Here is a 60,948-nt window from a genome sequence, read left to right as displayed (position 1 = left end):
TACTGTCAAAAGAAGCAGCCCCCCTAATCCTCATCCAATCTGTATAACCTCTTGGCCACCCCCCCACTTCACTTTCTGCTAGCACAAGGTTGAAATGCCACCATGTAGTTCACCAAAAAAGGTAACTTACCCAAGATGAAAGACATGTTAAAAGTCTTAAGTTTGTCCTGAGGCTAATGCTAGAAAAAAAGCTCAAATCAGCTTCTACAATTCTGGCCATGCATTTAAAAATACTTTAGAATAAAATGAAGGTAACTATTTACAGTATTTCTAAATTTCTATGTTATTGTGCCATATTGTGCCATAAACATATTGTGCCATTAAACTGTGCCATTGTGCCATATGGTGGCCATATTGTGCCACCATTTAATCAGCCTGGTATTTGTATAATGTAGTAAAAGCCAATCCAGTAAGAATTAAAACATGAGCAAAGATGACGCAGAAAGTTATGCAACAGTTTGAATAGAGCTCTAAAGAATTAATTTTCCAAACATGAAACATGTTACTCATTATTTAGAATAAGTCTTTACAAGTCAGCTGCCACCATTCCATTTACATGGATGTTTCACCAGCTTCAAAGCCTATCATTTCCAAGTATTCAACACTCATTCATCTTTTAGCTCCATTCTGGGAAGAAACAAATTCCAAAAGCTTTATTATTGATAACATCTTAGGCAGAGACACTTTATTCAAAACTTTTTCAGACATTAGATTAATGCAGAAAGAACAGGAAAACTTTCCACATTGACACTTTCAATTGTTTTCCATACGAATGTTGACTAGACCCCTAGAAGTGGATTTTTTTCCTACAAACTGTCAACAAGCAAGACAATCCATATTAAAACAGCCTTCTATTTGTTAAAAAATTATGTAGAAAATTTAAGGTGGTTACACTACCTTAGCAACACAACTAAAATGTTTAACATGAATCCACCTCCAGAATAAGAAATCGAAAAAAAGAAAAAGAGTACCAATAAGGAGTTTTACTGCAATCTTCATCCTCTGATCAGCTGGGCTACGGAGTTTTTTTGTATGTGATTTTTTTTCATTTTGGGTTGGTTTTTTTTTTTTTTAACAAAGCTGTTCTTTTTCTATTACAAAGTTTCATAGCTTGATTGTGTTGTAAGAAAAAAAATCTCCAGTACAAAAGAGTTTGTAGTATCAAAAGTGCTTTCCCCTTCCCCAACAGCACCTAAATATAAAAGAGGTCAACAGCAACTGGATAGTCTACAATGTGTTGTCTAAGAAAAATCAATCCCCAAAACAGTGGAATATTTCTATTCTAGCAAGGTTCCAATAAAAATCTATCCCCAAAACAGTGGAACATTTCAATTCCAGCAAGGTTTCAATAAAAAGACTGGCATATGAATCTGAGGGAGAGGGACATCATTTTTCAAACAGTACATTGTTCACAGTCAACAATTCACATCCTGCAAGAAAGTTACAGTTGCAAAGTGTTGTTGAAAGCTCAGTGGCAAAGGAAATTAAGGCCTTCAGACTCGCAGCTTAAAAATTCACATACAGAAAATACAAAAATACGTTGTGCTTCCAAGAACGCTCTGTTCTGTAGGGAAGGATTACCATGATTTGAGGAACCTGGCTGACTGGAAGTTACATGATCACACAGGTTGTGTTAGATAGGTCCATCTGTTTATGAAAAGAAAAAGAAAAAGTTTATGAAAAGAAAGAGTCATGTTTGAAAAAAAAGATCCAGCAGTAACAGATTTAGCAACTCAAAATAATACACTGCACATTTTCAATATACTAAATTATTAGCCTGGCATGGTCTACACAAGAGTCAGCACGCAAAGCTGAACAACCTAACGTGCCATGTAACTAAAAGACCGCTAGATTATCCTTTCCTATGAGAGGTAATGGAGGACAGGTATCAGAAAAAACACAAATTATCATATTTGAATCTCAAGTCAAAAAGCATCATCGAGTTTAGACAGGTGGTAAATACCAAGGGAGCATATAAAAGTACCTTGAGAGTTTTTATCTACAGAAATGTAATCTCTCAATAACATTTTTGTTATTGTAACATTTGTAAGTAAAGCTATTAAGACATACACAATCCAAGAAACCATAAGAGCAGCTGTACGAACTTCAGTACTTTTGCATAACTGCAATAAAAACCTGACTATATTAAACGCTAGAAAGTTATGATTCAGTTATAGGCCAAAAACCATGGTTGCCAAAAAAATCAATTTCCAACAGACCCAATTCTCTACAATTTTTGTCTGTTTACATATGCACACTTAATTACTGTCCTGTATTATCTTTTCTAACTGACTTTTAAGATATATACTAACTAAAATGTAGCAAAGTTTTAGGCAAAGTAGCAAACTTTAACTTTGCATTACAGGAACTTAGGTTTGTTACATTTCCTATTTTTCTTTTTTTAGGAGACCTGGTCAGAACAGTAGGGTAATGGATAAAACCCAGAATGTGAACAATCAAGTATGCTATATCTCAGTATTTTCCCTTATATTTCAAAACATTTTATATTGTGACTGCAAGGTCACACCTTTTCCATTGCTTTCGGAGTTGGATTTCTTCAGCATGCACTATCATTTTCTCTGATAGTGTCTTCAAATCTCTCATTTCCTCTATCAGAGAAAATGAGGTATTCAAGTTTTCAAAACTTTAGGTAAACTTAGGTGTACATGCTTAAGCCAAACTTTACCATCAACAATTGGCCTGGGAGAAATCTTATCAGGAACAGAGTTCAAGAAAAAAAAAAAAAACAACTCCCCAAATCTTTAAGCTTTAAAACCTTGTGGGTTTTTTTTTTTAAAAAATCTATTTCTCTCCACCAAGGGAATACATAAGTAACATTTTTTATATTGGTTTTCATAACAAAGCTTCATGCTTTCATTAAACTACTGAACAAACAAAACAAAAATAAAAAAACACCCACACCCAAGCAAGAATGATATTTTTCCAAAGATCATGACTTATATATCCATTTTTTCAACCTAAATAGCCTTGTTAACCTAAAACAAGATACCTCCTGGCTTTCCTTCTCCAGAGCTTCATCTGTTTCTTCCTCAACTTCTTCCTCTTCCCCTTCACGTATAGTTCTTTTAAAGACAGTGCTTCTCTGAGCAACCTCCTGCAACAGATTTTTGTTTTTCAGACTTGACTACTCCGAAGACCTGGTGCTGATCTACTTAGATTTTGAGAAACAGAAGTTCCAGCTGTTGCAAAAGCTGCTTGTACTGATTTTGTCTATATACGTTTTATGCTCTGCTGTTGTGCATAAACAGCATTCACAACACCTTAGTTTTAAATGTGTTAATAAGACAGTCTTTATAACAAGACACTCATCAAGTCTTCCAAAATTTGCTTATTTTATATATTCAAATATTTTTTCTTCATCTCACCAGAAATAATGCTTCATTATTTAAAGTGAGTTTTTCACTGTAGCCTTCCCCATCCCCCATAAACACACAGTTTTAAGGAAAACTAATTTAAAAAGACAAATCACTGAAGAGTTCACTAAAATCTTTTCTTCCCAAAGCATATTCTAGAGCACTGCCCAATTCCTGGCAGGAGGGCAGCATCTAAACAAGTCACTCTTCTACTACTTATACTCAACATAGGGAAAAAATTTCACATGCTTCAACAGACCGCATTTCTAAATTGCACTTAAGACAGACAAGGGTACAGTATGCTTGGCTGGAAAGCAAAAGGAGAAAAACTTTACTAAACGGTCACGTGCATTCGTGTGTAGAGTCCTAACAATGGTTCTACCTGCATCTTTATGCACCACAAAAAGACAAGTTTAAACATGTATGAGGTAGTTTACCTCTCCCTGAGAATTTTTCAGCACAACTTTCACATCTTCGCCAGTGCCCCAGGAATCCTGGTTCTTCCAGATGAGGTCAGTCGGAGGGTTAGCAGTTACTCCAGCATTTGCAGCCCAGATCTGTTAAAAGAAGTCACACACAAGCATTATTTGCTAGTCTTACACATTTCCAGGTTATTTATTGAGTAGTGTATTCCATTTCAGTGATGCTGGTGAATCTCCTCCAATTAAGAAAATACAAGTCTCTGTGTACCTCCTTCCAGAGTTGCTTCCTTAAGTTTTTTAATGCAAGCTTTTGAACACATAAATGCACCTCTTTATGGTCAAAATTATTGTTCCATATAGAAAGTAATTTTCTGAAAAATGTGGCTCTGTCCAACTTCTTCCCAGCAATAGATACAACTAATGCCCAATACAAATATAGATGATCATCTTCTGAACACGTACATAGAAAGGACAAAATAAAACCCTTGCATCTTATTGACACACACATACGTTGTCCTAAAGCCCATTTCAACTGAACAGTTGAAGCTTGACAACTTACTGTAACAGTCTGGCCTGCCTTTAATATATATCTTGAGGCATATCTGTAACTAGCAGAAGTGTCTCCTATTGTTCGGATCATCTCCCAACCTCCCATAGGCTGATCCTAATTAAAAGGAGAGAAAAAAGATTTTCCATTAGCAGTCATTTTCTATTACATATTTAGGGTATTTTACATATAATGCTGTAAGGCACATAAAAATTTCAGAAAAAAGTTTATTATCACTTAATCTTCAGCACGCAATTAGAATAATAATTAAATAATGTCTTACCTCTTATTTCAAGTAAAAGCTGATTTTCTATTAACCAATGTTTACAATTTGCATCAGTTTTGTTGTAGCTTGGTCCAGAAAAATACATAAATAAATATTAAAAACCCTTACAAATACATAATGCATTTTCTGGAGCATGGAATGACAAGCAGGCTCCTTCGAAAACAAAATATTCTTGTCAGTTGTCTTAAAATGTGTTTCTACTCCTTTGCAAGACCTACACTATTTTTTCCTTTCAATTATTTTTTGCCTATCAACTATTGGAAATGTATTAGCAAATCTAGTAGAAAAACATATACAAGTCATCATTATAGAATGACTATTTCAAAACAAGAGTAGATCTTTTAAGCTCCCCCACCAACAGTTGCCAAACATTAAACAGTTGCCACCAGAACCTGCAAACAGACAGTTACGATAATCTAAAATAAGCTATCTTATTTATCTTAATGGATGTTGGTCATTGTACTTACTGCACTTAAGGAGGATTTTAATATAATTTTTATGTATCTTTAAGATAGTCTATATATTATATCTTTATAGATTAATTTTAATATATGTAAATAAATATTAAAGCTGTCAAACACTTGTGAAAATTCCCGAAGTACAGCTTATTACACTACAGACAGTTGCTCAAATCTAGAGCCCTGACAAAGTGCTATAACCATTAACCCATCCATGGCTACTGGTAACAGAACTCATGGTCCTTCCACAGAAGAATGAATGTGTTGTTAAATTAAATTGGTGGGGGCGGGGTGAAGGCACAGATCCATGTGCTACACAGTGTGGGGAGAAAAATCCTGTAAGCCTGAAAAACTTGACAAGAAAGAAGCTGACAGCTCCTGACTCACTAGTAGTAGTCTTTGATTTGTCTGAATTTAGTCATCTATATGCTTAGCTGTCTAGACCAAGACAGCTGTCAAGGTTTCTTCCATTCAGTAAATGAAGTCGGCACTCTCAGCCAACACCCCAGGCAGGTAATTAAGATACATATGTATCACCATCTGGAGGAGTCTGTTCATCTCTTCATTGATCAGACGGGACTGAGACATTGGGAACCAGATCAATCTTTGTCATCTAAAACATCAAGATTAACTGCATTTTAGTGAAGGTAAAGGATCTGATGACATTAGACAAAGCCTATGTGCCACTGAAAACAGCGAATGTGGCTAACATGCTTCTCCACACAGCTGAGGCACAGACAGCATAGAAGACAAGAATTACTTAGACATCTGAAATCGAGGGTCTAAGAAATTAGGTCTTGTAATTCTGGTGTCCTAATGAGACAATGGTCAATCTTTTCTTCCAGACAAAGGGCTTAAGAAATTATAGTCCCCAGTCTCCAACTCTCCTGTGATGACTTGCAGAACTGTATGTGTGCTCCCCCCAGTACAAACGCCAACCTATTCATAGAATGAAAGCTGAGTAGCCATCATAAAGGCGGCTTTGGCATGGGAACTCAGGGCTGCTAAAACCTGCAGATGCAGACAAGGAAGAAGGAAAACCATGAATTACAGGAGTTACATGCAAGTTCAAGGGACATGGGAAATTAATTACATGTAGACATTTATTTTGCATCTGTATGTATTTCCTTTGGGGCTTTTTAAGGCAGAGAAAGTTCTTAAAAGTAGCCTAATGTCTGCTTGCACTATTTTCTATCAGTGACAATGTTATCTGTAAAGCTTTACAGGCAGATCGCTTTGCAAGGCAGAACTCTGAAGAGTGATGTAACACTCTGGTGGGTCAGCAACATAGCAGTAAAACAATTGCTATGAAAAACATTAAAAATCATTAAGAAGTAGTCATCATCAATCCAGAATACTGTATGAAAGCTTATTTTGTGACACACTAGTTTTAGTGCCATCTCTTACACAGTGTGCTTTAGCTCCAGGGTCAACATGGAGCCTGAGGATGCCTTCTACCTCTAATCAACCCATAGTAAAGTCATGATATGTGCACATTTTCAAACCTGTTCAGAGGTGTTCTTCAAGCGGATGAATTTTCCATCAACGTCTGTCTCCTCAATAGAGACATTTCCAGTGGCAGAAGCTGAGTGGGAAATGCTAACACTACTGCTGGCTTCAGATTCCTCCACATCAATCCTCCTCCTCTTCCCTCTGGTTGTACGCACACTATGGCTTGATGAAGCCCATGAAACTGACACTTGGGAAGATGGGCTTGGAGAAAGTCTTAACCTATATTGAAGAAAGGAAGAAATACGGCTACATCACACTTTTTTTTAAAAATAAACTTCACTTCTCTCTCCTCTTCTTTCCATAGAATTATACAGCTAAAAGGTATAGGAATATAGTAAATAAAATGTATTACATGACAAAGTGAAGCCTTAGGTACTTTTTGAAGAATTGGATAAAACGTTGTCAAACTACTGATTAATGCTTTTGGAGCACAGAATACTGATGGACTACTACATTAAGATCATAAAGGCATCTCTACACGTTCCTTAAAGACTGCAATCCTGGGTAGATGGAACAAGTAAAGAAGAAATTCTTAGGTGGATTTAAGCCATTGTAGGAAAATTATGCAAAAACCCAGTGATGCAAGAGCTTTTGCTGTTTCATCCCCACACTTGAGAAGAATCAGCTTGGACCAGAAGGATGTCATTCAGAAAACAGTGAAGTATCAAACTTCTTTAAAAAGCAGCTGTGACTTATCAGGCTAAAATTCTCAGTATTGCTGAACTGTGGGGTCATATGTGGAAAATGCAGCTATCTGATAAGTTACGCAGTCATTAACAGCTATTACTGTATTAAAATTATTCTATACTTAAAGAAATTTGGCTGTCAATTAAATAACCCTGTAATTAACTCTGAAAAATAATATTAACCATGGCACTAAACACACCTAAAAATGACAATTCATTATGTTGTCAGTGTTGAATCTTAATAGAATAATGTTATTTGTTCCCTTGAGAGCTATCGGTCTGATAGTCAACCAGCTTGGTCTCATGGAAGCCAAGTACAAGTCAGTGTGTCAGACAGGCGGGGGCAAAAACAAACAGTGCCTTGGAAACTATAGTAAAGCAGTTGAATATATTCCCAGTAAGAATTGCCTTTTAGACAAGAACGAGGCAAGTAAGGGAAGCACACAAGATACCAGCATTTGTTACTACTTTCTTTCATACCTCTCCTCTTCACCCTCAAGCAGTTGCCGATATGCTTCGATTTCCATATCAAGTGCCAGTTTAACATCCAGGAGTTCTTCATGGTCACTCAGCTGCTCCTGGATCCGACTTCTTATGTCTAGTATTTCCTTATCTTTCTCAATAATTATTTTGCGACAGTTTTCCCGTTCCTTGGCCAAGGTTTCCTCAAGTTCTTGCACTCTATCTTGCCATGCTCTAGACTAGAAAGCGTTGAAAACATCAGTGGTGCAAAGGGAAAAATCACCCAAACCTCTATGCACTCTGCTATTTAGATGACATGGAAATCAAAACATTCAGTTAAGCAACCTCCCCACTTTCTGAATTCAGACTTGCCTGTATTCAACTTCCTGTTCTCCACAAACATAAGACCTTAAGTTCCAATGAACTTTACAACGTGCTTTGAAAGAGAACTACCTGTTCCATTTTAATATGATCTGAAGACGTGTTACTACATCTGAATTTACTCAGTCAAGAAAAATTGAGCTGAAGAGTCAAACTGTTTATGGCATGCTGGACAGGACACAAAGTCAAAGTGCAGCTTTGATCTGACTAAGTATAATTAGCTTCTGCTCAAGACCCTGCCCTACAAATGCTCAAGTATAACCTGTTATATTTCCTCAGTTTCATATTTCATCCTAATCTTGGTAGGATCACTCCATTTTTATTTTTTCTAGAGTTCTAGATGCAAACTGGTTGGAGGATGAAAAGAGACATCAAATAGAGAGAAACAGCATATTCCAGCTCTGGCTTTGAATGTCGCTTTGTGGAATCCTATGCTAGGCTGTCCAATTAATACAGAACAGAGCTAAAGTGCTTAGAATGTCGAGAACTTTTAATACGGAGCTCTTAGCTAAAATTGTCCTATCTATTCGCAACAGTTTCTGCAAAGGCCAGTTAACAGTATTACCTTTCAAATACTCACTCTGTAGCAGGACATTACAAAAAAAAATTCAACTTTGTCAAAAGGAGACATTAAGGAATTTGAAAAAGTACAGAACAGTAGAACAGAGGACAATGTTGCTGAACATACTTACAAGTTAAGGGAAAGAAAGTCCTTTAATATAAAAATCAACAACTGTAATTACCAAGACCAAAAAGTCACAAACAGCTTGTTACCTCTTGCTGAAGGCTAGTAACATGGGCAGACAGAGTCTCAATTCTTACATGACACTCATTCAGTTCTTGTCTTACAGAGTTGGCTGCATCACTGCTCATCTCAGAGGACAGTCTAGCATTCTGAAGCTGCAGTAGATAGTTAAGACATCAGTTTCAAAGTAACTTTTAATAAAAGATAAATGAGTCACTAAAAACCACACACAACACTAAGCTGCAAAGTTCCTCTCTACAGCTCTAACACAATGAAACATCTCTTTCTTCAGGGGTTAAATATGGTTGCTCATTTACCAAGATGGATAGCCCTACCTGAAATCGCAATCTTATGAATACTTATTCAAGGATTAAAAACTAAATGTCTCCCTTGTAAACACTACTGAAGTTGGACTGCTAAATTCAGTTTTTATGCCAGCCAATGTTTAGCTTTACAGATTTAATTACTGTAGCACGTTTTTGAGTATGCTTAAATAGAGGAAGCTAAACTGAAATTACCAATTCTCTAAAAACAAGCAAACTTATGTCAATTTTTGGCCAACATAAGCAAATTGGTAATGTGCCTTCAGATTACAATACCAGTGTCATTAGTCACTACTGCTTCATTGTATCACGACTTCAAGGTCAATTTTTTTTTTTTTTTAAATGGCTACATCATTCCTGCTGAACACTACCACATCCATTTGGGCAGCACCACAGACTTAGTGAATGTAGTTGCAGATGAAATGGACTTCAATTGCACTTTAAAATAACAAGAGTCCAAAACCACAGAAACAGCACATTTGAAGAGAGAGAACAAGAAAGTCTCAATTATGAAAAGATTTTTAGAACAAAAAAAATAAAAAATATTTTTGGCTAGATCTTCTTTTAAATAAGTTTTTCCAAGTCAGATTGAAGCCCTGAAGATAAGCAACTGCACTGCACACTGCTAAGACTGTAAAAACTGAAAAGACTGAAAACTATGCTAATAAATTCAGTTTGTATCAACTTTTCTGCTGTAACGTCCCACCTTGTTTTTAAAAATGCTAACTGCAACAAGTATAGTCACAGAAACCAGGTTCAGTTGAGACATCAGGCTCCCTCCTCACACAAATGCTGAATCATAGTAGAGGAAGGAAATTATGAAGTATAACTGATTTCAGCTTGAGTATGCTTCCTCTCTAGAAGAGCAAAAAGCAGAAATCATTGGGTTTGATGGAACTTCAACAGTTTGTACAAGATCAGAGGACTCAGGATGTTGCCTTCTCAGCAAGCTCCATTGTAAGTTTTATACAAAATATGGGACACCTTATTGATCATCAAGATCATGTTATAGCTCATAAGTAATAACCATGAACTTTACTTAAATTCATAGTAATCCCAGTACTAATCCCTTCCCACTCCACAGTTCACCTTCACACAGTGCTTCCTACTCTTATATTATTGTACTTCTGAGGATTAAACCTGCTCCCAAAATGAGACCTGAAAATGTGAATTCACATTCAAAAGCATGGCAATTTTAAGCCAAGCTCCATCATAAAATCCTCTGAAATGCAAGTAATTGGAGTGTATTTCCCTAAAGTACATCAGATAACTGTATGAAAAGATATGCTCACTTTGGCACTGTAAGTCTGTTCAAGCTCTTCTTTGTACAGCTTCATTTGTGCATTATGCTGCTCTCTGATTTCATTAAGGGCTTGGGACAGTCTATGTTCATACTCAGTTTGACGCCCAGAATCAACCTCAACTAAGCGAGTTTCATGTTTCCTTCTAGTTTCTTTGATTTCCTAAGAAAAACAGAAAAACAAAATAACATTCAGTAAATATGAGACAAAACAAGTTTTAGAAGACTATCTGCTGAGTGGATGGCAATACAGATTTTAGCTAGCCTTGTGAATCATCATTAGATTAGTCTGTTTGACATTGAAACTTTCAGTAGAAACAGAGGGCCGTTCCTCGGTCTGATCTGCATAGCACCTTATTTTGCAATAGCCAGTCATTGAAATAAGAGCTAGGATACCATCAGCACGTAAAGTCACATTTCCTTCTGAGAGTTGTCTGCATTTGCAACAGATACACCTCAATATGATTATATGTTAGAAATACATGCCCCTCTTTCTTTAGGTACCTTTTATGCTTGGACAAAATGAAAGTACTGTGAAATTAAAGTCACTTTCACTAACCAAGATTTTCCCCATTTATCTGTATGTTTGCCCATGGTCTCTGGAAAAAAAGGATTCCAACAACATGAACAAAGATGAAGATACAACTAGCAAGGAAGTGTGCCCATGGAACAAAAGACAGTATGGTTTGGTACATTTGTTACTGCTTTAAGGTTCCTCTTGAAAAGCCTCAAGTACAGCAAGTGAGGGTGGCAAGAAAAAGCTCTCAAAGACAAATATTCATCGACTTCTGTTTACATTATTCAAAAGCATCCTATTTGAAAATTATGAAATTTAAAAACGGTATAAGTCCATAGCATCTGTTTGAGTGTCCCTCTCCGCTTTATTTCTTATAAAGGGATTATGAGAGAAATTATTAACCTGCTTTCTCATTACCATGAAGAGATGCATACATTGCAATACCATGGACAGAATTTAACATGAAACAACATGATACATGAAGCTACTTTATCACAATAGCTCTGAGTTAACATCGTATTTCCTAAAAAAAGTTGGAAACCTTCCATCTAGAATAGAGGTAAACCCCACTCTGAGCGGGAATTCAGACCAGATGAACTTCCTGAGGTCCCTCCCGACTTAAATTATTTTAGAGTGACCCCCCCATTGTCTCCTTCCCTTTACAAATGTGAATTCTTGGGACTAAAGTATTTACCTCCTCATACATATTTTTACGGAATTCCAAGTCCTCAATGAGACTTTGACAACGGTTTTCAAGATCCACCTTCAGTAAGGTCTCATTTGCAAGGTGTTCCCTGGTAACAGCTAAAGTAGTTTCAAGCTTTAAGAAAACGAAATAAAAGAATCAACACAACAATGATTACATAGCAGAAGTCACACAGAGAGTGACCTCAGCTACCTAGAGGTACAACTAACTACATGTTATGGTTGAACTTGACAATCAAATCCAATATTTACACCCCTAACGTCTTTCCCCCTCCACTTTTTTGCAATCACTTGCACAAGTGAGTTCTAGATATTTTGCATTGGTAACTAGCATTAAAATGCTACTTGCCAGTTTTGCTTACAAAACTTCACTTTTTCTACAGGGCAAATACCAGTTTCCTGGTCTCCTCAACTCATCCTCTTGAGGTAGTGTTGCTTAAGGTCACAAATCATGTGTTTCAGTGGGTTAACAAAACTAGCGCAATACTTTTTCTTTTCTTCTTTGTTCTATCAGATGCCCAGAAGATGGAGAACCACATGCATAACCCAGGACAGACAATCACAAGTTGTTACATGTCTGTTATTTGTTATCTATATTTGTGAAGTCAGTCTCTCCCCCAAAGTAATTCTACAATTTGTCAAGTTTTTTTGTCTCTTGACCTGCTTTCTTCAAAATAAGTACTATCCCTTGCAATTGCAGAGTATGCAATTTTAAAAGCACTCTATTTACCATTCATGTTTATTAATAAACTGAACAGTACTGGACACAGATATCTACTCAATACCACGTCCAACGTTGACAGTGAACCAGTTTGTTCTAGTTGTGACTAGATGACAGGTTTGCATTCATTTTTTGTCTAAAAAGTTGCATTTTACCAGAATAACAGCTCTTACTACGTATGTATTATATATAAACACATCTGCTTTGCTAACAGAAGCTTGAGAGTTAAATATTTCTTCTTCTCACCTGTACAATTTCATCTTTTAAATCCTTAATTTCTCCCTCCAGACTTTTCTTATGACCAAGGGCTGTAGCCAGGGCAACTTCTTTAGAATTGAGGGCTGCTTCACACTCTTGAAGTTTGACTTGGGCTCCATTAAGGTCAGATTCCTTTTTTGCACAGCTGGAATAGATCAGAGAAAGTGATAAGAAAGTCTAGAAATACCCTCAAAGTAGACTGCTGACTGAAAAAAGGTGCAATCTGCATCTTAAACCTGAGACACACCCAACAGAAAACATATTTTCTTGACTTATTTTACTCTAATTTAAATCAACTCCTTAGTTCTGCTTTCTCATCTGATATAACAATAGCTTCATATTTCGCTTGGGCTGTAGAAACCTAAATATAGGGAAAACCGAGAGTGTCAAACAAGTCTGAGAAGCATATGCAGAAAAGGGGAACTATATGTTTATTAAAGGCATCTCCTCTTTTTTTCTATTTAGCTAGTCACTGTAAAAATATCCTACCTTCACCAGAATCTTAATAGGAAAAAATAAGTTCTCCTGTTAGAAGGCTTTTACCATAAGATGGAAACAAGTAAGTTATCTTCATTACCTTTTATCCACACAGGAACTTGTACAGATCCACTGTGCGTAGGCTGCAAATAGCCCGCTTCCAAATAACAGACAAACTTCTCAATGCAAACTGATGTTCCCTATGTGTAAGCCCCTCTGTAAGCACAAGCTGTGGCATACTGAACTGCTTTGCAGCAACTTTCTAACCACACATAACGACAAAGTTCCACAGATGTGAGGAAAGATAGCCAAATCTTGTCCACACAATAGTGTGTGCCATCACTGAAACTGAACTGGTACAGAGGTACAGGTGTCTTTTTCTTTATGAAAGGCAAACATACAAGATCTTCAAATTACCACTCAAATTAGTTTTCACATCTACATAAGTGATCAATCAGTTTCTAAGGGTTTATTCCCTTAAATGGCATATACAAAGAAGTTCAATGAGAAACTTAAAGTAATCATAGAATCAGCTAGGTTGGAAGGGACGTTTCAGATCATCTAGTCTAACCATCAACCTAACTCTGACAAAAACCATCACCAAATCATATGTCTAAGCACTATGTTTACCTGTCATGGTAGTGGTTGATGGTGACTCAACCACTTCCCTGGGCAGTCTGTTTCAATGCTTAGTAACTCTTTCAGTGTAAAAATTTTTCTGAATATCCAGTCTAAACTTCCCCTGGCGCAACTTGAGGCTGTTTCCTCTTGTCCTATCACCCATCACTTGGGAGACCGACCCCCACCTCTCTACAACCTCCTTTCAGGTGGTTGTAGAGAGCAATAAGGTCTCCCCTCAGCCTCCTTTTCTCAGGCTAAATAATGTCACATAGGCACAACCCACACTCTTCAGCCTAAATTAATCATTTACAAGTAATACTACAACAGGGTACTATCAAAAATAGCAGAAAGTAAAACCATAGTCAGGAATCAAAATGACTGTTGACCTCTGGATGGCACAAGCAGCTGTGTTAAAGTGTGTAACATGTTTTCCCACCTTGAAGTTGATTCTTTTTCTGTCTGGAATACCCACATTCCTCTAGTAAGGACAGTAGCATATAGACGTTTTAGATGGTTATAATCAAACTATGAAAGTTTTACAGGAATGGACAGATTCAGGCTCAATAAGTTAACAGCTAGCACATTCTTCTTCAGTTTTCACTTCTTCAAAGAGAAATGTGAAAAAAGTCAGAATTCACAACACTAAACTGAGAAGACTGAAACCTGGATAAAGATTCTTAAGATTAATAAGTGCTAAAACATTAATAAATTCACTACTTTTTAAAAAATCACTGCACTGCTTATAAGAAACAATAGCAATGCTTCTCAGCAAAATGAGACCAATGTAAAAACCATCGCACAATTTTAAAAAGAGACTCTCAAATTTAAGAGATGCTTTTCCAAAATCACATGCTAGCACATGAAATTAACATCACGCTCGAGACAGGTATGTTCACAAAGGCTTGCAAAAAAACATCTGTAGAAATAAAATTGATGTTTGGATGTTTCAGCGCTAGAGCCACAAGATGGCAGGCTTTAGGTAACAGACTTTGCACTTGCTAATCTGGCTCCTAGGGAGGAACACCACGCTCACCCAAGTGGCAGACTGCAAGAGCCTGCGACACACACAGACTCTTCTGTTCTCAACCTTTTTTTTTTCCCCTCATTTCTGCTGCTCAACGCTGTGCAGCCCCTCCATGACATTTTACATACCACTTCTTAGACCCAACAACTCAGACAAAAGCACAGAATTTCCCTTTTGGCCACATGGGCTCCTACTTCCAGCTCTCTACATTACTCACTGGAGGCCTCCCTCCTGTCCCACCCAGGCCAGCAGAACTTCAGCATGCAAGGAAGCTGTACAGTAGAAGAAGAAAAAGAGGGAAGGAAAAGTGTCTTGCTACAGTACATCTGCAATAAAAATCTCTCTGTCACCTATCAGGAAGTATGAGGCCCCACAGCAGACCTTTGTTGTTTGATCATTGCTGGAGAAAGCTTTATTCAGACACAAAGAAACTGTTTCACACAGGCTCTGCCACAAGGGTTCATGCTGAAGCCAAGCCTATCAAGTTGGATTCTGAAACTAGAAAGCTGAACGTACACATGGCCACAGTGTGCCACCCCAAACTGCCCCGAATCATCCTGGACTCTGACACAGGAAGACTCCCCTCACACCTTAAAGTTACTGTTTTTTAATTTTTTTAAATGCAAATAGCTCTACCAATTACAATCTAGTAGGCAGCTGAGAAGAGAGCTCTTGCAATTGAGGTGGCAGAAAAAGATGTATAATATGGACTAGCAACAACAATATGACTAAAACCCAATACACTACCTGTACCACTAAATTAGGTATCGCCTAATCACCTAATCGCATCAGCCAAACTACCTTCCTTGCTTGTTTGCAACAAGATCGGCTGTGAAGCCAACCTATAATTTAATGCAACTGAAGTCACAGGAGGAAAAAAAGAATTATAATTAAGAACTATTAGTTGTTAGTGTTATGAGTTGTCTAACTATGAGACAGCTCACCCAAATGCTCTCAGAAAGAAAACAGAAACGAGCTCAACACTTCAAACACTGAAACCAGATGAAATCTCAGCAACTCAGCAGTGTCATCCCAGCCCCAAAGGAATATGGGAAAGAAGTGAAACAAGATCAGAAAAGCCTCTGTGAATTATAAAAACAAACACAACACCAAATATACACAACATATACATCACCCTTACACCTAGCAATTTTTACCAGGAAGAACTTCAGCCTCTCAACAATAGCTAGCTTTTTTCTCCACAGAAAGGCAAAGATACATCTCAAAGCAACAAATAAAAAATTCAAACACCTTCCTGTTGTAGTGTTCAGAAATTAGCTAGGACTGTACTACCTCAGATAGTTTGGCTCACGAAAGAAAAACAAAAGCAAAGAAATAATTGCTGACTTGCACCTTCTTCAAAGCAACAGCTTGTTTTTCTCTCTTTTGGCTTCAAAGTGTGTGGATGATCTTACCCATGGAATTGTAATTTCTCTTAAAATGGTGTAGCATTAGGATCTGCCCAAAAAAGATCCAGTTCCTATTCATGTTCTTTGTACTTCAGGGGAAACCTGCACTTCAGAAATTTAACCCACAAAATTTAACTCGCATAGACACTAGGGAGTGTAAAGAACTCAGTCTCACTCCTACCTACCTACAGTTCTCACTAATAGAGTTGCAATCACATATACTTTAGAAACAGCTCAGCATGCACCACAACAAAATAATGCAATCTCTTTTCCTCAATACACTCCAAACACTCAAGCAACCTAACAGCAGTAAGCATTCCACAGTACCACTCTCAGGAGTACAAATAACCCTGATAGCTGCAGTGCATCTGCCCAGCTCACATTTAAACAAGCTTATTTCTCATACCAGATGCAGTCTAGGCACAGATTTCTCAGCAAGTTAATTGCCTCACCATTCTGAAAACTTAATAACCGTAAAGCAGAGTAACTCAACTCACACACCACTATAAGGTACTGTGGTTAAGTTGTCTGGTTACTCGCGCTAGCTCATTTAAAGCTAATTCAAAGCTCTCAAATACAGATACCAAGGGGCAATCACTGCTATGGTGAGATTACCTGGAGCTAAACTTGGTTTGCAGCTCTGTAAAACACGCATGTCACTGAACAGCACACTGAAAGAGGCAGGCTCCTTTTTCACGCTCTTGCACAATCACCCTTCTTCCCTCAGCCCTGAGGTTCATGAAATAATTTAGAAGTTCCTGTAATCTCCTTAAATTTCTTGCTAAATTAGTAGAACGGACATGCAGGAAAAATCATAATTTTCTACCAGTTTAAGAAGATGAATTGGCCTTCCAGAGCCAGAAAAACCACACACCTAATGCAAGGTAAGCAGGAAGACTGCTCCTTTCAGTCAGTAGTTAGATCTCAGATGCAAGTTAAAGTTCCTTTGACCCAGTACAAGGTGCCACAACCCTACAGGATTTTTCTCTCCTCCCACACCCACCATTCATTTCCGCCAGTACTTACAGAGTCAGATCACAGAGCTAAACATCAGTAACATTAACTAAACCCTCCTCAAAAAACATTGGTTTTCAGACAATTCATTACACAGCTCCACAAGTGTTGTAATTCATGATAATGCAGCTTCTATTTACATCTATATGAACTTACATGGTACTGCACATTGAGCTGGTTTTCCACTCCAGTTGTAGAGAAATATGAAAATAAAAAACAAACTATGCTGATTAGTGCTTTATGTTTTGTTTACCCAGCAGTCAGTTTTCCCTGTTTTTACCCCTACGGTAGACAAAACAGTAAGGCTATGTGTTTTGCAAGGAAGTGATTTACAGTAACGTAAGAAACATATCTAAAAGCATTCAAATGTTTTTGTAGATAGATCAACACGACAATAAGAGTAATTGGACAAGCTTGCCTTTCCTGTAAATAAATATATGTAACTTGGTTTCAGCTTCTCTCATGTCACCCATTTTATTTAACTGGGGACAGTTGCTGAGTGTTTGCAATCAACACTAAACATACATCATCATCTATAGCCACTTACTGCTCAACAGTGACTGTGGGAAAGCAACGGAAGATCAGTGAGGAGGACTATAAGCGACTCGTACCTGGGATGCTGGGAAACACATATATCACACTAATTGTTGAACTGTTGTTCAGTCTTGGGTGTCTGCAAGTAAAACACTTGCACTTAGATAACCTAAGTCTGCAGTGGACTCAGGGACACCTTATCTAGCTGCTTGGGAATCCTGGCCTGTTGTTGAAGATCAAAGCACAGTGGGAAAGCTATGTCTGTCTGAACCCTTTAAACACCAGTGAGAACAGGGAGTCCACGCGTACTCTTGCTAACAAGGACTCTCTTGCTGCCAAGGACTCATGCTAACAAGGACTCTCTCTCACTCTGTGGTGCCCACAGTCCCTGCCTGCGTGCCTCTACCCAGGTGTTGCTTTGGAGGTGCCCTGGCCTGTGAGGTATCAAGATTAAACTTGTTCTTTGCTTTTCATCTGTGGTTTTGTGGTTGTTCCTGTGTCCTGCCTGCATCGGCTCACACAGTGACCCTTCGTGAAGAGCTCCGTCAATGATGTGAATCCCACTCCTCTAACCAGCAGCCTAGGCAGAACCTTTACACATGCAGTGCATGTGCATCAAGTCACTGCCCATTACCATTTTATCATTACATGTCCACATGTCTGAGACCACCTTTAATGCTACAGCAAATCATTCTTTGCTTTGTTATGTCCTACACTGCATTAAAGTCATGTTAGCGTCTATTTGAAGCTACACCTTGCTTTCCCTGTCACTGTCAATCTCTTTGACACAAACCCTTCACAGGGCACCAAGAAGTAACCACAAGAACAACTAGACTCACTAATTAGAAGCTCCTGGTTTGCTTTTGTTTTTTTTTTTTTTTAACTAACAAGAGCTCAAAAGATATTGGACCTGTTTGCAGACACAAGAAAATATCAATATGCTGGTTTACATATGTAATATCTTTTAATTATGAAAAATTAGGCCTGAGAATGTATTTAACTGAAAAATCAAAGTTAACAGATTATACCACGTCAGAGCAAGATTAAAAACTCTGCTCTTTTTTTTACCCAACATCAATCCATTGACAAACTTTGTGACCCCAAGACTAAAGTCAGAATGGTGAGTCTAACTAGTGACAAAACGCCCAAAGAGAAGATTTTCTTTTCTACAGCAGTCACAGAAATCAGATTTAAAGTAAACACAAACAAGGAAGCACATAAAAAACCCAACTGAATCATGTGAAATGTGTAAGAAGCAAAATCTAGTGGCAGAAATCAGTTCATTACAAGAATGTAAGTCTTGGCTCTGCGCCATAAAGCTTGCAATCTTGAGGATATTCGGTCACAAATCGACCTTTTCCAACACCTGAATATCCTGCAAAACGATCATAAAGTAGTTATTTTTTGTTTTAAGTAAACCCTACTTATTATCTACTCGTGCATTTTTGTATTACGGAGCTAGCATCTTTCACAAAGGACATTTAGAAAGCCCAGACCCGCAACAGCCCCTCTACAGTCACCCCTCTGCGTTCTGCATACTGAGGCGGCTTAAGCCTTACGGACAGAGTCACCTGTCTGCACGGGGGGAGGCCGTGTCGAAGTGTCACCCCGACTCAAACCCCGGAGCCCTCCCAACCTGTTACGCCAGGGTGAACCCGGGCGGAGTGTGGATGGTGCCGCCAAAATCGCTCCGGCCGGAGGGCTCGCGATGGGCACACGGCGGCGGCTCTCCGGCGACCGGCCGAGAAACCGTCCCCTTCCCCACGGGCGAAGCTGGGCGGCGGCGGCCCCCGGAGCGGGGAGGGGGGGGGGGGGGGGGATGGACTCCGTGGGCCGGACCTCCCCGCCGCGGGAGCCGGGCCACCGCTTCCCGACGGGGCGGAGCGGAGCAAGGCAGCGCTGCCTTTCGGTCATTCATTCAAAGCCGCGGCGGCGGTCGCTCTCCCGGCGAGCGGGAACGGCCGACACCGCTCAGCCCGGCCCTTCCCACGTCCGTGTCCCCCCCCCCCCCACCTGTGTCCCCACTCACCTGCTCAGCAACCGCTCGTAATCGGCGCACATCTTGCTCAGCTGGATCTGCAGCTTGGCCCGCTCCCGGGCCGTGTCGTCCAGCGCCCGGCGGGCGTCGGACAGCTCGGCCTCGTAGATCGCCTTCACGGAGCTGATCTCGCGGCTCCACATCTCCTCCTGCTCGGCGGCCCGCACCTGCAGGACGCTGCTGTCTATCTCCAGGCCCCGCATCCTGTCTATATAGGCGGCCAGCCGGTCGTTCAGCCGCCGCAGCTCTTCCTTCTCCTGCAGCCGGGACATACGCGCGGGGCTCGGCAGCATGGGGGACATCGAGCCCCAGGCCCGGCCCCGGCCCCGGCCCCTCACCGGCGTGGAGGTTTCCATGGCGGAGCGGGAAACCAGGCGGGAGGCGCCGCCGCAGCGAACAGCAGCGCCAAGCCGACAACGGCCGAGGCAGGGGCCGAGCCGCTGGCGTGCGGGCGACGAGGCAGTGGTGGTGGCCGCCGCGGGCGGGCAGCGAGGCAACACTAACGCTGACTCCGCCGCACCGGCGGGCTGCGCGCCGCGACCCAATATGGCCGGCGCCCGCCCAGCCCCCCCCGGCCCACGCCCCCCCGGCCCACGCCCCCGACCCACGCCCCCGACCCGCCGCCGCCAGCTGCCCACGTGACCGGTGGCCGGCCAATCGCCACTCGAGGCGGGCCGGGCGCCGCGCTCCATCCGCCGGCTGCAGGCTCGATTCAAAACCGTCACCGCCCACAACTGTCAGGGGACGCGGGAGGGAGGCAGGCAGGCCCCGCCCCGCCCCGCCCGCGCCCCGCCGGCCCGTCCTTTGTTGCCGCCTCCGTCTTCCCCGGACAAAGGGAGCCCTGAGCTCAGTCCGCCGCGCCCGGCGGGTCCTCTGGGGCGTCCATCCACCACCCTTGCGGTACGAGGAGGGTTCCCCAAGGCCTGCGCCCCTCGCCCCCCCTCCCGCCACTGCCTGGCCCGGGGGAGACGCTCTCGTTTGGCAATGCCGTTTCTGCCTGTGAGAAAAGAAGTGATTTGGCTGCGCCAGACACTTCCTATCCCCAGTTTACCCTTCCCCTCGTCTGTCGGCTGCACACTGTAATTTGAAAAAGGTGCTTGACTCCTGGTCCTGCGGGTGCCTCGGCGCCTGGTTTTAAGTTGCCTCCCGTGAGTGCCCTCATTTCAGTATTCAAAATGCAATCATTCAGATTCAGGTCAGCCCAGGTTTTGGTGTTATCATTTGAATATTCCTTATCTGATGTTCTGGCTTGCAATGGTTCATTGCGAATGAGGTGTCCTGTGCTTAATTACAAATTGAATGTGAATTCTTCAGGGAAAACATGAATCCCTGAGCTCTGCTAGCGCAACGGATGAAAAAGCCAGATTCATCCGTGCGGATCTGAACCCGCTGAAGGTCTGGTTTATGGCTTTTAAATTGGCATTATCCCTTCACAAGCGGTTAAGCAGGCTGCATCTTGCGGAGGTGGGTTTACATCAAGACCACTAGGCATTGTCAGCTGGATGTTAGACAGTAGAAGCTGGAAAGAGGAATATGGGCAACAGTTCAAAGTTTCGATTCTAAAGCCAGCTGTCCTTCTCTGAGAAATTCCTCTAGAGATGGCTTGTCAGCAGGAAAACACTAAGATTTTCCCCTACTTATATTTCCTCAAAGTCTTTTAGCAAGGCTGCTTCTAGAACGAGCCATGATGAGATTCCAGAAACCTGGTAGTTTTCCACCTGACATGAGGTTGCCCCCATGGGAGCTGGGTGCCCCTTCTCAGTTCCTGGACATTAATTCTTAGCTCAGTTAGCTTAAATAAAATTTTTGCAAATTTCCACTGTGAAGTGACATCCCCTCAAAGAAAATAAAACGTATTCCAGACACAGGGATGTATATAGCTAAAGGTAATTTAGCCATAGCAGGGAAATACTGCTTTTTCCCACATGGTGCCTTTGTTGACTCAAACCATTATCTGTTTCTCCTTTTTCCTTCTCCGCCTGTTATTACAATTTGCTCTTTTCCAGACTTTTGGAAAAATAGCAAAGCTGTCTAAAATGAATGGTAGCAGCTGGGGAAAAAAAATTCTCTATAGCACCTGCTGCAACATAAAATTGTCAACAAAATAGGATTATAGCCCAAGGTAGTTTTACACTGCAGCTGGCACTAGAGTGAAAGGAACTGTATTCACAGGCAGTACAAGAGACAAATAAAGTTGGGGACATTTTTTTGTTGTACAAACTGAGCCCTCTGCAGATGTTTAGTGCTGACTTTGATTCTGTCTGCTTCCAGGGTTTAATTTGGTGCTGGGTTTTAAATAATCGAGTTTTTATTTCATTATAAAAATATACATTATTATTATTATCACTCCCCCCACCCCGTATTTGTTTTGCAGTTAGTGTGTCTGAAGCAAAGTTATTTTTTGTTTTGTTTTGTTTTTTTCCTAAAGAGTTATGTGTTTCATTTCACCTTCCAAATTAAAAGGATATATTTAAAATCCAAACTATTTGTAAGGAGGCCTTCCTTTCTCCTCAGAAGCCTCAAGCTTTAATTTTTTGTTGTTGAAACTATTGTATTTTAGCTTCCCATGAGATGACATTTAGCTACCACATGAGGTGAAATTAGATGGGGCTTACTTAGCAGACTAGGTTGGCTAATACTGTAAAAATTAGACGGAAACAAATCTTGTAGTAGTTAGTAGTAGGGGCTGGCCAGATTAGTTTGCTTATTATAATCACCCACTGAAAAACAAAAGGTTTATCATGCCAATTCCATACTTTCCACCAGTCTGTGGTTTTAGGTTGTTGTTTCCATCTAAATAAAAAATAAATATTGATGTAGCATTTCCTATATACATTAAAAAAGATAATAGTTGAATATATTAAAATCTCATTATTAAAAATACCATCTTTGTGTGGTTTCAATTGCAAGATTAGCTTCTATATTGAAGCAAGTTAATCTTCAATAATCATGCCATCAGATTTGTCTGCTGTTTGCTTATGTTTGAGATTTCTTGCTACTGCTTGTGTGATTGAATTCATCGTGCCCTACTAGGCTGAAAAAGAAAATAAGAAAAGAATCGACCTTCAGATTGTGCCTCAGCTGATGTCGAGGTCTTTACTTGTGAAACTGAATACCAACATTGTTCCTCTTTGCTCTTGGCAACTCGGGCCTGATATAACGCGCATATGTCATATACTTCCTTTGTATAGAAAAGCCTGTAAGTGCTGTTGTTGAATCAGCCAGAGGGGTCTGTGCTCAGAGACACAAGGCAGCCAGCCAGCCCTGAGGGACTGGTCACTGATGCTCCAATGCCGCCAAACTGCTGCCCAAGGGAGCCAGCCTCTAGGTCAGAAAATCAGCCAAAACAAAGGAATATTTATCCATGTGGCTGGCAAATCAACCCAAAACATTTTCACCTTACTGTGGCTCTGATACACTTTACTGCTTTTAGAGCTGATCTCTGAAATACATCACAAGTACTTCAACACAGCTTCAAGAACCACCACAGCTACAATTTAGTACCTTTGCAGTCAGCATAAATTGTATATGTTGGGTAGGTGCGCATCTTATAGACACAGCAGGCTACGCTACATTTTGACTTGCCTCCTCTTAAGTGTGGAAGGTATTTCACTGACTGAGACATTTTTAAAGAAAAGCCTTCCAACATGCACCATTTAACAGCAAAGGTTTGCTTTGTTTTAAATGATTTTTCAGTTAAAACTGATTTTAATGAACAAACTTTTAGAATCTGAAAAAGTTTGTGGGAGATTAACACAGATTCTGTAATTCCTAGTAAATGAGCCGTTTTTACTGTTGCCAACTTTGTATTGTTAGAATAGATAATTTTTTTTAAGATATGTAATCGTTTGTATTTATTTACTTTTAAAGTGGACAAGAATACATTCTGCAGCTCTGTAAGTACTCTGAGGATTACATCAGGGATTCAAATATGACTATTCTAATGAAAAAATAGACAAATATTTTAACTTTACCTAATCTGAGTATTTATCAGCAAAAAACCTTGTCTGTTTGTTTCCACCTGGGGAATGTCTGCTAAAGAAGAGTCAAACAGAGTTAAGGCTGCAGTCTGTACTTTCAAGAAGCAGACTAAAACAACAAAAAATGAATAAAAATGTTTTACTGTAACAGCAAGAATTACAGAAAAATAATACAGTCCTGCAATGTGCAGCAGGGCTATTGTTGCTGTCAGCTACATTCAATGTTAAACAAGTGAATTTTCACTCAGTGTTTTCATAATGTCAGAGCATGAAAAAAACTTGTACCTATGTGACACCATACCGGGGCCTCATCCGAAGTCCAGTTAAGTTTACAGCTCACTGCTGAGAAAACTGCCTTTCAGGGAATTCCATTTTTTTTTTTGGTGTTATCATATATACATCATAAATACTACAGTATGTAATTCTGGCAAGTCAACCAAAATGTTAATTTCCTTCCTTATCTGGTGCTGAGTAGAAACCATTTCTGGGGGCAAAGCGGCTAAGAAACAAAATATTTTATTTTTCCCTTGAGATGTTGCTGCAGCAGGAGCAGGGAGCAGGGGGCTGCCTGCAGCTGTTTAGAAAGACAGCAAAATCTGGAGACTCCTCACATGAGCAGATGGGGTAATAGTAATACTCCTCCCAGTTTTTTGGCTTCAGTAATGCAAAAATTATGCCAGTTAGATAACTGTAAGTGCTGCATGGTCCATGTGTTTCTAATTCCTGCTCTGTATAGTAATAACGCATATATGATTAAATTATTCTTAATAGGTCCCCTCATGGATAACTTGGAAGGCTTGCCTAAAAATTACTTTTAAAATATTATTTTTACACTGTGTCTTACCAGGATTGAAATAGAGCAATCAGTGCTGCTTGCATACAAATGAAATGCAAAAAAAAATTAATTTCCGCTTTTTTAAAAAAAAATACTGTTCAAGGTACAACAGAAACTCAGTTTTTCATTTCTGCTGATTCTTTCATAAAGAAAACTTTCTTAGAAAACTTTATTTAGTGTTTTGTGGGATCTCTTCCTCCAGGGGAAGGCAAAATAGGATGAATAAACATATTTGGGATGCTCATGCCTACAACAGGCTGCGAGACGGATGAGAGGAGGGGGAGGAGAAGGGAACGCAGCCTGGAGAAGCAGCACAGGAAAGACAGAAGCAAAAAAGAACCCCTGCAAGAACTGCAGCACTCCTCATTATTGCAACCACCGCTCTCCAGTCTGCTGTGCTTAAGCAGATCCTAAACCATGCAGGGATGCATGTTCAAAGGAATGCACACATGGGGGTGGATGGTTGATTTTGGCAGAGATAACGTCCAGGGAATAGTCTGCCCACACCGCTGAGGTACCCACAGGGGAGATGTAGTGATACGACTGTTGGTCGTTGTTGAATTCACTTCTCACGGTGGTTGCAGAACTCCAAAGGAGAGAGAAAGAAACTGCAGATGGTAAAGGAGAAGCAGGAACTGATAATTATATGGCTCCACATGGAGATCTGATTAAGCTCACTTTAAAAACGACTGTGCAAAACTAGAAACATTGCATTTCTGCAGAACAGGCTATAAACCAGTTACAAATACAGGATCTCCTTGCAAAGAATTACAATCCTTAGCATAGATGCCTTATGCTTACACAGAAGTACAAGTTTTAGAGAAAAAGTTTTTAATGATAAATTACAGAGGTATTAACCCTACTGATACATGAGAGTGCTTTGCTGTAGCTGGTGCCAGAACAGCTCTGATTCACTTGGTAAGGGCATGGTTAGGGAATACACCATTGTTGCCATCTTCTGTGACTTTGCCAATTAGTTTTATAAAACCGTGGTGTTTTCTTTTCAAAGACTAATTATATGAATCCCTCTGATTAATCACAACTCAAAGTTTTAGTTAAAAGATTCTTGTCCCCTAAGAGATAGAGAAAAAAAGTTGTTGGAAATGTGAATCAGTGCAAAATTAAACACCTTAAAGAAAATTAAACACTTGCTCTAAATCTAAACTAGTATCTGACAGGTAATACTAGGCATAGTGAGTCTCCCGGTTTCTCTGCACTACGGTGAGCACTTATATAGTTGATACGCTCCACATCTCGGAGCAAATTTAGCACAGAATTTCAGAAAACTGGATTTTAATAGCCTGTTTGTCTCTCACATATGCTGCTCTCTAGACAGTCGGAGCTCCTTTCCTCAAGATAATAAACACCTGGAAAAGCCATGGGAGAAATATCTAACTACATCTGGCACCATGAATCACCGTCTCACCAGGCTGGCTCCTCCGTAACACCTGAGCGTAAGAACAACAGTGCTAGCTCACAGAAAAAACACAAGGAAGCCCAGATACCACAACCCGTGTGCAGTGGTGATGGGATGGATCAAGAAGAGTGACTCAGACTGATGCACAGTATTAGGATTTCCTTGCTCCCACCCTAAACTTAGCTCCAGACTCCCTAACAACACAGTTATGATTGGGTGCTTTTTGAGACCAGGGAAGACACAGAAATCTTGGAATATGAACAGTCTGTCTGCTCCTACAGTAGTTGCTGTGGATGACAGTGTGAATATAATAATAATGTCGCAGATTTCAGGTGCAGACGTGCCCTTATATTTAGTTTTATACCAATAGCCTCTTATGTGGCTGGGAAGATAAGGAGTGTCAGTGTTTGTTCTAAGGGTGTTACAGGCATTGGAAATACCAGTTTTCACACCATACACTTGAGGACATAGAGGCGTATGAAAGCCTTATTAATTTTTAAAATAAATTAGCAAGGTAGTAATTATGATTTTAAAGTTTGGCGTCTAGGTTGTAGAGTTATTCTTTAAAAGTCTTATTCATAAAGAAGTCTTATAAAAACTGTACTATGTTTCAGAGTTAGGCACTGTGATTACCTCAACATGTCAAGGGATTTCTAATAGAGAGTACTGGCATAAGGAAGACAGGGTAAACCACAAGACAATTTCAAGGCAATTAAGGCTAGTCATCCTCCTAAGCATTTTGCATTTTTTTATAAAGAAAAAAATCCAACACTTGATATTCACTGAAAATAAAATCTGATAGTAAGTTCTTTCTTCCCCAGAGTCCAGTTCTGCTTCAGTTGAAGCAGGATCCTGCCGACCAACAGGGTAACAAAGAGGTTGCATTGGTACATCACAATCTTATCCCAGAAAAGTTGTAGGATTTGCTTTATTAGTGTTTGTGTGACTAGTGCTTTGATACAATCTCAATTTAATTACTGCTATAAGCTGTAATAACATTATAATAAAATATGCAAAAAAATCACCATCTGTGTTAATTTCACTTACAAGGCCAGAAAAATGTAGGTCTGAGAGTTAGTTGGTTTGACTGACTATTAAAACTTGTTATTAGGCAAAAGTGTAATAAAATATTGTAAATCATAGGACAGCAAATCGTGATGTTAAAACTGCCTTACACTCAGATAATCACATATTTAAAATACACCAGAAATAGTCAATATTTCATCTTAAGTCCTATATTTTAGCATACATGGTAGTGCAGAGCAGTACTGTGCATTTCTGATCGGATATTGAGGGAGATAAATACAGCGTTTCAAGATATACTCACAAACGTATATCCAACAACAGCGATAGTATTCTTCTGCCAGTTATGGTTTCTTGCAGCAGCATAATTGCAGCTAGCAGAATCCAGAACGAAGGTAATTTCTTAGCTGTGTAATATTGTCTTATAGCATACCCTTTCTCTAATGGAAATTCAATATGTGTTTTCTATACTTGTGAAAATTCAGAAAAAGGAAGGCTTGCTTCAGACTCCTCAAGATGATAGTGATAACCTCTTCCATTTTTAAGTGTTGCTTTGGGTATATCTGTCAAATTTTCCCCAGTCTTGCTCAGCAGAGGAAAACATTGCAGTCTTAAAAACTGTCATAGCAGTGTCTTTTCACAGCACAGCTATTTGTAGCCCTGAGTTATGAGGCAGAAGGGAATATGGATGCCAAGAGAACTATACAACCACTCAAGTAGCCATTTAAAAAAAATTAAAATCTTTTGAGAACAAAAGAGAAGATTCACCAAAGCTTCAGAAGGAAGTTGCAGCATGTTTTTTTGTCTATTAAGTTTCTAGTTCTAGGTATCTATGAACACCACACTGTTACTGTAAGTGAGTGTAGAAGAATTTCAGCTTTGCAAGTTTAAAAAACCTCTGGTTTTGGTTTTTTACTATGGCAGTATTTAATTTCGGCATGCTTCTTCTTACTTCCTGAAAGCAATGCAGATACAAATATTTCTAGATTTTACTATTTTATTATGCATTATTCTTTGGAATTCAAATGCTGAATCTACTCAGCAGGCTCTGCCAGTACATGAAGTATTGTTTCATTTCACCCAGCTCATAGTGGTAATTAATAGGCAGAGCTATATTCTAATGAAAACCTCAAACTGCATGCAGATTCTAACCCTCTGGGTGAGGGCTGTTGGAAGAATGATGCGGAAGACTCTGCATTTTGCATCACTCAGCCAAGCTGCATGTAGGGGTCTGGATGGTGAAGACCTCGCCGTGAGCAGAGGACTTGAGAGTGTGGGAGCACTGTGTCTGGCACACCAAAGCCTAACTCAGCACTCCAGAAAACCCTTTAATTCACAGAGCTGTGGTTCTAAATGGCACGGTGTGGTGGTGTCCTCACTGGGGAATGAAGACATTTGCACTGAAGCAAGGTGAGAGGCAATCTTGCCAGAAGCACAGGAGCAGAGCCTGCGTTGGCACTCTCCCTCTGAAATCATGACCGCGAGATTTCAGCAGTCACTGAACCCCTGTGTACATCTGTTACCATGTGCATGCAGAGAAGTACTTTAAAAAATGTGTTGCAATAAATATCTACTATTATATATGAGGGTATTTAAATTTTTGTTGGCTGAAAAAGTTAATATTGAGGTGTATGTAGGTCATACACCTTTCTGGTCAAGAATTCACTATCAACTAAGAATTAGTTCATGCATTGAAAAGACACAGAAGTAGGACTTGAGTTTGGGGCAGAAGTTACTAGCAGGTTCTTACCTTTTAAATTGCCAGCAACATAGTTATAAACATTCTTCCTTTGTGTGCCATCAGAAAGTAAGAAGGCACAAGGAGTCTCTTACCAGCAATGACTTCCTGGTCAGGAAGTCCTGGTAGGAACCTGGTAGGTTCCTGATAGAACCTACTTATCTTCCTAGGACCACATGCACTTCGTTGTTTGCATTGATGTGTACACGACAAATTACTCAGAAAGAAGGACCTATACTAGGGTGCAGAGCTTTATTGTACAGATCCTCTGTATGTCAGTAAAAGTGATCTGACCCTACAATTTTTATTAGTAACTGCCTTTCACAGAATAATGGTGCTCATAGAATAACCTTTCTTGAAATTTTCCCTTCATTGACATCCATACTAAATGATGCAAGAGTGCCTAAACTTTACTACAGAAAATGAAGAATTGTTTATTTCCATTTGGCTTCAGTGACTGAAATCATGTTTTGTTCTTGCCTCTAGTACCCAGCAATCAAGTTCTCTGAAAAATCCGCTCACTACCCTGGCATGAACAAGCAATTAGGATGAAATAAACCAAGGACTGACAATACAAATCTGATCTTCCTACGTGCACGTGCATCCCCTCCCAGGGTCTGTATCCTGCTGTAAGGCAGAGCTCCCAGCTTGTGCCCAGGCAACTCGCAGCCATGCTGGCTGAAGCAGAAGGTCAGATCCGAAAGCACAAGGATTAAACAGTGAGGTTTGTGCAGCTGGTACCGAAACCTCTATGACTGTAACTCTGTAAATCATTTGGGTAAATGATTCTTGACAAGACAATGGGATAGAAGGAACAAACTGATCTAAAACCAGGTAGCAGAAACTTCAGTGGGCTGATTGCCAAAGAAACTTGGCTATACCGAATGAGATGTGTCCTTAAGGTGAACTTGACTAATTATAATATGAAACCCACTCCTCTAGAAGTTAGGATATTTGCCTCTGCTTGAAGACCCTCACCCACTGAGCCTGCACAATAAAACTTAAAGACACTGTACCTTTAATTGAAGACAAGCACATTTTACACCAATCAGCTTCAAGATAAGGAATTATCTGAGCACCAATTAAAAGTTGATAAACAATGAATATGTTAATTATGCTAATCTACAATGCATAAATGAGTGACTGTTTCAATGATGGGTGTGGTAGCTTTGCGGAAATAACCCCTAGCACCTTTTTCTGTGCAGAACTGCTAATAAATTGCTAGTACCTCAACTTTGTGGCTTGCACACCGGGTAAATGATCCCATGAGTTTTGGGACAATACAGCCGTGCCTAAGGGTGGTCGGCCAGGAGCTGTTAGCAAGAAAGAAGAGCGGATGGGCTTGATCGGCGGTGAATCTCATACGTTTCTGAATCAATTGGACGCTCTCCCAGGCCATCTCAGGGGTCACAGTAGCTACAGTGGGCACTGGAGAGGAAGGCATCTTCATGCAGTTCTGCTTCCATGTGTGATCATACAGTCTCCTCTGTGGAGAAATCCCAGTACCTAGAGAAAGCTAGGAAGAGCTGTTATCTCTTGAAGGAGCTCTTGATGATCATGCACTGGGTGGGATTTACAAGGTATGGTTCTCTGGAACCTCCGTTTTTTTCCCAAGAGAAGCAGCCGTCTACGACCCCCCTCAACTGTTAGATTAACAAAGGACTGACTAAAGATAGGATTATTTGTTCTGTAATAGGAAACCTTGGGGTTTTTTTACGACCAAATATTTTCAAGAGCCCTCTATGTTTGCATCTAGATTGATTCTCCTGTATTTTGTTTTCTGTCAAATAAGACTCTGAATTTATGACTATCATGATCTCTGTGTGTGTCTCATTGGGAATTTGCACCTTAGTTGCACTAATTTCCCCAAATCAGTTTTATTTTTGCACTGAACACATTGAGTGTACATGTGGTTCTCACATGTACCGCTATATTGTTTCCTGCTTTACCCCTAGAAGTTGCATTACCTTTAGAAATTTCTCTAAGCCAAACAGGGAGGTAAGCAGTGTTTTTAATCACGCCTTACTAAGTTTCAGGTACTCTGTTAATTTTCTCCTGGGCACTACTTTTACTTGGATCATTGCAAAATTCTTTGACACTCATCATTGGCTGCCTTGCACATAAAGAATTTTTGGAATCCTAAAGATTAGTTCCTCGTGGTTTAAGAGATTTGGGTATTAATTCCAAATGGCATCTCACAAAGGGCCAAATTCCATCCAGGGATAAATGACTGCTCATCCACGCCAACTTTAATGGGATCTGCTCTGCTCAGCAGAGAACAGGATTTTATAAAAGGCTCTGATTTGATTCCGCACCCATTTGCAAAAGTAAAACTGTATACTTCTCTTGAAGCATTATTGAAATGCCAAACAATGTTAACTGCTGCAAAGAGGGCAAGAGTACTGAAAAAGAAGTTGAGTTAATATTCTTACTGATAAAAAAACATTTTAGAATTAGTAGACAGAAATCTTATCCCATGAATAAAAGGTGCTATGCTTTGTAGTAACCTGTGAGTGGGAAAAACAGTGTTTGATAACAAAGCCTTTTTAAAAAGTAACATACTTCCTATCGGTTCTTATGAAGAAAGTAGTGCAATACAAATAAGATAATTGCTAAAATACTGATATGCCGGCTGCAAAAGAAAACTCCTGTGCCTTTCTAGAAGTACATTTGTAAATTCTAAGAATCTGTTTGTCTTCCAACCTTCTTGAAGGCTCAAATAATTGCTGAACAGGTTCAAAAAGTTCAAAGACATCTGAATAATTCTTTCAGGCCTTGTGCCAAAAATTGCTTCAACATCTTGTAGAGATGACTTTGTTCTGAAAATATGCATACAACTAGACAACCTGCAAGATATCCTCTCCAAAGTTCTGGGATAGAGACCTAAAGCAACAAAATATGCTGCTTTCTCCCCACCCTTTCTTTTCGGGATGTAGCTTATTTTTCTTTCCTGTGATTTCCACTAATATGCCACTGCAAAACACCCCCTCCTCTTCTGTATCTCTAATGTCTAAGAATATTAAGCTAGAGAAATATGGTGTATAGAAACAACCAAGAAGGAATAAGGAAGCAATTTAGTTTCTATTCAGCGTGTGGGATAAAATGCATGCGTCACTTTGAATCAACTGCCAAGTATCAGAAGGGGACTACCCTAAACACAGATACCTTAAAAATCGAATTAATTGTTACCTCTTTTTTTTTTTTTTTTAAATCTTTAAACTTGGAAGCACCATTGTCCTGGTTTGAGGTAAAACAGAACTAATTTTCTGATTTGTAATTTTACTTTTTAGCTGGGCCTTTTCTAACTGACTGAAGTCTGAAATTAGCAGCATATTGTTCAGACACTGTTCCCTCTGAGAGTGATAAGACCTGATTATACCAAGGAATGGTGTGCACAGAGGCTCTTGCTTATACTTATTGCTATAACAACCAAGGTCAGCTAACGTCGCTGCTTGCCCCGTTAGAGGGTCGGAAGCGGAGAAGCACAGAGGGGTCCCACCTGCAGGGAGGAGCAGATGGGACAGGTGACCCCAAACTGACCAACAGGGTATTCCATCCCATATGCATCACGCTCAGTATAAAAGCTGAGGGATCAAAGGGGCAAGGGGCTCACTCTCTTTCTTCAATGGACAACGTCCGAGGAGGACCTTGTCTGTTCGTCTGCCTTCGATCCCGATCCAAGCATTCCTAACTCTAGTTCCAGAATTCAGCTCCTGTCTGTCGCTGACTCCAGTCTGGGACTGTCCCTGTGTCTGCTGGTGATGCGATCGTCATCCTGGGAGCTGGATACGTTTTTGTATATATTGTATACTATTTTTAAATTTTTATTATTCTATTGTTATTTACTATTTCCTTATTTATTATTATTTTCATTGAAGTAGTTTAGTTCTTTTTCTAAACTCATAAATCTCCTTATCTCTTCCTCTTCTCTCTGAGGAGAGGAGCAGGGGGGCATCTATCATTCTGATTAGCCGATCCAGCCAAAACCACGACAACCATCTGCATTCCTTAGGATGAAAAACTAATTATTCCTTCCTCCTTTGCTGGTAATTCTTGCATAATTACCTAACTAAGCTTTAAAGGTTAAAAAATATAGCTCTACAGCCAAACATCATAAAACTGCTTTCAAAGAAATTGCTTGGAATCATGAAGCAGTACTAATGCGTTACCTTTTTTATTATTATTATTTTTGAAAGTAAATAGAACTCCTGTTGGTCTCTGATAAGCACAAACAACCTGCACAAACCTAACCCCACGGCCAGCTCCTGTTGAGCTCCTGTTTCCATGCCTGTCCTTTGCTGGGAAATGCTTGGGGCAGGAGAGACACTAAGAGGAGCAGAGAGATGACACACTTTGTCAGCCTTGTTTAAATTTAGGTTTGGCTATATATATATATGTATATATTTTTTATATATATATTATTTATTTATTTTTATTTTCCTGTTGATGCTGAGCCAAGGCTATGATGAATGCCTCTATATTTATTTCAGTGAGCCGTCAGCATCACTTTAAAACAGGGCCTACTGAGTTTGGCTCCAGGTCCTGCTGCTAACACCTCAGCAAATTTTAGACAACGGAGTGCTGTTTCCTCAATTACTCTTCCTCTGGGGAACCTTGACCTCCCAGCACACATCAGGTCCAAATTTCCTCCTAGCTGCTTCACATTCGTGATTCAGAGACATTATCTGGCATCTGCAGAGGATTTCCTTCCTGGACGCACGTGCTCACTTTGGTCTCATTCCTACATCTTCAACCTGAAAGTCCAGAGTCACTGAGCCTAATTCTTTCCTATATGCCTTTTGAAGTTTAACAAAATACAACCAGTTTCTCTCAGGTCTCCTGACTGATCTCTGGCAGCTTTGAAATATTCTTAGCCCTGTGACCCTTAACATTTTTCCTTTCCTCCAGCAAGGGGGAGTAAGCCCACACCCAGGTGAGGCTGACCTCCACCTACTTGAAGGTCCAAGTCTGTCTCTGAAATACTGTACAATAAACAGGGTAGCAACTATTGGTCTGATTCATCAAAACACGCAGCTTCCAAAAGCTCCAGAAAGACCAAAGGAGTTTGTGTGCTGTTCTGTATGCAGTTCTGAGGCCCACAATTTAAGAAGGATGTGAAGCCACTTGAATGCATCCAGAGGAAGGCAACAAAGATGCTGCAAGGGCTGGAAGGCATGTCCTATGAGGAGCGGCTGAGGACTTTGGGTAACTCGTCTAGTTTGGAGGAAAGGAAACTGAGGGGCTACCTCATTGCTCTCTGCAGTTCCCTGAGGAGGGGAAGTGGAGAGGGAGGTGCTGAGCTCTTCTACCTGGGATCCAGCTACAGGACACATGGGAATGGTTCAAAGCTGCACCAGGGGAGGTTCAGACTGGGTATTAGGGACCATTTCTTTACCAAGTGGGTGGTCAAACACTGTAACAGGCTTCCTAGAGAGGTGGTCATTGCCCCAAGCCTGGCAGAGTTTCAGAGGCATTTGGACAATGTCCTTAATAACAGGCTTTAACTTTTGGTCAACCCTGTCAGGCAGTCACACCAGATGATGGCTGGAGGTGCTGCCAACTGTAACTATTGTATCCTATCGTATTCTATTCTATTCTATTCTATTCTATTCTATTCTATTCTATTCTATTCTATTCTATTCTATTCTATTTTCTTTCCCACTTTTTAAGGGCTTGCTGGAGGAACCTATTGATTTCACTCTTAGAAATTTCTCAGGCAGGGACTATGATTTCTTAGATATCAGCAGAATGATATACTAGTTACATGAACATCTTTCATATCAGCTTTAATTTCATCTGTTTAAATCCTCACATAATTGTTTAGGTGAACTCAGTTGTAGAATTGCTTTAAAACTTGTCTCATATACGCATTCCTCTATTCTCTATGGGGTGTCTGTACAGAGAAAGTTGCAGCAGGCCTGTGTCTCCCTTCCATATGTGAAATCATTTCTCTGCTAAGGATTCACGTGCCTGTGGGCTGCTGGAAAAAAAGTGAACAAAACTGCAGCAGGGAGGAAGGAAGGGAGAGAGGAAAGAAAATGGCTTGCCGAGAGGCCAGACTATTTGGCATATTGCTTATCCCATGTATGCTTTTGTATCTATCTACAGGAAACTCACAGGGTCATTAATACCGCCAGACATAGCTGCTGAGTGCAGAAATTTTTTGAGAGCGGAGGCAGACTGCCACGTCAGGGGGAGTAACTCAAGTTAAAAATAGTCAATTCACTTACCCAACTTAAAGGGTAGGGTATCCTAAAGCCCCCTCTTTTCCTCCTTATTTGGCACCTTCTTCTTTTCATTCAGTCACTCCTAAAAGCGCAAAGACAATTACAGCTTTACCGCTGTAGTACTCAATCACTTATCTGCTGTATACTCTTTTGGCTAAACTGGGAGCGTACAAGCCGGCAATTGCATCAGAAATCTAAGAAACCCAAGAACATCTTCAACTTGTAACCCTCACGGGAAAGAGACTGAGATGTTAAATTGCGGTACTGGACACTGTCAGGCAATTTCTGTGGGAAATTTCACACAACTGTACTCAGTATTCTCGTACTCTTAGTTATAAGAATTTTGACAGAAGAGTAGTTACAATTAATCCTTAAAAAAAAAAGGAATATGACACTACTATTCTCCTTCCACACATACACATTCTGATTTCTTTAGTCGTAGTCATCCCAAACTGAAAACTCTAAAATAGAGCATTATACAACCAATAATTAATTGCAAAGTGACAACCCAGTCACATAAAAGATTCAATTTACCTCCAAAGATTTTGTTAAAATTAACAAATTACTTTACTGAAGCATCAGCCTTTTGAGAGGTACTGTAGGTGTTCTTGCATAGAAACTAATCTTGAATGCCTTTCATCGGGGAAAATCTGGGTAATACAAGAAATCAAGCAGTTTGCAGAAAATAGCTCAGAGGAATAGCATTAAAAATGAAAACTAAATAAAAACAAAAGAACATATTATACGTTTTCAGAGCAGGGCAATAGACTCCCTTGCCATTAATGGCAATGATGCATTATCTCATTTTTATTGCCTTCTGTAGAAAAGAAGATTGTATCAATCATAGATTTTTATCCACTGTGACAGAAGTTCTGCAGGGAGAAAAGACAAGGTGCAAGATATATTTTCCTAAGTAAATTTAAATTCAATTTTTTTAGACTTGAGACCATTTAAGAAAAAATAACAGGCCACCTCACCAGGATGGCCAAGCGGATGAGACCCTCCATGGACAGAAAGAAGCAGCCTTGCGTTCACAAGCCTGGTCCTCATGGGAGGCTTAACCCACCCTGATATATATTGGAGGGACAACACATCAAGGCACAAGCAATCCAGGGAGTTCTTGGAATGCATTGATGTCAGCTTCCTTCTCCAAGTGATAGAGGAGCCAACAAGGAGAGGAGCTATGCTGGACCTTGTCCTTACCAACAAGGAGGGGCTGCTGGGGAATGTCAAGCTCAAGGGTAGCCATGGCTGCAGTGATCATGAAATGGTAGAGTTCAAGATCCTTCAGGCAGCGAAGAGGGTGCGCAGCAAGCTTGCCAGTCTGGACTTCAAGAGAGCAGAGTCTGGCCTCTTGAGGGATCTGCTTGGTAGGGTACTATGGGATAAAGCAGTGGTGGGGAGAGAGGCCCAAGGAAGCTGGTTAATATTCAAGGATCACCTCCTCGAGGGTCAGGAGCGATGCATCCCAACAGTGAAGTCAGGCAGAAAAGCCAGGAGGCCTGCATGGATGAACAAGGAGCTCCTGGACACACTCAAAAGCAAAAAGGAGGCCTACAGAGCATGGAAGCAAGGACAGGTAGCCAGGGAGGAAAACAGAGAAACTGTCTGAGTGGCCAGGGATCAGGTTAGGAAAGCTAAAGCCCTAATAGAATTAAATCTGTCCAGGGACATCACAGGCAAGAAGAAAAACTTCTGTAAGTATGTCAGTGATAAAAGGAAGGCTAGGAAAGATGTGGTCCCTCTCCAGAAGGAAATGGGAGACCTGGTCACCCAGGATATGCAGAAGGCTGAGGTACACAATGACTTTTTTGCCTCAGCCTTCACTGGCAAGGTCTCTAACCACACTGCCCAAATAGCAGAAGGCAAAGGCAGGGACAGGGAGTCATGAAAAGTCATGGCAGTCTGGGGAAGTTCACACTGACTGGAAGAGGGGAAACATAACCCCAGTTTTTTAAAAGTGAAAAAAGGAAGAGAACTACAGACTGGTCAGTCTCCCCTCTGTGCCCTGCAAGATCATGGAGCAGATCCTCCTGGAAACTCTGCAGAAGGACATGGAAAATAAGGAGGTGATCAGTGACAGCCAACATGGCTTCACTAAGGGCAAGTCATGCCTGACAAATTTGGTAGCCTTTTATGATGGGGTTACAGCATTGGTGGATAAGGGAAGAGTAACTGATGTCATTTACCTGGGTTTATGCAAAGCATTTGACACTGTCCCATACAACATCCTGGCGAGACACAGATTTCATGGATGGACTACTCGGTGGATAAGGAATTGGCTGTCCGGCCGCACTCAAAGGGTTGTTGTCAACAGCTCGATGTCCAAGTGGAAACCAGAGACAAGTGGTGTTCCTCAGGGGTCGGTACTGGGACTGGTGCTTTGTGCCAATGGGATGGCCTACATGGCACCAGGCTTGTTGGCATCGGACGGGGCTCATCTTTCTGAAAGGGGGAAGATGGTGTTTGCTCATGAGCTAGTGGGGCTCATTGATTGGGCTTTAAACTAGGCTTGTTGGGGGAGAGGGATGCTACCCAGCTTGCTCATGACAACCCAAGGGATGATGATCCAAGGTCTGAGGGGTGGGTCACTAGCGAAGGCCCTCAACCTGTTGCTCCGAGATGTGCTGTGTATGCTGCAGCACACTCAAAGTCTTATGGGGATGAGACACAGTGTCCTGAGGAGATAGGAACTAGGGAGTCACAGATAAAACACCTCAAAAGAAGACCACCTGAAGAGCAGCATGAAGGAAAAGCAGACGCTCCAGCCGGTGAGACAGCTTCATTGGGTGTCCAGCTGAAATGCCTTTATGCAAATGCACACAGCATGGGAAATAAGCAAGAGGAGTTGGAGACGTATGCACGCCTCCAGGGCTACGATCTTATTGGCATCACAGAGATGTGGTGGGATGGCTCTTATGATTGGAGCGTTGGAATGGACGGATACCGACTCTTCAGGAAGGACAGGCTGGGAAGACAAGGAGGGGGTGTTGCCTTCTATGTCAATGAACAGCTGGAGTTCGTGGAGCTCTACCTGCAGATGGAGGAAGACCCAATGGAAAGCTTATGGGTAAAGATTAAAGGGAACGCTGGGGCAGGGGACATTCTGGTAAGGGTCTGCTACAGGCCACCTGACCAGGTCGACAGAGCGGACGAGACCCTCCATAGACAGATAGGAACAGCATCACGTTCACAGACCCTGGGACCCTGGTCCTCATGGGGGACTTCAACCACCCCGATATCTGTTGGAAGGACAACACAGCAGGGCACAAGAAATCCAGGAAGTTCTTGGAATGTGTCAATGACAACTTTCTTCTTCAAATGGTAGAGGATCCAACAAGGAGAGGAAATGTGGCTGGACCTTGTCCTCACCAACAAGGAGGGGCTGGTGGGGAATGTCAAGCTCAAGGGTAGTCTCAGCTGCAGTGTTCATGAAATGGTAGAATTCAAGATCCTTCAGGCAGTGAGGAGAGCATGCAGCAAGCTCACTACCCTGGACTTCAAGAGAGCAGACTTTGGCCTCTTGAGGGATCTGCTTGGCAGGGTAACATGGGAAAAAGTACTGGAGGGAAGAGGAGCCTGAGAGAGCTGGTTAGTATTCGAGGATCACCTCCTTGATCGGAGGTGCGTCCCAAGAATGAAGGAGGCAGGCAAAAAAGCCAGGAAGCCTGCATGGATTAACAAAGAGCTCCTAGACAAGCTCAAAAGCAAAAAGGAGGCCTACAGAGGGTGGAAGCAAGGACGGGTTGACAGGATGGAGTACAGAGAAACTGTCCAAGTGACCAGGAACCAGATTAGGCAAGCTAAAGCCCAGACAGAATTAAATCTGGCTAGGGGCATGAAGGATAACAAGAAAAACTTCTATGCCAGGGGTAAAGGCAAGACTAGGGAAGATGTGGGCCCTCTGAGGAAGGAGACAGGAGACCTGGTCACCCAGGATATGGAGTAGGCTAAGGTGCTGAATGACTTTTTCGCCTCTTTCTTCACCAGCAAGGGCTCCAACCACACCACCCTCGTTGCAGAATGCAAAGGCAGGGTCTATAAGAATGAAGAACAGCCCACTGTAGGAGAAGATCAGGTTTGGGACCATCCAAGGAACCTGAAGGTGCATAAGTCCATGGGACCTGATGAAATCCATCCACGGGTCCTGAGGGAGCTGACAAGTGAAGTTGCCAAGCTGCTTTCCATTATATTTGAAAAGTCGTGGCAGTCTGGTGAAGCTCCTGATGATTGGAAAAGGGGAAACATAACCCCCATTTTCAGAAAGGGACAAAAGGAAGACCCAGGGAACTACAGGCCAGTCAGTCTCACCTCAGTGCCTGGCAAGATCATGAAGCAAATCCTCCTGGAATCTCTGCTAAGGCACATGGAAAATAAGGAGGTGATTGGTGACAGCCAACACGACTTCACTAAAGGCAAATCATGCCTGACAAATTTGGTTACCTTCTGTGATGTTGCCACAGCATTGGTAGGTAAGGGGAGAGCAGCTGACGTCATCTACCTGGACTTATGCAAAGTGTTTGACACTGTCCTGCACCACATCCTGATCTCTGAATTGGAAAAGCATGAATGTGATGGGTGGATCACTCGGTGGATGAGGAACTGGCTAGATAGCCGCACTCAAAGTGTTGCAGTCAATGGCTCAATGTCCACATGGAAGCTGGTGACGAGTGTCATTCCTCAGGGGTCAGTACTGGGACCACTGCTGTGCAACATCTTTGTTGGCAACGTGGACAGTGGGATTGAGTGCACCCTCAGCAAGTTTGCTGACAACACCAAGCTGTGTGGTGTGGTCGACACGCTGGAGGGAAGGGATGCCATCCAGAGGGACCTTGACAGGCTTGAGAGTTGGGCCCATGTGAACCTCATGAAGTTCAACCAGGCCAAGTGCAAGGTCCTGCCCCTGGGTCATGGCAATCCCAGGCACAAATACAGGTTGGGTGGAGAATGGCTTGAGAGCAGCCCTGAGGAGAAGGACTTGGGGGTGCTGGTGGACGAGAAGCTCAACATGAGGAGGCAATGCCCACTTGCAGTCCAGAAAGCCAACCACATCCTGGGCTGCATCAAAAGAAGCGTGGACAGCGGGTCGAGGGAGATTATTCTCCACCTCTACTCTGCTCTGGTGAGACCCCACCTGGAGTACTGCATCCAGCTCTGGGTCCTCAGCACAAGAAAGACAAGGACCTAATAGAATGGGTCCAGCGGAGGGCCACGAAGATGATCAAAGGGCTGGAGCGCCTTTCCTATGAGGACAGACTGAGAGAGTTGAGGTTGTTCAGGCTGGAGAAGAGCAGGCTCCGAGGAGACCTTATAGCAGCCTTCCGGTACCTAAAGGGGCCCTACAGGAAGGATGGGGAGGAACTCTTTATCAGGGAGTGTAATGATAGGACATGGGGCAACGGCCTCAAACTGAAATAGGGGAGGTTTAGACTGGAGATCAGGAAGAAATTCTTTCCTGTGAGGGTGGTGAGGCACTGGAACAGGTTGCCCAGAGAAGTTGTGGCTGCCCCATCCCTAGAAGTGTTCAAGGCCAGGCTGGATGGGGCTTTGAGCAACCTGGTCTAGTGGGAGGTGTCCCTGCCCATGGCAGGGGGTTGGAAGTAGGTGGTATTCAAAGACCACTTCCTCCAAGCTCAGGATCGGTGGATCCCTAAGAGAAAGAAATTGGCCAAGGGACGCAGGAGACCTGCGTGGGTGAGCAGGGAGCTTCTGAAAAAGCTCAAGTGGAAGAAGGAAGTCTACAATAAGTGGAAGAAGGGACTGACCCCTTGGGAGGATTACAAGAATGCTGCCAGAGAGTGCAGGGATGAAACAAGGAAAGCCAAGGCCGCCTTGGAATTAAACCTGGCAAGGGATGTCAAGCTCAACAGGAAGGGCTTCTACAAGTATATTGGAAGCAAAAGGAAGACCAGAGAAGTTGTGGGCCCACTGTTGAATGAGACAGGAGCCATGGTGACAGAGGATGCGGAGAAGGCAGAGTTACTGAATGCCTTCTTTGCTTCGGTCTTTACTGCTTGGCCCAGCCCTCAGGAGTCCCAGGCATTGGGGGAAGTAAAGGGGAAAGATGAAGACTTCCCTTGGGTTGAGGAGGATTGAGTGAGGGATCAATTAGATCAATTAGATATTCACAAGTCCATGGGTCCTGGTGGGATGCACCCGAGAGTGCTGAGGGAGCTGGCAGAAGTCATTGCTGGGCTGCTCTCCCATCATCTTTGAAAGGTCCTGGAGAACAGTTGAGGTGCCTGAGGACTGGAGGAAAGCCAGCGTCACTCCAGTCTTCAAAAAAGGCAAGAAGGAGGAGCCGGGGAATTACAGGCCGGTCAGCCTGGAAAGATCATGGAACAGCTCATTCTGGGCGTCATCTCAAGGCATGTGGAGGAAAAGAAAGCTATCAGAAGTACTCAACATGGATTCACCAAGGGGGAATTGTGTCTGACTAATCTGATAGCCTTCTATGATGGCATGACTGGATGGATAGATGAGGGGAGGGTGGTAGATGTGGTCTACCTTGACTTAAGCAAGGCATTTGACACTGTCTCCAACAGCATCCTCATAGGGAAACTTAGGAAGGGTGGGCTTGATGAACGGACAGTAAGGTGGATAGATAACTGGTTGAAAGACAGAGCTCAGAGGGTCGTGATTAGGGGCACAGAGTCTAGTTGAAGGTCAGTGAAAAGTGGTGTCCCCCATGGGTCAGTACTGGGTCCAGTCCTCTTCAATATATTCATCAATGACCTGGATGAGGGGATAGAGTGCACCCTCAGCAAGTTTGCTGATGACACAAAGCTAGGGGGGGTGGCTGACACAGCAGAAGGCTGTGCCGCCATACACAGAGACCAGGACAGGCTGGAGAGTTGGGCAGAGAGAAACCTAATGAAATTCAACAAGGGCAAGTGTAGGGTGCTGCACCTGGGGAGGAATAACCCCATGCACCAGTACAGGTTGGGGGTGACCTGCTGGAGAGCAGCTCCGTGGAAAGAGACGTGGGAGTCCTGGTGGACAACAGGATGCCCATGAGCCAGCAGTGCGCCCTTGTGGCCAAGAAGGCCAATGGCATCCTGGGGTGCATCAAGAAGAGTGTGGCCAGCAGGTCGAGGGAGGTCATCCTCCCCCTCTACTCTGCGCTGGTGAGGCCACACCTGGAGTACTGTGTCCAGTTCTGGGCTCCCCGGTTCAAGAAGGACAGGGAACTGCTGGAGAGGCGACAGCAAAGGGCTACAAAGATGATTAGGGGACTGGAACACCTCCCTTATGAAGAAAGACTGAGGGATTTGGGTCTCTTCAATCTGGAAAAAAGACGACTGAGGGGGGATCTTACCAACACTTATAAACACTTAAAGGGTGGGTGTCAGGAGGATGGGGCCAGGCTCTTTTCAGTGGCGCCCAGTGACAAGACAAAGGGTAATGGGCACACACTTGAGCATAGGAAGTTCCACCTAAACGTGAGGAGGAACTTCTTCACTTTGAGAGTGGCAGAGCACTGGAACAGGCTGCCCAGAGAGGTGGTGGAGTCTCCGTCTCTGGAGACATTCAAAACCCACCTGGACGCGTTCCTGTACAATCTGCTCTAGGTGACCCTGCTCTGGCAGGGGGGTTGGACTAGATGATCTCCAGAGGTCCCTTCCAACCCTATGATTCTATGATTCTATTATTCTATGATCTTTAAGGTCCCTTCCAACCCAAAACTCCCTTCCCTTCCATTGTATGATGCTATGATAACACTATTTGGAGATCAGTATTTCTATGTACATAAAATTAAAAGGATAATATTTATGTAGAAATCTTCAAAGACCGCCTTCTCATTTGTTTCCATGGCAATTTTGTATTTCTATTAATAAGCACCTACAGCTTTGAAGTCACCTTCTGTCCATTGGATTTAATAGAGTTAATCCACTACAAAACAGAATATGAAGACGTAGTAACATATTTATTTCAAGAGCATAACCTAAAATAAAGCTTTAGTAGATCATATTTTAAAAGACAATAATAAATTATCTAGACATACGTTACAATAGAGAAACTTACTTGTATCACGGAAGGCAAAAGCGAAATAGGTATCCAGGATATTAAAAACATTTTCTGGAAAACTTATGAAATACTCAAACTTTTGCAAAATTTTTTTCCTTAGATTTCCCACTTCCCTCCCTCCAGCTTGACAATGTGGTATTTCCACAATGAGGAGGTGGTGAGAGAATCACAAGCCAAAATTGAATCACACCTCGTCTTTGATGTACGCATCTGGTTTAGGCTGACAGCTCTACAGGGAAGGCATTTGAATGGCTGGAACCAGCTGCTGTCATTTGTGGAGTTCATTTGTTTTATACTATTGTTTACTTCAGCTTATTCTTCACTTACATCTTCAGCACATTTTCCCCTTATGGCCCATGAGAATCTTTCTGCATTTGCCTGCTTTTCTTTTAAAAAGTGTCAGGGACTGTAGATTAGAAATTCTTCCTTAAGAAAATCTTAGTTTGCTATAGTAGCCTTGGGAATAATTTATTCCTGCTACAGAGAAGATAAGAGTGTTTTATTTATGTTTCAGTTAGGCAGGGAAATATGAGTACTGCTTAAACAAGTTAAAAAGAAAGCCACAACAGCTAAGGTGTGTCACAATAACATCTCCAGAAGGACAAGAAAAAAATGAACAGGGTCACTTCCAGCAGATATAGGAGGAACAGAAGAAAGACACCAGGACTTTGCAAGAAGGAGACAACATAGGACTGGGATGCTACCCGTCTCCTGTATGTCTACATGGACATTCTGCTTTTCCACCAAAATCTTGCGTCCAAAATATTTTGGGTTCTCATATTCTTTAACAAGGACAGCAGGTCAATATTAAGGCAGGTTTTTTTGACTTTTGTCTGTAAAGAAAATAGTCCACACAAAGTTTGATGTAATTTTGTATGCCATTTAAACATCACATATATACACATATGTTCCAGCTTGCTTATAAGAGGAAAAAGCAGGTCATGAGTTTTCTGCACGCAAGAGCAATCACAGTTCCCCAGTATCTGGAAACAAGGGAATGTATGAGGAAATCAGCAATTAACGTTTCCCAAGACATTTATTTTTGCTTGGAGGCTTTTTCTTCAATCTCCATGGCAAAGTCATTCCTGGTGCTCCAAGAGCAAACTGTCTTCCAGAGCTCCAGTATATATTTCAGCAAGTTCTGCATGCTGAATAGAGACATTCCAGTGGTTGAAGGCTGTCAGTGAAAAACTCATCAGTGATAACTAAGCAACAAATATAAAAGAATTACTGTAAATAGCTATACTATCATGTAAAAAAAAACTTGTAGAAAAAATGAAAAAATTAGGGAGCAAATAAAAAATGTGCAACTGAGGATACTTTTCAAAGGGACAAGAATTCTGGTATACTGAATCACAAATGAGATTTCAAGGGGAAAAAAAATCTTTCCAGGGAAAAGTTTTCAACACAAGATTTTTCTGTATTTATCTAATGGCACAAAAATGTTGGTTTGCCTTTTTTTTTTTTTTGTAATAACTGAAAAATTAGTCTCTTTGCTCAAACAAAGCAAACAGACAAACATACAAATTAGCTAAAAGATAGTATCTAGAATACCTAACTTGTGTGTAGAGTCTCCTGTTATAACTTGAGGCAAGTATTTGTCTTTCTTGTCAGTATTTATGTCTGGATGTTCATGATTCTAGAAATGTGTTTGGCTGGGACATATTAAAACTATCACAGTTGGGTGTTCCTTCCTCCTTCTGAAGGAGTGGCATCTATCAATATTGCAGATAAGGAGATAAGAAAGCTTCAAATATGTCCTTTCTAGATATTGGGAAGCTTTATTCTTCAAGAACTTCCTAGGGCCTGGCAGGTTCACAAATGAGTTAGCATGCAGTAAGTCCAAATTCTCAAGAGGCCACCATTGCTGCAATGGTTGCCACTGTGCAACATGCTTTCCAGCTGCCTGCTGAATCCAGGAGGAGGCCCTAGGAAACTCCAATCATTGTCTCCAACAGGCTGTTGAATCCCTTGAACAAACTACGATGCCAAGGCTCTAGGACTGGACATTCCCAGAATCAGTGAGGTACAACAATAGTTCAGAAATAGACTTTTAGCTTTGACATGCTGCTGACCAGTAAGAATTAGGAACAGGACTGGGGTACCAAGTAAGCCCATATCCATTGAACTAAGCTTTAAAAAAGTGCCTCTGGCAGACTTTTCAGTGACAAAACTGCAGCAGCTGCAGAGGATGACATAAGTTAAGGGGATAAGTAATGAAGGTTGCCATAGCAAGATTTTATGACAGATTGAAAAAAACCCACCTTTTAAAAAACCTCATAATTTTATTACCCAGTCAACCACTCCACACCTTTAGTCCAACAAACTAAAAGGAATTCAAGTTCTCCATAACAGCAATTGTCATAATTCATGTAGTCATCTTCTTTTCATTCACTTTTCAGATCACCTTTCCACCTCGTTATTGCTGTTTTCCCCTTCCTCTCCTTCTTCACAGAATCACAGAACAGTAGGGGTTGGAAGGGACCTCTGGTGATCATCTAGTCCAACCCCCCTGCCAGAGCAGGGTCACCTACAGCAGGTTGCACAGGAACACGTCCAGGGGGGTTTTGAATGTCTCCGGAGACAGAGACTCCACCACCTCTCTGGGCAGCCTGTTCCAGTGCTCTGCCACCCTCAAAGTAAAGAAATTCCTCATGTTTAGGTGGAACTTCCTATGTCCAAGTTTGTGCCCATTACCCCTTGTCCTGTCAAGAAACAAGAAAACAAGAAGTGGTTAATCACTTCAAGGTTCTTTTACGCATGAAGTATGTACTCCTGTACCGATTAGGATAGAGCTGTGGCTACTTCAAGGAACATCCTTATCATCCTCAAGAAGTTGGCAAACTTACAGTAAACTTTTACAGTCCTGAGAAGACTCAATAGCTTAAAAGGATAATGTGAGGAACGGTCTCCTTGAGAAGCTCACGCCTGTGCAGAAGTGTTTTGGCGCCACAGCAAAATTTAATATGCCTGTGCAAAAAGGCTGTTTGGTCATACTAAAGCATATGTCAGCCTAGGTGGAGTTCTGTATTAGGTAGGCAGAATGATGAGACTCTTTTGTGTATAAATAATGGGTGAATATCCCTGGTGAGGTGTGCTAGATTTGTGGGTTTCCCCCCCAGCACCTGACGTCGAATAAAGCAGTATCTCCTCTGTAAGCTACTTTTCGTTTCAAGAGCTTTTATTTCAGGTAACAAGATCATCTACTTGGAAGAGGAAGGAGAATCTGTAATATTGTAATTATACTTAAAGTGATGCTTTCGTGATGCACTGCAGGACTGAATCATTAATAAGTTAAATTTTCCCTGTGATACCAAAAAGCATTGCTTTCTTATTTGAATTTGGGATATAAGGAAGAAAAACGTCTTTGGTTACAAACAAGCTTGTGTTTTCAAACGAAAGCACGTTTCCCTCATTTTCATTGTCTGCTTCAGGCATGACAGAGATGCCTTATTGCACTGCTACAGCTTAAGGAATAGAGGGTGATATTTGTCCCGGCAGTACGCAGTCTACATTTGCAGTAAATATGATGCCTCTATCACATCTGCCCAACACAGAAACTGAAGAACACAGACCCCAAGCCTTATATTTGTATTTTTGTCTGTAAAAGCTCAGCTACTAGAATCTGAACAGCCAGGCATATCTGTTCCCACTCAAAACAAAGCCCACACAATCCCCTTCAGTGGTAAGCCATAGTCGACTAACAGGCACCATAGAGCTGCTCTCTCTGCAAGCATCAGCTCAGGACAGACTAAACAAATTGACTATGTGGGAGCTGAGAAAGGGAGCCTCTAGCCTTACCCACGCTTCCTACTCTTGCAGTAGTTTTGGGGGAAGAAAATAAAGAAGGTGGAATGCAAAACTGTTTGATGAGGAAGACGAAAATGACCTCCACCGTTACCTCAACACCCTCCAGCAATCTCAGTCAGATACAGAGTAAAGAGCCAGATCTTTAGCAATATGCAGGAACATCGCAGCCTGGTCCTTCTCACCCTTGCACACCTACATCAGTCCCTATCCCCGCCCCAGACTCCAAAGCCCCGGGCTCCTCAGCTCCGGCACTGCCCATGCCCAACCCAAGGCTTCCTGACACAAGCCCCACACTCTGTTGCACACGGACTCATCATGTGGCCACCACCAGGCTGCCACCACCAACCACTGGCAAAACCACATGCATCCCAGAGAAGAGGGCAGCGGCCTGTGCCAGGCTGCAGAGCAGGGAGGATCAGCCCCGCAACTCCAATAACAAACCAAAGCTCAACTGCAGACACTACAGTGCTACACAACAACTGCTGCTGCTTAATGCCATCTTTTTGACACCAGCAGTAAGGAAAAAGGAATCACTGGTGTAATGGGAACAAAGACTAGTTGCTCATCATTTTGAACAGGCTTCCTTTTGAAAGGTGTCTTGTTGAAAGGCAAAGAAAATACAAAAACAGAGGAAAAACCAGAAGTTAAGCAAAGGTCAGTCAAACAGACACTGGAAGGAAGGAATGGGCACTCTGTATCATCTTCCTTTTGTTAAAGAGAAGACTATACATTGTTTCAATATCCCCTACCGGAAAAATGAACATTAAAAATATTAACATTTAAAAATTACACTGTGCTTATTAGCAGCAAATTACATAACAATAAAAAAATTACTTAAAACACCATTAAAATTTGCTAATTCTATGCAGGAAATTGTTATATGACATTCCCAAGCAGTTACCCAAACTAGGATCAAATGGTACAGTCCCAAACTAATTAAATAGTACAAAATCCTGTTTCCCTTACATGAGTTATCAGTTTAGTACTCTGACAATCATAGGTTTGTTAGGAAAGTTAATGAACAAATCAAACCCTTTTGTTATTTCATCAAGAGCAACTACTACCCTCAAAGGCACGCTTCACACCTGATGAGCAGCTTAACAGGGAACTCTATCACCTGAATAGGAAAACACAGAGAAGTCAAAACTCTAATTAAATCTAATGAAGCATAGAATGGAATGTGCTATATGTTTAAGAACTCTTTCTTCAACTATTGTAGTCCTTGAAATACCAGCTCTTGACAGTACTGAACGGTTCAATATTATTAACTTCATTATGTGTTTTAGTGATATGCTTTGCTTCTGAAATCCAAGGACTCTAAATGAACAAAATTTATGTGCAGAAGTTTGTTGTTGGTTTTGAAAGTGAATTAATTCATTAATATTTCAGATATATTTTATACTGGAAAATAGCATCCAGTCACAGAAAACACAACTTACTAGTGACAAAGTATTTTAGACATTATACAGACCAGTGTCACACATGTTCTTCGGTTATATTAATAACATTTAACATAACAGTCTTCAATTGAATTTACAAACTACACAACAGTCTTCTCCATTAGGTAAAAAAAAATCATCTTTTGGATGCTATTGTTTTCTTAAGAGTCAGCATAGAAAAAACTTTAGAACTTCTGCAAGCTGCACATTACTTTATCCTACCACATGCGTGAGAAGCAGCATGGAAACAAGAATTGCAAGGTAAAGGGTTTATACCTGCAGCTAGAGTCTACAGACCCTAGAGGGGAACCCAGGTTAGTAAAATCTCACTACTCAGAAAGCATTCAGTTATATTTGTTTTCAAACAAAAAGATCTGCATAAGTTGTGTGTGTGTCTAATAATGGAAAAAGTCAGGACAGAACAGGTAGGAAGCTCAAGCCACTATTATAATACAAAGGATGAAACTGCTTCAGAAATTGGAAACATACATTGTTCAACACTGCTTACTTACAAGGCTGTTATTCCAAGGTCACTGACCATTAAAATTAAGTTTATTTCACAAAGCAATCTGTTTTTACAGGTCTTAATCCTATAAACACTATGTTGTCTTGTCAACAGACTGCCATACTAAGAACACACAATCTTTTGTACCAAGATAACTTTATACTGTTTTTTCTGTTCAACTGTAAGAAGGAGCATTGCTCACTTGATAACTTTGCTAGCTTCAGCACGTTATACGATATATATGGTTAAAACCTAGCCTGAATTCCTAAACCTAACATGTGCCTAAAAGAAGTTCCTAAGGAACAAACATGGTGATGCAGAACTGCTACCTAGAAAAATCTTGCAGTTTTTGAGGACTGAGAAAAGCAATTAACATCTTTCATGCTGTTAAATTTAGCTAAGAACTATGTCATGTTCTTCAGCATCAAATATTTCCCATGTTTCTGCATCTTAGGAAAACAAGAAGCCATGGGATTATAAGAAAGGTTCATTTAATATGTGTTACAGAGACTTTGTTATCAAGAACATTAGTAACTAGAAGATCTCCAAATCGTGAGCATTATCAATTTCAATAATATCTTCAGGTTCCATCTTTGCTTCATGATGACCCTCCTGTAGATCATCCAGGGAAGCCAGAGCCTCATTCGTATCGCTAGCGAAAGTCTCACGAGATGCATCGTCGTATTCTTGCAGGTTAAGCCCTTTAATAGCTTTTTTCATTTTCTTTCCTAGAACTTGTATTCTCCTCTTCTTAGCAGCTTTTTTGTTTTCATACTCCTTTTGGTTTTCCAGATAGAATATTTCCTTGAAAGAAAGCAAAAATCAGTTTGGAATATTCATTTACTAGTGTTTCCTAAAGAAAACATGAAGAAGTGAAAAAAAAATTACAAATACTGTTCAATAGTATTCAACTAAGATACACATTATTCATAGTAGAAGTATGAAGATAGACTGCACTTAAGAAAAATGCCCCATAAATGATTTTATTACATAGCTTCTCAGCGATCTCAAAGTATATGGAAATAAGTATCACTAAGCTTTCATTTCAACTTTGCTGATGATACAAAACTGGGAGGAATGGGTTCCTCCAGCACCAGAGGGACGTGCTGCCATACAGAAGGACCTGTAGAGAAAATACAACTAAAGGTTCTATGACAACTTGAGAAAACTTTCCTCAAACTGAAATTTGAGTCTGGTCCCATCATCTTTACTGTCAAACATTTGTGAACCCCATCAACATCTTCTCAACTGCAACATGATTGTTGCAAGTTTCACCCATATTTCAAGGGGGAGAATATCATGTAGCAGAGCTGCTGCATGCCTTTCTTTCCCTGCTTATTTTTTAAAAAACTTAAGTTGTCTACAGAAAACATTAATGCTTTTATTCTGCTGAAAAGCTGCAAGTGCTGAGGACATGCAAATCTGTGAGAGTCGTATACGTGACAACCTCCATGATGACAGGATTACACATGCTTTTCCCAGGCTCTTGCTTACACCTACTGCTATAACAACCATGGTCAGCTAACTTTTATTTGCCCCATTTGAGGGTTGGAAGCAGAAGGGCGCAGAGGGGCACCTCTTGGGAGGAAGGGACTGGATAGGTGATCCAAAACTGACCAACAGGGTATTCCATCCCTTCTGCCCCACACTCCATATAAAAGCTGAAGGATCAAAGGGTCAGCTCTCTTTCTTCAATTGCCGGCGCCTGAGGAGGACTCTGTTTGTCTGCCTTTAATTCTGATACCAGCACTCCTGACTCCAGTTTCAGAATCCAGTTCCCATCCATTGCTGAGGCCAGTCTGGGACTTACCCAGTGCTGGCCAGTGATGCGACCATCATCCTGGGAACTTGATACCGGGCTTCTACATATTTCATTATTTTCTTTTTATTTTATCAAATACTTCAATAAACAAGTTTTGCTTTTTTCTAAACTCATAAGTCTTTCTCTCTCTCTCCCTCCTACAGAGAGAGGAGGGGAAGAGCATCCGTCATCTGTCTCAGTGGCCACTCTGGCACAAACCGTGACACGTGTGAATAGCAATTAATCAATTTTTTGTGGGTTTTCTTATTTTTTGAATGTGAAAAGCTGGTTTCTTTGGAACATAGAGTTAAACATGCTAGGAGTTATGAGAATGTGTCAAACAACATTTGTAGTAGGAAAAAAAATCTACTTTGGACAATCATTTGTGCTTTTGACAATTTTACCTTGATTTGTTCTTCTTTGATGCTAGGTGTGTTCTTCAGCAGGTTTAAATAAACACCCCCTGGTGTTCTTCTCCTAGTTCCGTTCTTAATAGGGAAAGAGTGAATTACTAATAGCAAGCTTAATACTAAGTGTTGATATAAAGATAGTACTGAGACAGAATAAAAAAAAAGTTATGCTGTGTTAGGTAACAAAAGAAAACAGAAGTAGTATTCTAGCTACTCTCAAAACTATCTGCAATAACGTATATACTAGCATATATATATGAATATATATACTATTCAGAACATTCCTAACACATAAGTCCAGCAAAATGTAAAAAATGAATTTGACAAAATTATGTAGATCTCAGGTTTCTTTAAGTTGTGCTTAGCAGTTCTACAACTTAGTCGCACACCTGCAGGATTTTGCATTTCTACCTAAGGCATATGAAACACAACATGTATTTTAAAGTTTCTCCCCACAACAGTGTGTAAGGGTGGCGGTGCAATGGGCCATATTGATGCATGAATGGACTCAGCTTTGAAGCCTCTGTAAATTATTAAGTACTAATTATCACACCATTAATCAATTACTATTCATAGTATATCAAGTTGAACTGTTCAGTGCTTTGCTATTTATTAAATGTGGTATTTTTCTGCTAAATAACAAAGTAAAATACAATCCAAAATGGTATGAAAAGATAAGGTCAATGTTTAAGTGTGTTCTTGAAACAGCAGATGCACAAAATCCCAACCAAGAAGAACAGTATGATCCGCCTTTCAAATGGTGCACTCTGGTGTGCAGCCAAAGGAACCTGTGCCACCAGGAGTTGTGCCTTTTCACATCCTTGGTAAACACTTGTTAGTAAGTACTTTAATCTTTCAAGACAATAGACTGCTTCTAAGACAAGTTGCTAGCTGGAAAGTGCTTGCCCTTTTTTTTTTTTTTTTTTTTTTTTTTTTTTTTTAGGGGGTTGGTGTGTGTGTCCTGGGTTTTTAAATTTTTTTCCCCCTCCCCTCTGCTTCCAATGATGGAACTTAAAAGATGTAATTTATAAACAAATGCCTGAAAGTACTCACCAATTCCCTTCCACTTCTTTTTTTTTTTTCTTTCTGAACTTTTGCAATAAGGCTCATTATTTAATAAAAACAAAAACATGCCAAGAAATTGATAACCTAACCATTAAATATAGGACTTTTACCATGATTTTTAACAGAAATCAGTACTCAGTTTTGCTCTATTGATACATAAGCCAATGGTTCTCTAATAAAGCTAACAGATTCTCTTTTGAAAGTTATTCTTCAAATGTGACATTACAAATGGTCACTACTGAGTATGTTGACCTCTGATGGCATGCTGATTAACCCAGTAGAAAGGTTGGGGCTGTCAAGCATCCACATGACTTTCTGAAGAAATGTGCCAGTGGCTTCACCTGGAAGCTTTTCATGACAAGCTAATTTTACTCAAGCTTCAGAATCCTTCACTCTTAAGTCTGTCAGGAAAAGATCCCAAAGGGAGGCAGAGTAACATACAACGTTATCACTGCAAATCAGATCCTTATCTCAGTACAAGAAGTTGGGCAATTTCCAGGTTTATTCACCTTGTTGTTTACTCAAATCCTGCTGGAAGGTTACATTACTTTCATGGGGAGGGAAGGCCATGAAACTCTTGGAGAACCTGTGCAGCATGAAAGCGGTGCAACAGCACTACCTCAATATTCTACATGTAAAAAGTTGTGTGTCCCCCCACCCCGCAAACACACAATATGACATTTTTCTTACCACTATGAACAGTCCACCATTTTGTTCCACTTCAGCTGTTTCCATAAGCAGTTCGATAGCTTTTCTTTTCCCAATTATTTTTACTACTCGGGCAATTAAATCTTTCTTTGGTTCACAAAGCCTGAGCAGAGGGGGGGAAAAAAAAAAAGAAAAAAAAAGGCACATTTATTGTCAGTATCATTTCTCGAGTAAAATTGACCATGCAACTTCCATAATGAATAATTCATTCTGTGGAACATAAACCTGCTAAAATTAAGCAGTCTATACATTTAAGTATGTTTCAGTGCCTTTTTGAATCAGATTTCAAAATACTGAGCTTCTGAGGAAGTTTTTTTCTAAAGCATGCATTTAAAAACATTGTTTCAATGAAAATACACTGAGTGATTATTTTTCTTCTATTGATGTGTAAAAGATTAAACCAAATATGAAACTGCAAAGACCTGTATAAATCTCTGAACTTAAATATAAAAGTCTTCTGTGCACTTAACAGTTAAAAATACAGCACCTTTTACAGTTAAACCAACAATTATTTGGAGACAACAATAAGTGTGGAAGTTCCCCTGTATCATGTGCCATTCAGACAAACCTACATAACAAAAAAGAAATCAGTCTGCTGACTAATCTATGACAACTTATTAAAAAAACTTATAAAAAACAAGAAAAAAATTGCAATATTTCAGAGTTAAATTGCATTCTTTTGTTAGCAACAATGTCCTCATACAGAAATTTTCATTGTCAGTCTGCATAACAGGAGAGGCTTATATAGCATCAATTCAATCAATGTGCCAAAGTATGTTCTCCCATTGGAAAACACCGTAAACACAGAAATCCATACCACTTGTCCAGACCAAGAGTTCATATGCTAAATTCTGATTTTTTGATGACAAAGCTTCTCATTAAGCACAGTCCCAAGCGCTACAGCTCAGTGATTTTACAGTTTGGGGACCAAGAGACCACCATCATCACCAACATTTCCTTAAGACCACTGTTTAGCCTAATTGCATACGTTACAATGACTGCATAATAGGTATCTGACCACAAATGTGAACAACTATTTAGAGCAAACAGGCTAGCTTCAGCTGCATAACTGAAGTTACCTGAAATTAAATGTTAAAACTCACACTTGAGTGGCAATTGTCCAAATCAGGAAAAGGATTACCCAATCTGCTTAATTTTACACTTTGCATTTAATGTCTCTGAGTTCAATGAATGATAAGGCAGCAGAAGGTAAACACTGTCTTAAATATTTATAGAACTGATTCCTAAATTGTGAATTACTGGAAGAGATGGAAGTGTTTCTCTAAGATGCAGAGAACTTTAAGATAACCAGGATTCCTTAGACAGCTGGTTAAATAGACCTTCTGTTAGTAGCAGCAGCATCTTAGACAGCCAAATCCCCACTCAGTGTTCATCCTGGCCCTGTACAATCCTCCTTTATGCATGCTTTAGCAAGCAGCTCTGCACTGCAACAGGAACTGAACAAGGTGAAGGGCAAAAAATGGCACAAGATGGTCAGAAAAACTCTTTGATTTCAGTTCGCTGTGTGGGCCAGCACAAAAAAAGGTTATGAATCCAACATAGCATAGCACAGCTAAAACAATAGTGCTGCCTGTGATGTGTATAACCACAATCCTACTGATGCAGTTCAGCGCAACTATTCCTATAAATGAGGCTTCTGCCCTATTTTGATGAAGGGCTCAATAAAACAAAGAAAAGCTTATTACAGGAGAAATGCTCAAAATTTTCCAATTCATAAACAAGAAACCACCAAGAACTAGTAACAGCAGTAATAGTTGTCTAATTGCTGTATTTCAGCGTCTGGCAACGCTAAGTATCACACATAAGAAATCAACAATGATCAATAAACCCAGGTTTTAAATCTTCTAACTATTGTTCCCTATTTAACATAATTTTCTTCCCTTGCACCACTGAAAAAGGATTGTGGCAGTTTAAGTCAATCTAATTAAGAATGACTATAATCCCACGCCCTCCCTCACACAATCCGTCCAGTGCTGCCAGTGCCAGCTCAAAGGAAATCGTGCCACAAATTGGTTCAGGAAACAAATGTTTCTGCAAACTAGCTCTTTAAAAAAAGCAACAGGCTTTTGGACAGGTAAGTTTTCTGACTCAGCTCAGTGTACAATAACTAAATTAGCAGGATCATGAAAAGAACTGGATGGTGGTAAGAGTGCATACAGCAACACTGGCTTCCATAAATTAGCACAGAACTGCAGCTCAGTTTCACAGTACAGAAAGAGGCAAGGCTTGATTTCAGTGCTGGTATCTAACCTTGGTGCAGCCCCTGCTTAAAACAGCAGCAAAACATTTCCACATAAAGAATATGTGCATTTCAGAAACTGTGCTCTCCAAAACACTACACCACCTGAGCCATCTACAATTTCAAAGTTTTATAACTTCGCCAGATTTTCATGGTGACCACAGCAGGTGTTCATTGGTGTCCAACTCCCAATACGCATCTTTATTCACACGGTATTTCCTAAAAAGGCCACTACTAAATCTGTATCATGAGAAACAATATTCTTCCTTGCCCTTGATCTGAAATAACAAACTATTTTGGTGGATCTTAAAAAAAATAAACAGTCTTACTGCATGCTTCTGCACATACCAGCCATAATACTGCATTTTAATCCCAAAATTTTGGACATACACACAAGGCACTCATGCTTTTTGTAATCTGATATGACATCTTATGTATTTAGCAGTAAGAAAGCTTTTTCCCCCAACTCCTTCCCATCAACAGTTTACCAATACTTATGGAAGTAAAGATACACTGTTACTAAACTCACCGATAAGCAATTTCATCTGCCACTTTTTCCTCTGAATCTTCTTCTGTTATCTCATACCTTCCTTTATATTTCATTTCTTGTCTTTCACCCAGTCTATCTTTCACAGGCCGCTTCCGTTTGAGAAAGCCTTGCCCATTTTCTTCTTCTACTGGCAGTGTTTTCTTGTCATCATGCATGTATTCATCCAGTTCTTTATCTAAAGTCTCTGCCTCTTTTTGCTGAGCTTCCTTCATCAGCTTTTTAGCCAATAAATAATTGTAAGTCTCAGACTGCCTGCTTCTGTCAATACTACCATCCATGCCTAGAATCCCAAGTTCAGTAGCCACCGCATCCTGATTTTGCTCCTGGAGCACCACACCCCAAATGTTGTTGACCTTCTTGCCACCCAGAGCTGTTTGTTTTTGGTGGCTCTGGCTAACCTGAAAAGGCTCAGATTTAGCAGGAGAAAAGCTGAAACATTTCTGTCGTTTTCGTTTCCACAGACAGCTGTCATCATCAGATTCAGAAAAGCTTTCGTCACTTGAATCCACACTTTTGGTTGTCCGATAAGGAACACTTGGTGCACAGGATGAAATGCCGCTCTGGAATGGTCTGCCTGCATCATTGCCATCATGTGATTTCTGAAATGAAACAGTCCATGACCGTTAATTTAATTACTCTTGTAAATTAAAAGAACCATCAAGTCGTGCCAAAGATTTGATTAGCTAGTAAAATTAATTCTGACTCGTGACTGTTTGGGCAGTCCTCTATGAGCATCTCTTGGACTACAGCTGACAGAAGCATCCTATGAAACTCTATAACAGCATGGCTGCTATAGAAAACACTAGGAATCACTAATCTACTTAACATCATCTTTGTTGAATGGAATTATGAGACTAGAAAAGCTATTAAAATTCCCAAATCAGACAAAGACACAACATGCACAGCAGTTCTAAGAAGGTTAAAAAACCAAGCCACCATGGCAACTTAACAGAAGGGTTTTTTAACATCAGAGAAATGATTATTCTCTCCAGAGTCTGAAAGGGGTCAAGACTAGTGGTCTGCAACCACAACAGTGTTCCCAGAGACTCAAGAGAGAAGAAAAAGTGACCAAAAACCCCAAAATCAAACCCACAAAACTTGGATGCTGCTTGGACTTTGAGAAGCTAAGAGTGTATTGGGATTGTGGTTCAATCAGGACAGCACACGACCAGCTGGGGACAGTAGTACCTTACAGAAGAACTGGGGTCTGCTTCCTTTAAACCAACAAGACACCACAGACTCATCACGGCTTCTTATTAATTAGGACAAAATCCCTAAAGATTTCAACAAACTTTACAACAAAAGTCTCATTGCTATAAAAATATTCAAGAAATGATGTTTCCCCACATACACCTGACAGATAAACTAAAATATGAAAGCAAAAGCTGCTCAAACCTGCATAACCTGCAAAAGCACCATGGGTAACATAACCCAAAATTCTTATTCCCAAATGCTGCAAACTTTGGCCGCATCATCTGTGCTAATTTGTGGTAAGCATTTTCCTTGCCCATAATTCCAGCTTTTTCCTACCTGACTTCCTATCATAACAGTTATATGCTGACCTGTGATCTTTAAAAATAAGATCTCTTCCTTCAGTTTCAGGTGAAACAAAAATTCTTTAACCTTACTGCTTTCACCAACACTATGGCACCGTTTCTTCTTCCTATTAGCAAACAGAAAACCGAACTCTTCAACTTGTTTTATCATGTTGTGAAATACAAACCTATAATTTAAGATGTACTCCATAGTGCAAAACACTAACAACTCCATAAATTGAAAGAAAAAACCACCAAAACCAAAACAGAAACACGCCTGTGCTACACATCCCAGAACTATATTGCAAGTAAATCAAAACAACTAAAGAAAAAAAAAATCCTTACACATACAGTGTCCACTGATTTATCTTATTTTGAAATATTTTTCCTGCCCACGCACCACTATAAATTCCTCATAAACTTCACAACACACTCCAACAATATGAGACACCTGGAAATAAACAGCATCTCTTCAGCAATTCACGGATGTCAAAGGGTTGTCAAGTCAAGGGAAAGCAGCAATGGCCACTGGGTGCTTTTCACAACGCCTTGTTCCTATTGTTCTTGAAGGGAGCCGCGGCACTGCTCAGCCCTCGCTCTCCTTTGCTCACCGACCTCAGCGCCCGGCAACAACAAAAGCCTCTCCAGCCCCGCCATGCCGTTTCCCCGCACAAACGGGCACCGAAGGAACAAGCCGGCTCCCGGCCCCGGGGCAGGCAGGCAGTCACTCCCGGGGAAGGGACCCCTGACCGGGCCGTACCGGGGCCCCTTTTCCCGCAGGCGCCGAGCACTGTGGCCCTCTCGCCGCCCAGGCCTTCCGCGTCCCCCCGCCGGGAACAGCGCGGCTCCGGCTGGTGCCCGGGCCCTGCCGCTGGCCACCTCCCCTTCCTCACCTGCTGCGGGTCCCCGGGGGAGCCGACGCCGGGCATGTCGGAGTCTGAGTCGGAGAGCTCGCCGTCCTCCACCTCGCCCTCCATCCTCCGCGCCTCCAGCGCCATCGCGACGCCGGCGCCTAGCGAGGGGCGGACGCAGCCGCGACGCGCGGCAGCCCCCTCTCACCAATAGGGAGAGCGGGCGGCGGTGACGCAGGAGCGCGGTGTGTGTCGGGAACGCCGGCCAGCGGGCCAGGAGGGGAGGCTGGGAGCGGAGGCCGGGCGCCATCTTGTCGGCGGCGGAGCCGCGGGGGGGGCTGGCGGAAGCGGGTCGTGCCGCCCTGCCGGCTCCTTGTCTTGTCGCTGCGGTTGTGGAGATGATCGATGCTGCGCAAATGTTATGGTTTGATGAACCCATAACGTTTTATTGCCGTTTAGACAATTATTCTGTCACCCGATGACCCCTCCCCACCCGGGATGGGGAATCGGGGGAAAAAAAACCAAGAAGGACCGGGGGTCGAAATATAAGTAGATTGAGTAGAGTAAGTCTAAATAATTAACATTGGTAATACAAAAGAACCAGTATTGATCTCGAGACAAGGATTAAGCTCAGCCCATTCAGCAGGGAGCTGTGCACTCCCTGAAGTCGACAGCAAACGGTCAGACCTTGAAACCCCCATCCCATAGGTGGCTGTAAGGTAAAGAGTGCAGTTTTCCCAAGCATTAGAAGAGACTTTACAGCAAAGTGACGTGACTGAAAGAAAGAAATCCTGTGTCACTCAAACCAGGACAACAAAGACGTTTAGATGAAAATCTGTCCTGGTCAGCTTTACCAGGGCAACAACAGCAAGGTGGTGTATTAGCGGCTTAGTAAGATGACCCATTTTGATCTCTACAGCAGATTTTTGAGGTATTTTTTCACAAATACTGTAAGAAAAGCATTTCCTTCTTATACGGTGTCACTCAAAAACCCCCAGAAGCCTGGAGAGGCATCTGTTTCCTGCTGGCGGGGATTAAGTGACCTCCCAGCGTCCATTTAAACCTAAATTACTGTGTAGTCCTGTATGTTAATTTACATATGACTGAAGCCATCACTCGTGCACTGTAAAGCTAAAATGTCACTCCCCGAGGGTGTATCTATGGATCCATAACACAGGGCACTGAATATTAGGTTATGGTTTGATTAAGGGATTGATAATCTGAAATGGACCTGTTTTTATTTATCACAACAGTCCAATCCTGTTCAAATCAGGCAAACTATTAAATCAGTGAAAAATAATAATCTCAGACTGATTAGAATAAAGCACAGATAGAAAAGTCCTGCCATCATTTCTAGGGCAGTTTAGAACCTGTGTTAAGGAACTAAAAGAAGTCTGATCATGGAGTTCAAACTCTTTTTTTACTTTCTGTGAGTAATGACACATAAACGTGCTGGTATTTGGTGACAAAGGAATAAAATAGTGGAGATGTGAGTGAGAAAGAGATGAATGAATATGCACAGAATTGGACAGATGAGCAAATGTTCAGTATTCTCAGATGGTATAAACAGGTGAGGATTAGATAATTTAATCTAAGGACACATCTGCAGCTGTAGAAATTCAAATCCACTGTACAATTTACAGTGTAATATCTCTGCTCACCAAGACAGTGAAGTGTTATGCTGACTTGTATAAAAAAAAAGTTTGCATGATTTTCATTACTTCACAAATTTTCATGGAAACTGATTCTTCAATAAAGGGAAAGAAATCATGCTGCCACATTTTGTCTAAGAGCAGATGTTTTTCGCAGTTGGTATGCTACATAAATGGAAAGTGTTGAGAGATTGCTGGTAAGCATCCTTCAAACTGAACCTGAGAAAATGAGCATTTCAATGACAGACTGTGATCGATGGCCAACAACTTCCTGTTTGGCTATGCCAATTGGGAGTTCAAAGGGGGTACTTCTGTTTGTTTTAGCTCTGATTAATGCCAGATAGATCAATTTAGCTTATGTCTTCCTTCAGTAATTCATATATTTCCTTCAGTAATTAGTATATACACAGTCCCTCAAGTGCGTACAGAAAGCAGCAGGGGCAGGGTGCAGTGTGGCTTAGAGATGTTTACTGTGTCTCTGGGTGGAATTTGAAAATTTTGAGATAGGCAACGAAGCTCCTTATGTAGCAGAGAGCTAAGCAGAAATCGGTTCATTGACAACCAAAGCAGGGAGCTGCCCAGATCTACCTAATAAGAGCTGCTGAACTCAGGGAATGGTCTTTATTGTGACCTGACATTTCAGACTACCGTTAGGTCTATTGCTATTGGCACCATGCAGAAAACCAGTAGTTCAATCCTGCAAAGTAAAATGTGTTATTTACCTAGAAATACAATTTTCTGCAAGTCTTGAGACAGTTGACAATTCCTGCCTTTATATATATTGTAGCCCCCTGCCCTGGTTTGAAGGATGAGAAAATAGAAGGCTGTTATTAAGTAAATAAAAAAAAATATACACATTGTGTCATACTGTTCTAAATCTAGATTAAGTTCAGATTAATGTTAGTTAAAGTAGGTGGCAGTGTGGGATGGGATGTTTTTTAGAGCTTTGGAGAATCTTCACAGAATTTTGACTCAAGGAACAGAATGCAGTGGTTACTGCCTGATGGATAGAAAGTTATTATGATGCCTCCTTCTTCTTGAGGGAGAAAATTTGTGCAAATGAGAAAGGAATTATAAATAACAGTAATATGTATCTTATTCAACTTCCACAATGATTGCAAGCTAGATTCTTCGCCATCAACAGCAGCACAGTATCAGTGCATGTATGCATATGACAAATTATTCTCAAAATATGAAATGAGGTCAAATATTCAATGCAATAGGAATGTATGAAATACCTGTCAAACACAAGGATTCCGCACAAGAATCCAGTCACACAACACATAACACATTGTTACCA

At 41.1% G+C, this 60,948-nt stretch overlaps 2 protein-coding genes across 3 annotated transcripts; both read right to left on the bottom strand.

Annotated features, from left to right (window-relative positions):
- Positions 1 to 614: 614 nt before the first annotated feature.
- On the bottom strand, positions 615 to 20,370 carry LMNB1 (lamin B1). Its single transcript, XM_054186095.1, has 11 exons — positions 19,806 to 20,370; positions 12,686 to 12,842; positions 11,708 to 11,833; positions 10,489 to 10,659; positions 8,903 to 9,028; positions 7,766 to 7,986; positions 6,593 to 6,818; positions 4,356 to 4,460; positions 3,812 to 3,931; positions 3,011 to 3,115; positions 615 to 1,647 (listed from the first exon to the last, which is right to left on the bottom strand). The coding sequence occupies exons 1-11, from the start codon at positions 20,168 to 20,170 to the stop codon at positions 1,612 to 1,614; spliced, it is 1,758 nt and encodes a 585-aa protein (XP_054042070.1). The 5' UTR covers positions 20,171 to 20,370; the 3' UTR covers positions 615 to 1,611.
- A 27,070-nt stretch (positions 20,371 to 47,440) lies between these two features.
- On the bottom strand, positions 47,441 to 58,213 carry PHAX (phosphorylated adaptor for RNA export). Of its 2 annotated transcripts, XM_054186044.1 has the most exons (5): positions 58,039 to 58,210; positions 55,590 to 56,209; positions 52,783 to 52,903; positions 51,022 to 51,105; positions 47,441 to 49,620 (listed from the first exon to the last, which is right to left on the bottom strand). In XM_054186044.1, exons 1-5 carry the CDS (start codon positions 58,141 to 58,143, stop codon positions 49,351 to 49,353), a joined length of 1,200 nt encoding a protein of 399 aa, XP_054042019.1. In that variant the 5' UTR covers positions 58,144 to 58,210; the 3' UTR covers positions 47,441 to 49,350. The 2 variants fall into 2 exon arrangements, with proteins under 2 accessions (XP_054042019.1, XP_054042020.1); XM_054186045.1 differs by lacking the exon at positions 51,022 to 51,105 and having other exon boundaries at positions 58,039 to 58,213.
- Between the last annotated feature and the right edge of the window lie 2,735 nt (positions 58,214 to 60,948).

Source organism: Rissa tridactyla, chromosome Z, assembly GCF_028500815.1.
Source record: "Rissa tridactyla isolate bRisTri1 chromosome Z, bRisTri1.patW.cur.20221130, whole genome shotgun sequence".
Taxonomy (NCBI): domain Eukaryota; kingdom Metazoa; phylum Chordata; class Aves; order Charadriiformes; family Laridae; genus Rissa; species Rissa tridactyla.
The sequence above is the reverse complement of the archived record's forward strand: the minus strand, read 5'-3'. Positions and strand labels throughout refer to the sequence as shown.

Bases quoted from the DNA above. Each gene is read 5' to 3' on its own strand.
- LMNB1 (XM_054186095.1), bottom strand. From the start codon at position 20,170: ATGGAAACCTCCACGCCGGTGAGGGGCCGGGGCCGGGGCCGGGCCTGG. The intron at 7,987-8,902 runs GTAACAAGCTGT...AACGCTTTCTAG, and splicing joins TTACTAGCCTTCAGCAAGAG to TCTAGAGCATGGCAAGATAG. The intron at 6,819-7,765 runs GTATGAAAGAAA...TCTTCAATATAG, and splicing joins CTTGAGGGTGAAGAGGAGAG to GTTAAGACTTTCTCCAAGCC.
- PHAX (XM_054186044.1), bottom strand. From the start codon at position 58,143: ATGGCGCTGGAGGCGCGGAGGATGGAGGGCGAGGTGGAGGACGGCGAG. The intron at 56,210-58,038 runs GTGAGGAAGGGG...GTTTCATTTCAG, and splicing joins CCCCCGGGGACCCGCAGCAG to AAATCACATGATGGCAATGA. The intron at 49,621-51,021 runs GTAAAATTGTCA...CTTTCTTTCAAG, and splicing joins TCAAAGAAGAACAAATCAAG to GAAATATTCTATCTGGAAAA.